This window comes from Pseudochaenichthys georgianus, chromosome 16 (assembly GCF_902827115.2).
Source record: "Pseudochaenichthys georgianus chromosome 16, fPseGeo1.2, whole genome shotgun sequence".
Taxonomy (NCBI): domain Eukaryota; kingdom Metazoa; phylum Chordata; class Actinopteri; order Perciformes; family Channichthyidae; genus Pseudochaenichthys; species Pseudochaenichthys georgianus.
Genome location: NC_047518.2, coordinates 36887928 through 36960016, shown reverse-complemented (window position 1 = coordinate 36960016; position 72089 = coordinate 36887928). Strand labels below are relative to the sequence as shown.

General features: G+C 43.1%; 1 protein-coding gene and 1 pseudogene across 1 annotated transcript; both read left to right on the top strand.

The window, feature by feature from the left end:
- The first annotated feature begins 30686 nt into the window (after window positions 1-30686).
- On the top strand, window positions 30687-45275 carry LOC117460906 (cytochrome P450 4B1-like; annotated as a pseudogene).
- Window positions 45276-45688: 413 nt separating this feature from the next.
- Window positions 45689-52340, top strand: LOC117460905 (cytochrome P450 4B1-like). The gene is given in 13 exon segments (XM_034102524.2): window positions 45689-46089; window positions 47306-47450; window positions 47641-47685; window positions 47791-47918; window positions 48153-48174; window positions 48177-48276; window positions 48362-48516; window positions 48676-48782; window positions 49469-49659; window positions 49741-49874; window positions 50148-50212; window positions 51025-51107; window positions 51417-52340. Coding segments are annotated over 13 exon segments (1539 nt in total). The 5' UTR covers window positions 45689-45897; the 3' UTR covers window positions 51589-52340.
- The last annotated feature ends 19749 nt before the right edge of the window (window positions 52341-72089 follow it).

Genomic DNA, 72089 nt, shown 5'->3' with positions numbered 1-72089 from the left:
TTCGAAGTCAAATATTTCGGTGTTTAAAATTCGATGTCAAACAATTCGGTGTATACAATTCGACGTCAACAATTGCGATGCAGCATCATCCGGGCTACTCAGACAGGATAAGCAATCGAGTCCAAATGCAATCAAACCGACTTCTGGCCTATCAGAGCCAAGCGGCAAACCCTGGGACAGTGCGGTGAAGCCCAATGCTGCAAACTGTAGGCGATGGATGCAGATGGGAGCAATTCCCGTAGACCCTATGTTAAAATGTCCAACTTAACATCAGAAAAGGAACATGTTTCTAACCTGGATCCACAAAAACATTCTGTATATAATTAGATTCCCCCTTCATGACGACGGGAGTGCTGCTCCTAGCTCCTCTCTGCTAGCTCCGTTAGCTCCGTGATGCTACAGCGGCTCAGCTCTTGAGGAGAACACTACTTGAACTCGGCCCTGTTTGTTGTGTTGGTTCCTGGTGGACTATTCGTCATGCAAATATAGGATTTATCTGCGATTAAAACAGACCGTCCATGAATGCAGTTTCTTCGGTAAGTCAACCCTGCGTACTTTATGTTATGTTACTGGTGTTTTTATTAAGCTAACGTTAATGAATGTTTAGAGTTGGGTTAGCATTTGAGCAATCGGTAGTTCCATCTGTGCTAACGATGCTATGCGTAGCATCCAAGAGTGTATAACATTAAGTGGGATGCTACTGTATACCAAAAGGCTTCTATGCGAGGTTGCTAAAATAAGGTCATCCTTGTACGTTAGAGAGTTAGTTTCCTAGTTAGGTTACTGTATGCATTGTTAAGGTTCATTTAAATTAGCTATGCTCTACTATAGCATAAAATAGACTAGCTAACGTCAACGTATTGTTGAAGAGAGGCTTAGTGTATATTAAATCAACCTCACAATGAAATGTGTGTATCTTTAAAATATGAACGTCACATTTCAAGATAATAAAGCTCCCTTAGATATTGTAATATGGTTTGTTGAACTGGAGTTATTTATTGCAGCTAACCGCCTATCCGACGAAAGACCCACACATTGTTGTTTTTAATATTATTACCAATGCCTCTTTTAATTGTATTATCATCACACTTGAGAAACAGCCTCATCGTGGCTGTAGAACAGAACATGTAACTTATTGCCTGCATTTAAGGACGATGAATAGCGTAGTCAATGCTTTAGTGACAAGGAAATGATTTGTTTAAATATTAGATACAGTATGACGTAATCTGTGACTTTAGTGGAAATGAAGCTTATCCATTGCATTTGTTAAATAGGTTTGTGTCTTACCCTTACGTGTGAGATACATATGAATAAAGCATTTGAAAACAAATTAATTTGACCGACTCATGAAAACCTCATCCAAAGTAACAGTAAAATAAAAAGGACCTACACAATAATACTCAAACTGATACAGTATAAGGACTGTGATATCCAGGAATTTCTGAAGTAGAACAATAAGATTATGACCCGTTTTTAAAAGAAGATAACAAGTTGTTTGCATGTGTGGCGGTGTGGGTTTCATGTACTCTCGATTTGCTGACAACGCCACCTGGGGGAGTTTCGCCGCCAGGAAATTACTAAAAACTAAAGTTTATACAATTTCATAAAAGGCAATCAGGTTCGTTTGAACACCACAGGCAGAGACAGTATAAAAGATATTACAACAATTGTTATTTTATTAGCACATAATTGTATTCCTAATAATACACAATATAATATTCTAAAAGTTCTCCAGGGAGGAGGCAGAAGGACAGTGCTGGGGCTTACCACGGCGGCAATTAACAAAACGGGGAGGAAGGGGTCAAATCAAAATCACCCGTGACACTGCACATCAAACAAAACGGACACGTGAAGAACACCACCACCAGGGATTGGGTTTGCCGCCTAGAGCCCACAGCACCTGTCCGGCACAAGAGAAACAGTTAAAAATCAGTAAGATAATAAAACGTGGTTGGAGATGAATAAACAAAAAGGAAAACAACTCAAATAAACCAAATCTAAATAACCGTAAACAAAAACTTGAGTAAACTAATTTAACAAAAGAAAATAAACAAAATCACACAATAACAAAATACTATGAATGTACTCAAAACATAAATCAAAAGAAATCAACTAAACAATAAGTGTCCTTGAAATTCCGCGACCTCAAAACGGCCCTAGTGACAGTCCAACACGGAGTAGTCAGGGCCTGTCAATTATATGAGGCCACAGCTCGGTGCGAGAGCTCGCCGAGCCAAAACAGCAGGTAGGGGGGGGGAATGATGACCAGAGGTGGGGAGAGTGGTTACGGCGTCCCAACTTGTACAGCTAGGCGCTGCCACAGAGCCCACCAGGAAGGGAGAATGTTTATGGCACCCCTGGAAAGTGGTTTAAAATGACTGGTGAATAGCCTACTTAAGTTTATTGCATTAAAAGTTATCCATGGGGAAGTTCATACATACCAGCCTGTGCGGCCAGTTGCAGCCACAGAGCCCACAGGGAAGGGAGAGCGAGACCCAACAATCCCACGGCCAAATCCCACTGTGACATTAATAACAGTCAGTACACCAGAGGAACCAAGCTGAAGGTGAGAACACGGCAGACAACGGCAACTCACCAATAGTTGCAACACTGCAAAACCGGGAACCTCCGGAGCCAATCCTCCTCAAACGCACCGGGCGTCAGCTGCGCTAAGACAGAGTAGTGTCAAGCCGGGTGTCGCTCGTGCCCATGAATAGATGACAGAAATGCAAGAGGTTTTACCTGTCTGGTAGAGAGTGTGATGCGCGAGCTGCCACGCCAAACAATCCACGCGGCCACATTCAAGGAGAAGCGGAGGGGGAGGGAGCAGATTTGTCTCCACTTAAATAGCAGGTGCGCTGGCATGGTGCCAAGCAGCGTCACAGAGGGAGGAGACGTGACGTCCGGTCACATCTACCCCCCACTTTTGCATCGTCGACCCGACGGTGAATATGAGAAGGCTAATACTAGCACCAAGGCCTGAAAACGGCAGATTGGGAATTAGACACGGGGGCCCGAAGTGGACTCGCTACGTTGTCCTGAGGGCCTGTAGACCGAGGAAGATGGTGGACATTTGAGTGGTGGCCAGCCGTAGGGCGAACAGTTCGACGCACAGCCTGATGGTTAGTACTGGGCTGATCGGTTGAGGACACTGAAAGACCTGGGAGGAGGCAACCTGCACGGTGAGGCACTTCCTGAACAGGCCTGGCCTGCAAAGGGGTTGCAACAGAGGGACAAGAAGCACCTGGAGCTACTGCAGGTGGTGAAGAGTGAGTCTCCGGAACCAACAGCCAAAGGTCGCTATCGGCAGAGGAGTGATCTGTTAAGACAGTCGACACGGGTGGAGGTGGAGGCCTGGGCGGAAAAGCGGTGGCCTCAGGACGAACCACAGCCTTCAACATGTCCCGGTGGACATTTCGGACTCGTTGTAGGTCATTCACTGGGGCCACCGTATAGACTGTTCCTTCACCAGATGGCGCCTTCACGACCTGGTGTACCACAGAGCTCCAGAGATCTTGGATTTTATGCCGCCCTCTAACCCCATGGTTCCTCAGATAAACCATTTGGCCAACTGGGAGATGTGCCTCTCGGACTCGCTGGTCATGCCGCTCTTTCCGGCGGCCAGCAGCAGCCAACAACCGTTCACGAGCACCCTCGAAAGCAATTCTGAGCCTGGCTTGATGTTCGACCACCCAGTCCTGTACCCCGCCAAGTACCGGCTCCTGGACTCGACCCAGGAGAAAGTCTATAGGAAGCTGAGGTTCCTGTCCAAACATCAGATAGAACGGTGTTTCACCAGTGCCCTGATGGGGCGTAGTGTTGTAACAGAACAGCACCTGAGGCAAACAGGAAGCCCAATCATGTTTGCGAGATGCTGGTAAGGTGCGAAGGAGGTTATGGAGGGTTCTATTGAACCGTTCGCATTGCCCGTTACCCGCAGGATGGTAGGGGGTAGTACGGGATTTAGCAACACCGTACAGAGAACAAAGTTGCTGGATCAAAGAACCCTCGAAGCTCCTTCCCTGGTCCGAATGAAGACGGCTTGGGACCCCAAACTTATAAAACCATTCATAGGTCAGGACTTGGGCCACAGTGGAGGCCCGTTGGTCCCGAGTGGGGACAGCCACTGTGAATTTGCTGAACACGTCAGTCATGACAAGGACGTTCTCCAGCCCGTTCCGGGAGGGTTCCAACAAGGTGAAATCTATTGCCAAGATTTCATTGGGTCGTGAGGCAAGCAAGTGGCCCATAAAGCTATGGGGTACATGCCCCGAGTCTTTTGCCACTTGGCAACGTTCACACTCCTGGACCCAGCTCTTGATATCCGAGGACATTCCCGGCCAATAGCATCGTTGTCTGACTAACTCCGTAGTCCTTTCGATTCCTTGGTGGCCATGCTCTTGGTGTAACTGCCTCAATGTTTCCTGCTTGAGAACAGCAGGCAAAATGAGCTGAAGATATTCTTCACCTCCATCAGGGCGGAACACTCGTCGGAAAAGGACTCCGTCGTTCTCCACAAGGCGGTCCCATTGACGCAAAAGCGCCATGACTGGACGGCGAAGCTGCTGCCTCTCCGCCGAGGTAGGCTGAGCCTTACGTCGCCAAAACACCAACACCTCTTCGAGGAGTGGGTCATCTTCCTGCCAGGCACGAAGATCGGTTGCCGAGTGGGTTGGAAGAACCGAGACCGAAGACTGAGTTGCAGGCACCACAAGACCTGAGGATGGGTTTTGGTGAAGGTTGGCAGGGAGCAAAGTACCAGGCACATACTGCCGTGAAAGTGCGTCAGCATTCCCATTGCTGCGACCAGAGCGGTATTTGACAACAAAGTCAAAAGACGCAAGCTGGGCCGCCCACCGTTGCTCCGTGGCGCCCAGTTTGGCAGACTGGATGTAACTCAACGGGTTGTTGTCGGTGTAGACAGTACACTTATGCCCCAGTAGGTACTCTCGAAACTTCTCGGTCATAGCCCACTTGAGCCCAAGGAATTCCAGCTTCATGGAACTATAGTTTGACATGTTGCGCTCAGTGGGCCGAAGACCCCTGCTGGCATAAGCCACCGGTCTCACAACCCTGTCCTTCTCCTGGGAAAGGACAGCCCCAAGGCCACTATGACTGGCATCAATCTCCAAGATGAAGGGGCGTGAAAAGTCTGCATAAGCCAGCAATGGAGCTGAGACCAACTTGGATTTCAGGGACTCAAAACTTTCCTCACACTGAGGTGTCCATGCCGCATCCAAGAGTTGATTTGATCTCCTCTTTGACTTGGTGCCTGCCAGCTCTGCCACTAACTGATGCAGAGGTCCTGCCAACTTTGCAAAACCCTCTACAAAGCGACGGTAATAGCTGGCAAAACCCAAGAAGGAGCGCAGCTCTGAAACATGACGAGGGCATTTCCAATTTGCCACTGCCTCAATCTTCCTAGGGTCTGTGGAGACACCCTGGCTGGAGATGACATGGCCCAAGTATCCAACCTCCTGTTTGAAGAAGACACATTTCTGAAGGTTGGCCTTTAGGCCCTCTTTCTCAAGCCGACCGAGCACTGTTTCCAATCTTTGCAGATGTTGTTCAACAGAGGATGAGAAGACGATGATGTCATCAAGATAGAGCAGTAGCGACTGGCCCTGTTGGTCGCCAAACATCCTCTGCATCAGCCGCTGGAAGGTGCTAGGGGCATTGCATAACCCGAAGGGCATGCGGTTGAACTCAAAGAGGCCAAAAGGTGTACAGAAAGCGGTCTTGGGCCGGTCCTGCTCTGCCATAGGAACCTGATTGTAACCACTGGCTAGGTCAAGGGTGGAGAACCAGCAGGCCCCAGAAAGTGCATCCAAGGTTTCCTCAATGCGAGGCAAGGGGAAGGCATCTTTCCTGGTCTTGCTGTTGAGGAGGCGGTAGTCAACACACAAGCGCAAGCTCCCATCCCTTTTCCTCACCAGAACAATTGGTGATGCATAGGGGCTGCAGCTCTCCCTAATGACTTGGGACTCCAAGAGTTGGTTAATGTGGGCCTTCACTGCTTCGTACTCCGATGGAGGGATGCGGCGGTGCCTCTGTCGGACAGGCACATCATCAAGTACGGGGATGTCATGCGAAATGAGAGTTGTACAGCCCAAGTCTCCATCATGGGCTGAGAAGACAGATTGGTACCTGAACAACAAAGACTTTACGCCTGTCTTTTCCCGCTCAGTCAATGAAGACATGTCCAATGTATCTAACCTATCGTGCACTGAGGGGGCAGCTGTCTGAGAGGAAACAGCTGCAAAGGATGACCCCACCTCAGTCACACCTGCGGGAAGGCTGACAACCTGGGCAGCACTCAAGACACCAAGACCAGTACGTGGGTAAAGCAGAACTTCGGTCGTCCCCACATTGACCACAGGGACGTATGCTGTACCCCGGACAACCTGTACGAGGCATGGTGAGGCGAGCAGCCCAGCTGGTAAGCCCGACTCTGGGGGCTCGAAGAGAGCACTTTGACCAGAAAGCTGTTCAGGACAGGTACTAGCAACCAGCTTCATCACCCCTCCGGGTATGCGCACTGCATGCTTTCCCCGGACCCTCGCAATGCCAGTGAGTTTCCCTGGAACCTGAGCGGGAGACTGGTGGACCTCCTGTAGAGCTGCGATGACAGCAACAGGTGCCTGTGACACGATGGGTGTGTCAAAAAGAGAAGAGCCAAAGGCCCCGAAGAGCTCTCGATAGCAGCGACGAATCACATTCATCCCCATGATTCCAGGGACAGGAGACACAGCACCAGGGGGGTCCTTAACGATCAGGATCCCACAACGGGACATCACTTTACCACACAGCTCTACATCAAGTTCCAAGTAGCCAATGTATGGAATGGCTAAGCCGTTAGCTGCTCGCAGCTGTAGCCAGTGACAAGAGCGAAGGCGATCAACGCCCCAAGGTGCAAACTTCTCCAAAAAGAAACTCTCAGTGACTGTGGACACCATGGAACCAGTGTCCACCAAGCACGGGACAGTTACACCTCCGATCATAACATTAATGTTTGGACAAGAGCCAATTAAGTCAGCTGCGGCACCTTCTAGTGAACCTGTAGACTCCCCAACTGAGCTGTGGCTCGGCAGCTCAGTGGGTTTCAGTTTTCCGACCGGTAGGAGGGATGGGCTGGCAGAGAAGCACTGGAGTTAACGCCAGCAACAGAATTACTACGATGTCGGGGGGGAGCCCGCACACCATCACACTCCCGAGCAAGATGTCCAGCCTGCTGGCACCTTCGGCATATTAAAGGACCACTACTAGAAGTTTGGCCTTGGAAGCGAGGCATCTGCAGGGAGGCTACAGTCTGGGTAAGTGTGTTCAGCTGCTCCTGTTGACGTTTCATAAGATCCATCAACTCACCCAACCCTGGCCCAGGTGGATTGACCTGAGGGGGGGTTGAAAGTGAACCTGGGGGGTTGGAAGCGACCCTGCACTCCATACTGAAGACCATAAGCTGATGGCAGAGAGGAGCTACGCCCTCTAGTACCCCCTGGAAGACCCTCCCTTTCCCACCTAATAGCCTCGCCACGAAGTTCCAACAAGGTGGCTGTAGGCTGGCGACGAACAAGCTGTTTAAGCTCCCGGCGGAGAGAACTGTCCAGCACATGCTCAATAAACTGATCCCGAAGGAGAACATCTGCATTGGGCATCCCATGAGGTGCATGCTGCTCAACCTGAGCCATTAAAGCCATGAGGGCTAAGGAGAACTCCTGAAGGGTCTCACCTTCAAGTTGGTGCCGAGAAAAGAAAGCTTGTTGTAAGGTGACATAAGACTGAGCACAACCATAAAGCTCCCTTAAGATGGTGAACACTCTGTCTGAGTCTCCTCGCTCTAGCCTAGGGCGAAACTTGATCTCCTCCTTCGCCTCTCCCTCCAAATGATCAAATATGTAGAGGGCTTGGTCCGCAGCAGAAAGATGGCGGGCCTGTACTTCTTCTATCCATTCAGTTACGCCCATGCCTGTCTTGCCACTAAACATGGGACACTTACGATCCCTTGGAATAACAATAACCCGCTCAGCAGCAGCGACACCTGCATACAGGTCAGGACGACCCGGCGCAGAAGAAACACCACCAGAGTCCATCCGCAAAGCAGCATGCTCCTGACGAAGTCTCTCGTTGTCTGCCTTAAGCTCCATCACTAGCTCGCGGAGCTGCTGCATCTCGTCCTCCATAACAACTGAGGAAAGCTACACCAAAGCCACACAAAATGGTATGAAGAGAGGGATCCCTATATTACACACTGCTGTTTTGGCTCTACACTTTCATATATGGGAAAAGACACTTACTGCTGAAACTAAACATCAAAAAGGTAAGAAAACTAAACAAAAACTTGTCTCTGCCCCTTTAACGTGGTGATCCTGCCGACAACGCCAGAATGTGGCGGTGTGGGTTTCATGTACTCTCGATTTGCTGACAACGCCACCTGGGGGAGTTTCGCCCCCAGGAAATTACTAAAAACTAAAGTTATACAATTTCATAAAAGGCAATCAGGTTCGTTTGAACACCACAGGCAGAGACAGTATAAAAGATATTACAACAATTGTTATTTTATTAGCACATAATTGTATTCCTAATAATACACAATATAATATTCTAAAAGTCTCCAGGGAGGAGGCAGAAGGACAGTGCTGGGGCTTACCACGGCGGCAATTAACAAAACGGGGAGGAAGGGGTCAAATCAAAATCACCCGTGACAACTGCACATCAAACAAAACGGACACGTGAAGAACACCACCACCAGGGATTGGGTTTGCCGCCTAGAGCCCACAGCACCTGTCCGGCACAAGAGAAACAGTTAAAAATCAGTAAGATAATAAAACGTGGTTGGAGATGAATAAACAAAAAGGAAAACAACTCAAATAAACCAAATCTAAATAACCGTAAACAACAAAAACTTGAGTAAACTAATTTAACAAAAGAAAATAAACAAAATCACACAATAACAAAATACTATGAATGTACTCAAAACATAAATCAAAAGAAATCAACTAAACAATAAGTGTCCTTGAAATTCCGCGACCTCAAAACGGCCCTAGTGACAGTCCAACACGGAGTAGTCAGGGCCTGTCAATTATGAGGCCACAGCTCGGTGCGAGAGCTCGCCGAGCCAAAACAGCAGGTAGGGGGGGGGAATGATGACCAGAGGTGGGGAGAGTGGTTACGGCGTCCCAACTTGTACAGCAGAGGCGGCGCTAGGGGGTGGCTACTTGGGCACAAGCCCCGGATGTTTTCTGAAAAGCCCCGGATGTTTCACTTTTTTTTTTAATGTCTCGGGAGTGTGCAGTACCGGAGTCCACCAGAGAGGCAGTCGCTACGGGACATTAGCCTGCGTACTGCGTAGCCTTCCCTGCCCTGAAGAAGAAGTGATCCTTCCTAGTGCCTGACGAGTTTTAAGCCAATAGCCTAAGTTATGGATATTAGAAAGTTATTTTCATCGAAGCAGGCGCCACAAGCTGCAGCAGCAGCAGCAGCAGCAGCAGTATCAGCAACTGACAACAATGTCATCACCAGCAGTGAAGAAATGGATGATGTTTCAGGTGTGTGAATCTAATGGTGATATCTGCACTCTGGCTGACTGAGTAAGAAGTGAAAAAGAGTGATGTACTGTAACGTTAATCTTATAGCTAGTAAACATGGAGTAACCAAGGCAAGGCAAGTTTATTTATATAGCACCTTTCAACACAAGGCAATTCAAGGTGCTTTACAAAAATGAAAGACATTCAGACAAAGGCATTTAAAAACAGTAAAAGATAATAAAAGAAACATTAAAAGAAAAAATACATGAATACAAAGTTACAGTGCAGTTTAAGATATGAATATTTCACACAGAAGTTCCACTTTACTGATGAACACAACAGCTCAGTTTAAATTAAAAGCAGCGACAAAAAGATAAACCACACTAAGTCAATACCCTTATATGTTAGTATGTATACAGAACATGACTACAAATTATTCTAAGATGTAACGTTAACCCTTCATACCTCAGTCTACTTTTAAGACACTAAAATAACGTATTCCAATTTTTATTTTGTTTTCCCGTGTGGAATTATACCGGCTCTCGTTTCAGTACACATAACAACGGAACCATAGCAACGGAACTGACAGGCAACGGAACTGACAGGCAACACTCTGAATCCGATTGGCTGTGACTGCATCCACTCAGAGTGCCCGATTCAGAAACGTGACTCTTACACTCTTTACGTCACAAACAAAGATGGTGGATGAGAATAAATCTATAAAACGATAAGCAATGCGCAGTGGATCGGAAGAGGACGGTGTGTCGGCTTTGTTCGATAGCGGTGCGGTATGCTAATGGGAACACACGCCAAACATGCTAAATCACATCAGAAGGCAAAATGCAGGATCTGTTTGGTATTTTGAAAGAAAAACTATTTATATACTTTATATAGGTATGGCCCTACAATATATTGTTCAAATATAGCATGATATGTCCCCTTTAAGGTATTATTAAGGTAGGGTTAATGTTGCTCTCAAAGTGCACCAGATTGATGCTTTTAACTTTAACATTTAAAAAAAAAAAATCTTCCCGGGGGGAGCATGCTCCCCCCGGACCCCCCTAGAGGAGGCGACGACCCCCCTAAAGGATGTTTGGTCCACCCCCCACATAGCACTTTACCCCTGCACCCCCCCCCAACAACTCCTGGGCTAAGCCCCGGATCTCCTACAATCCTAAATCCGCCTCTGTTGTACAGCTAGGCGCTGCCACAGAGCCCACCAGGAAGGGAGAATGTTTATGGCACCCCTGGAAAGTGGTTTAAAATGACTGGTGAATAGCCTACTTAAGTTTATTGCATTAAAAGTTATCCATGGGGAAGTTCATACATACCAGCCTGTGCGGCCAGTTGCAGCCACAGAGCCCACAGGGAAGGGAGAGCGAGACCCAACAATCCCACGGCCAAATCCCACTGTGACATTAATAACAGGCAGTACACCAGAGGAACCAAGCTGAAGGTGAGAACACGGCAGACAACGGCAACTCACCAATAGTTGCAACACTGCAAGACCGGGAACCTCCGGAGGAGCCAATCCTCCTCAAACGCACCGGGCGTCAGCGGCGCTAAGACAGAGTAGTGTCAAGCCGGGTGTCGCTCGTGCCCATGAATAGATGACAGAAATGCAAGAGGTTTTACCTGTCTGGTAGAGAGTGTGATGCGCGAGCTGCCACGCCAAACAATCCACGCGGCCACATTCAAGGAGAAGCGGAGGGGGAGGGAGCAGATTTGTCTCCACTTAAATAGCAGGTGCGCAAAATAGCAGGTGCGCAGGCATGGTGCCAAGCAGCGTCACAGAGGGAGGAGACGTGACGTCCGGTCACACATGTAAAGAAGTCTCTAAGCCACGCATGTAACTTTACATCTGTTTGTTCAAAGTGTCCTTAAGGTGATCCAGACAGGCTGGACCAGAGGAGGAGAGACAGATCTGGACTCCTAGCAGCAGAGAACTTCAGCACGGATTCCAAGGTACACCTTTTTCATACTTTACAAAGAATGCATAAAGTAATGACTCTAATACACTGATATACATGCCATTAAACATGACTGAATACTAGATCACCTACACATCAGTGATGTTGAGTGAACTTTCTTAGCAAAAGGTTACATTTACATTTTACCAAGCAACATAACTTTTTTGTTCAACTTTCACATTTCAATGTATTTAAGGCAAATATTATTGAACATAGTGCAACTGCGACCCTTTGTCTCTGCTGCATACTGACTGTAAACAATATGTTAAAAGTGATTATTTCAGTGAGACAACCGAACATAGCAAGCTTCTACAGTTGCACTAAGTTTTTATAACAGTTAAATATTATTTTAATAATACATTTATTTCAATGTTGATGAATTTAGAACGGTTTATTCATAACCTGATTATCTTTGTAGTACACTGTTGGATTTAAAAAAACACATTAAAAAAAAAAAATCATTATATGTATAGCCCCTGAACAAACAAACACACCTCTTTCTTAAATAACACACTTGCTCTGCAATAATATGTTTTTTGATATTTCTGTTAGGAAAGGACACGCCTGAGAGACAGGACTGCTTCACCATTTTCTCTTTCTCTGAGGGTCCAGAAGAACATCCAAGAGGGAAAGGAGAAGCTGATGTGATGAGATATAAGAGCAGTACAGGACATTCACTAAGAGACACTTATATTGTAACACAAAGACCTGCCCACTGACTAGTTTTGTAGTCTAACAGGAACTTCATTTGTGTGTTGTTTTGTGTTTTACGTTGCACCTCAGAGACAGTGTGATTATTGTCAGGCCTATAAAGTTTGGCAAAAAAAAAAATCAGCTGATCAAATGCATTTGCCTCACTTTATGAGCTTCACAATACTTGTGCCTTGTACCGCAGAGTTTGCAACGTCATAAATACATGGTGCCAATCTTCAGTCAGATGTGAATGTGTAACTTAACATTTTCAGTAAGAATAACGGACAAAAGGAGTGCAAATACAATTTATTGAAATGTGAACTAAAAGTTATCAAGCATGAACCATCACCATTTTTTGGGAAAGACCCTCAGTCCTCTCCGGCCAAACCAACAGACAGGACGTTCATAAAGCTGAGGTTTCCCCCAAAGTCTCTAATCATCCATCCTGTGAATATGAGAGGGGAACAAATAGTGTAATAGATGCTTTGGACAATAAGAAATATAAAGTTAACTGTTGAGTTGCTCAGTTTTTTAGATTGAAAGTTTTTAATAATACAAACAAAAGGAGAGGCACTGTAAAATAAAGATTGGTCTTTCAATAAATTGTGTTTTTGTCTTTTGAATTATTTGTCTAAAGTCAAGTAGCTAGAACTGTTACTTATAGTTTGAATGATACAGTCTGGTTATAATGTTTGGAGGAGGCATCACAGGTAAGAGCACCATTTGTTGTGTTCCATCCACAACAAATGCACACAGATTGATGTGTATTTATTTACTGTTTCTTGAATCATTACTGTCAGTCCAAAACAAGAGATTTTGTTTTAGTATCATTTAAAAAAAAAAACATCTCTTTTCCACTACACTATCTCGAATACTTTAGTTTTTACCTCACTACATTTATCTAACAGCTTTAACATTGTACAGGTGTCACTTCGGACTCTGGGTAATTATGACAGCATGTCCTACTATTTTGAGAGTTTGAACAAGCCAGACCTTCATCTATTAATGTAGAAAATAGTCAGCACATTAAACCATTATGAAAGTAATAATTAGTTAGCTCATTGTTCAAAATGAGCTCCAACTACAACAGTTAAGTCAACTCGTGCATCGGTAATAACAATACATCAAATGATATAATATAATAGTATAACTTGTATCTACTTTAAATACTTTAACAACACTTTCCTAATTATACTAGCATACTTTTCAGTGTTTTCAGTGAAAACAGAATCATATAAGTACATCAGGTTTCATAGAGCCAATCAGTTCAAGTGCTACTCAACTGGCTTTAGATAAGCCAGTCCTTTATTAGTATATAAGTGCTCTGTTAGCAGTTCTTTGTTAGTCATTCTATCGCTCTAATTGGAGTCGAAAGAGATGAGTTTTCAGTCTGCGCCGGAAGGTGTAGACTGAAGACCATCAGAGACACCGCTCAGAAACGCTCCCTGACAAAAGCCCAGAACATTTTTAAAGACCCCAATCATCCTCACATGCTCTGTTCTCCCTGCTGCACTCCGGCAAGAGGTTCCACAGCATTAAGAGCAGAACAGCCAGATTCTGCAAAAGCTTTTTCCCCCAAGCCATCAGACTGCTGAACAGCAAGTAGACCAGTAACATAAAGATGACATTATTATGTAAAGAGCACATATTTTTTATATAGTATGTCTATTTTATTTATATGTATAGTAAGTCTTTATATTTTAAACGCACACGTTATCTTTAATTTTATCAGCACCACGTCACTATTATTTATTTATATTTACAATTTTAGCAAGTTTTTATATTGTCCTTTTCCTGTAAGCCAGTACAACGAAATCTCGTTTTAATAGTACACTCTGTGTCTTGTTGAAATGACAATAAAGTATGTCCATGTCTATGTCTTATCGATCCGGTCCTTTAACATTACTTTTATCAGTTATTTTGGAGAAAAAAATAAGGTCAACTAACTAAACAATTTGAACAAAACTAACATTGCTTTTTATTTAAATTAAATACATAATATTTTGCATCAAAAGAAACAACAATGTTTTAACAAATCGTATTAAATAATGTGATGACAGAACTGTTAACAGAATAGCTGAAACTTTAACAAAATAAATAACTCAGTTACCTCTAATCATTAACCCATGTTTGTATAATGTAGTTAACTCGGTGTGTTGCTGCTAGCATACAGAACACCTGACGTGGAAACATTACTCGTGGATGGGGCTACAGAGCTACTAGAAAGACAGTCGAACCCGGTGCATTTCTCCGTCTGAATGTGGTGCATTTTTGCTAAATGTTTAGACAAATTGCTCGTGTTACCGCTCTTACATGCTAAACTCTTATTCCACTTTTGGTAACGAGTATTGTCCACATCGACACGGCTATACATAAACGTTATCTTGCACGTTTTATCGAAACCATCTCCGTTTCTAACTTTCAATATATTTAAAAAGAGATCTCTCTCTCATCTGCGTGCGGGGGCGGGGCCTCACAGACATGCTGCTGCGCTGTGCACACAGTTCTGCCGGTAATGAATATTAGGATACATTTTGTGAGGAAACTTTTCCACCAATAATTCCAATAAGTATTCCAAAATGTATTCACTTCAGGTTTACGAAAGTAACTGTATTCGGATTAGTTGTTTTTCAAATGTAACGCAAGCTGAATACAGTTAGGCTACTTGATTTTTGTATTCTGATTACGTAACGCTGTTACATGTATTCCGTTACAACCCAACCCTGTGTACAGATCATCAGTCCTGTGTACAGATCAGTTCGATAAAGTCATGCCTAAACAACGACATTTTACACGATAAATACGGGTTTAAATAGCAGCATTTGCCACGGAAGGCGAGTGGCAGCTACAGTAAACCTTCTCTTACTCTGGCATCATGTGGCAACTCCCGTTGAGCAGCGGCAGATGCCTCGGCAAGTTGTGGCATCTGTGGCATATGCCGGAAGGACTTGCCACAGATACCACAGAGTAGCGGCCTCTGTGGCATATGCCGGAAGTACTTGCCACCAGAGGTGTGGACTCGAGTCACATGACTTGGACTCGAGTCAGACTCGAGTCACCAATTTGATGACTTTGGACTCGATTTGACAACATCACAAAACACTTGTGACTCGACTTGGACTTGAACACTATTGACTCGGGACTCTTGACTTGGACTTGAGCCTTCTGACTTGAGATGACTTGATAATTTAATTCAGAGTTCTCCAACAAGCCGATCGCGAGATGCCGCTAGAAGAGCAGACTCCCGTCGGGGAGAGCATAATCTCCAGCCACTGCATCTCCTGCTGTGAAGCCTTGCAGGCACGGGCGGGACTTTATTTTGCTGAGCCACCATGCGGCCAATCATATGCGAGGACACACTAGGATCATACCATTATGTGAAAGAAGGGTGGGGGGCACAGCATGTCTAGTGGTACAGGCCAGCTACACAGAGCTTCAGAAAGACGGGGGAGCCGGATTTAAATGCAACCACGTCGGAAAAAGTCAAGAAATGTGCGAAAACCGAAAAAAGAAGCAGCATCTGGCTGCATTTCAAATATATTGGAGAAAGCAAAGCTGAGTGCAGGATTTGTAAAAAAAATGTTTGGTAACCACTCAGGACTTATTGTCAGAGGTGGCAACACACTCTCACTCCCTAAGCGTCCAATAGCGACGTTTGGTCAGTGTCCGTGGCGTCCAATTGTGACGCTCCTAGGCTCCTTCAGCGTCATAAAGGGACGCAAATAGCTTTCAACTGATTGCAATGTATTCCCATCTGCGTCGGGATTTGACGCTCATGGAAGCACGGCATTCGTTTGTGTCGGCTGCCCTTAAAGGCAATGTGAGCGTCCATTCCCATTGGATAACGGGGAATTGTACACCCGGATGTAAGTATTCCTCTTACTGTCGATTGATTTTACAGTGATATCTGCACTACTCATCGACTAAAAAACACCAGATTATCCTTGTTAATTACACAACATTGATTGGCTTAAATTGTGTGCAATGCTTTTGTATTTTTCCCCTTCAATTCGGAGAAACACATATTTGTTCTGAGTAAAGGATGGCAGAAGACACTACACTACCCAGAATCCCCAGCTATCGTTTGGACTACACCATGTGCTCTGTTTGACAAACCCCGTGATAGTCCTCAAGCTCTGTGATTGGAGAGTGTGCTCCGAGGGTTAAGCCGATTCTCGAACAGCACTTGAAATGGGATGGAACCACGGCAGACTGTCCAAAACTGGATTTGGACGGGTCCACCGCGTCCACCCTCCCCCACCCCGTCCCCAGAACTACACATGCTGGCTATTCTGTTTCGCAACATGTTCTCTATGGCACGTCTCTACTGGGAGTTGTAGTTTTAAAAGACGTTTTCGTATTTCCCATAATAAGAAGTTGCCAGTATTAAACTGTGTACATCCCTGGAGGTTTAGGGGACCGGAAACACTCACATTTAAAACATATAATTAATAAATGGGTGAAAATTGGTTGTGCCCATTATGGGCAGTATTAATATATATACCCACATGCCAGCTAAGGTCAGAAGAGCTTTATTTAACAGCTGGTCTTATGTTTGTGACCCCTGTGATAACATTACATTACATTAATTGATAAGCCTGAAACATGCACTTGTCAAGGTTCAGAGGCACATTTAGCAAATATGGCAGTAGCCATCGATCAGCTTAAGATAATATATACTTTATTGATCCCAAGTTGGAACATTTGCGTTACATCAGCATGTTTAACAGTTAAATATGCAGTTGTGTTTATTTGAAAATCATTTAGTATAATCACACAAATTCTGTGTTTTATATTCAACAATTCTGTGTTCTTTATTTATTGATTGTTCAATACCTGACAAGGCCGGAGATGAAATATCTACATACATCTTATAAGAGTATAATACATTATGTAAAATATCAGTTAAAATAAGTGCTTCAACATAGTTAACATTGCTGGAGGTATGCACAAATATTGATAGATGTCTTGTAACGCACTATTGAGGAACCTGCAACCCAAGTTTTTCATTCAGTGCAGAACTACACCACAGTTGTGTAGGCCTATATGATATGTCAATAAACCTTAGAAAATCTTGAAATCTTGAAAGGGATGTGCAAAATAGTCATTATATACAGTCTTTAATTAACTATTAGTAGAGAATAACGAGTAATGAATATACTTTATAGGGATCGCATTAATATCTAATAATACAAATAATTAAATTCAATAACATGCTTTAACCACCAGGTGTCCCTTTATATTAGCTGTGCACCTTTATGGTGTAAATACAGCCTATCTACCAATTGGATCAAATATAAAAGTGAGCCGAATTAGTGTTGATACTGCAAGGAGACGTATTGTGTGAAAAGAAATCTAAGATGTTGTTTAATGGCTGATATATTTATGATCCACCTCACGTTTTCAGTTCCTCATGTTTGTCTAGAGGTCTTCTCATCAGGGCTCTATAAATACAGAACTACGGCAGATATGTAATATGTAATGCAGCCGAACCGTGTATTACAATGCCGTTATGTGATGACTTTCAAAGAAAAAAGCAAGCACACTCGGAATAAAGTATTATTATTTTTTTTTTTAAATGTTTTCGGTCTGTTTCCGGTATTTGTTAATGACGATGTGCTGTGAGATGTGAGACTGGAATTGCACAGGGGAAAATAACGTAGGCTATCTTTAGATGCGGATTTTGTTAAACTAATATGTGTACGGTGTGGACCAACACTATACATTGACGGGGAAGGGGGTAGCAATAAAGATAACACCATCAAACAGTTACACAACATAACAGAAATAATATCGATAGCAGCGTCCCTAGCAACCACCTTGGTAACAATGAAAACGTCGCGATTTCCTGAAGTAATCTTCATAATAACTAGCAAACTAAAGATTATGTACATCCACTGCACACATAATCTGAAATAACAACTCATATTTCTCGCATCAAATGACATCAAAACGCATTTTAATGGCCAAACTAACTTTAAAATAGGCATTTTCCACCGAGAATAAAACGAAGTTCGGCCATGTTTTCTTTTTCTGCAGGGAGAAATTTGAAGATCATGTGACATAGACGCCAGCCATCGGAATGAATGGTGAAAAAAACAGGGTTTGTCAAACAGAGCACATGGTGTAGTCCAAACGATAGCTGGGGGATTCTGGGTAGTGTAGTGTCTTCTGCCATCCTTTACTCCGAAAAAATATTTGTTTCTCCGAATCGAAGGGGGAAAATACAAAAGCATTGCACACAATTTAAACCAATCAATGTTGTGTAATTAACAAGGATAATCTGGTGTTTTTTAGTCGATGAGTAGTGCAGATATCACTGTAAAATCAATCGACAGTAAGAGGAATACTTACGTCCGGGTGTACAATTCTCCGTTATCCAATGGGAATGGACGCTCACATTGCCTTTAAGGGCAGCCGACATAAACGAATGCCGTGCTTCCATGAGCGTCAAATCCCGACGCAGATGGGAATACATTGCAATCAGTTGAAAGCTATTTGCGTCCCTTTATGACGCTGAAGGAGCCTAGGAGCGTCACAATTGGACGTCACGGACACTGACCAAACGTCGCTATTGGACGCTTAGGGAGTGAGAGTGTGTTGGAGGTGGGAGAAGTTCAGATCTTGTACTTGAGTAAAAGTATCAGAGTGTAGGAATACTCGGTTACAATAAAAGTACTTTGCAAAATATCCATCCATCCATCCATCTTCTCCCGCTTATCTGTGGTCGGGTCGCGGGGGTAGCAGTTCCAGCAGAGAGCCCCAAACTTTCTTTTCCCTGGCGACATCAACCAGCTCTGACTGGGGGATCCCAAGGCGCTCCCAGGCCAGCGAAGAGATATAATCCCTCCACCTGGTCCTAGGTCTACCCCTTGGTCTCTTCCCAGCTGGACGTGCCTGGAACACCTCCCTAGGGAGGCGCCCAGGTGGCATCCTAACTAGGTGCCCGAACCACCTCAACTGGCTTCTTTCGACGCGAAGGAGGAGCGGCTCAACTCTGAGTCCCTCCCTGATGACCGAACTTCTCACCTTATCCCTAAGGGAGACAGCAGCCACCCGGCGGAGGAAACCCATCTCGGCCGCTTGTATCCGCGATCTCGTTCTTTCGGTCATGACCCATCCTTCATGACCATAGATGAGGGTAGGAACGAAAATGGCCCGGTAGACAGAGAGCTTTGCCTTCTGGCTCAGCTCCCTTTTCATCACAACGGTGCGGTAAAGCGACTGCAGTACCGCTCCCGCTGCTCCGATTCTCCGGCCCATCTCACGCTCCATTGTTCCCTCACTCGAGAACAAGACCCCGAGATACTTGAACTCCTTCACTTGGGGTAAGGACTCATTCCCTACTTGGAGTGGACCGTCCATCGGTTTCCTGCTGAGAACCATGGCCTCAGATTTGGAGGTGCTGATCCTCATCCCAGCCGCTTCACACTCGGTTGCGAACCGATCCAGTGAGTGCTGAAGTTCGCAGACCGATTAAGCCATCAGAACCACATCATCTGCAAAAAGCAGTGGTGCAATCCTTAGTCCACCGAACCGCAGACCCCCTCCCCCACGACTACGCCTCGAAATCCGATCCATGTATATTACAAACAGGATTGGTGACAAAGCGCAGCCCTGGCGGAGGCCAACCCTCACCGGAAATGGGTCCGACTTACTGCCGAGGACCCGGACACAGCTCTCGCTTTGGGAGTACAGAGATTGGATGGCCCTGAGTAGAGACCCCCTCACCCCATACTCCCGCAGCACCTCCCACAGTAACTCCCTGGGAACTCGGTCATACGCCTTCTCCAAGTCTACAAAACACATGTAGACCGGATAAGCGTACTCCCAAGCCCCCTCCAGGATCCTTGCGAGAGTAAAAAGCTGATCCGTCGTTCCACGACCAGGACGGAATCCGCATTGTTCCTCCTCAATCTGAGGTTCGACAATCGGCCTGACCCTCCTTTCGAGTACCTTGGAGTAAACTTTCCCGGGGAGGCTGAGTAGTGTAATGCCTCTGTAATTGGCACACACCCTCTGATCCCCCTTTTTAAAAGGGGAACCACCACCCCGGTCTGCCACTCCTTCGGCACTGTTTCCGACTTCCACGCAACGTTGATGAGACGTGTCAACCATGACAGTCCCTCAACACCCAGAGCCTTCAGCATTTCCGGGCGGATCTCATCCACCCCCGGGGCTTTGCCACTGTGGAGTTGTTTGACGACCTCAGTGACCTCCCCCCGGGAGATTGGTGTTGATCCCCCGTCATACTCCAGCTCTGCCTCTAACATAGAGGGCGGAGTTGTCGGGTTCAGGAGTTCCTCAAAGTGTTCCTTCCAACGCCCTAACACTCCATCAGTTGAGGTCAACAACGTCCCATCCTTACTGTACACAGCTTGGATGGTTCCCTGCTTCCCCCTCCTGAGGTGTCGGACAGTTTTCCAGAACAACTTTGGTGCCGCCCGAAAGTCCTTCTCCATGTCTTCTCCGAACTTCTCCCACACCCGCTGCTTTGCCTCGGCCACGGATGAGGCTGCTGCCCTTCGGGCCTGTCGGTACCTTGCAACTGCCTCGGGAGTCCCCCGGGATAACAAATCCCTGAAGGCCTCCTTCTTCAGTCGGACGGCTTCCCTGACCACCGGTGTCCACCAGGAGGTTCGAGGGTTACCGCCCCTTGAGGCACCTAGGACCTTGAGACCACAGCTCCCCGCGCGGCTTCGGCAATAGAGGCTTTGAACACCGACCACTCCGGTTCAATATCCCCAACCTCCACAGGAATGAACGTAAAGCTCCGCCGGAGGTGCGAGTTGAAGGCCTCCTGAACTTGGGCCTCCTCCAGACGTTCCCAGTTCACCCGAACTACACGTTTGGGCTTACCAGGTCTATCCAGAGGCTTCCCCCGCCACTCGACCCAACTCACCACCAGATGGTGATCAGTTGACAACTCTGCCCCTCTCTTTACCCGAGTGTCCAAAACATACGGCCTCAGGTCCGATGATACGATAACGAAATCGATCATGGACCTTCTGCCTAGGGTGCTCTGGTACCACGTACACTTATGAGCATCCTTATGTTCGAACATGGTGTTTGTTATGGCCAATCCATGACTAGCACAGAAGTCCAGTAACAAACCACCACTCCGGTTCAGATCAGGGGGGCCGTTCCTCCCAATCACGCCCCTCCAAGTGTCTCCATCATTGCCCACATGTGCGTTGAAGTCTCCCAGCAAGATTAAAGAGTCCCCTTCAGGAGCCCCATACAGGACTCTTTCCAGGGTCTCCAAGAAGGCCGTATACTCTGAACTGCTGTTGGGTGCATAAGCACACACAACAGTCAGAGTTTTCCCCCCCATAACCCGCAGGCGTAGGGAGGCGACCCTCTCGTCCACTGGGGTAAACTCCAACAACGAAGCACCTAACCGGGGACTTGTGAGTATCCCCACACCCGCCCGGCGCCTCACACCTTGAGCAACTCCGGAGAAGAATAGAGTCCAACCCCTATCCAGAAGTAAGGTTCCAGAGCCGACGCTGTGCGTAGAGGTGAGCCCAACCAGATCCAACTGGTACCGCTCCACCTCCCGCACAAGCACCGGCTCCTTCCCCCCCAGAGAGGTGACGTTCCACGTCCCCAAAGCCAGCTTCTGCCGCCCGGGTCTGGTCCGTCGAGACCCTCCGCTTTCACTGCCACCCTTCTGGCAGCGCACCCGACCCCATTGTTGTTTCCCGTAGGTGGTGGGCCCGCGGGAGGGAGAAGCGGAGGTGTTGCCCACGTTGCCTTTTTGGGCTGGGCCCGGCCGGGCTCCGTGGCAAGCCCGGCCACCAGACGCTCGCCGACGAGTCCTCCTTCTGGGCCTGGCTCCAGAAAGGGACCCCGGGCTTCCTCCGGGCCGGGTATCCTCACTTCTTGTTTTTCCTTTCATGAGGTCTTTTGAACCAATCTTAGTCTGGCCCCTTGCCTGAGACCAATTTGCCATGGGAGACCCTACCAGGAACACAAGGTTCCAGACAACACAGCCCCCAGGTTCATCAGGGCACACAAACCTCTCTACCACGGTAAGGTGCTGGTTCTTCAGAGACTTTGCAAATATAAATAGGTTTATTATTATTATCAACACAGTTATTTTTTTATACATTGAGGTAAATGGTAAATGTGCATGTATGTCGTTCAGTATGCGTTTACAGGTGAATACGTCTGCATTAAATGAAATACTAGCCTCAAAAAGATTAGAATATGATTAATGCAAATAAACTACTTCTAATAATAATCATCATAATCATAATCAATTCAATAATATAAATACTATATTGTTTGATTATAATATAGTTGTAATATAGTCAAGACAAAACATGCTTATGACATGCTCAAAAACTGATATTTCTTAAATCTATATTCAAATGTAGTTCCCTCTGTCAGCAATGTATCAACAACTACACACACATTTCTCTCAGTATTTCTCTGTGTTGTGGTTGAAATAATGATGACTGTTAGGAGTTAAAGGGAGAGGCTGAGCATCACCACGAAATGTGCAAATTGACGAATAAAAGGGGAAAAAATGCTCCATGTTTTTTAGGCTGTAAACTTTAACTGTTATGTAAGCCAACTAGACAGACAGTTTATCACTCTTCCTCCTGTACATTAGCAGATATAAGGGAGGCATAACATACTTGAATGAATGGTAAATAAAGAATTCTGGAAATAACCGCATCTCCATTAGCCTATATGCTATGCAGAGACTGCCTTCTTCATGTCGTGAATTGCAGCTGATGTTTTTTGGCAATTGGCAAAAGTTTGACTAAATACAACATTCGCAAGTTATACGTTTGACTCATGAAGCTCAGCGCAAGTTCAGACAGGAAGACCCATCACTCCGTATTGCACGTCATGGCAATACTCGCTCCTTTCACTAGATGACAGAGAGCGCCACTCCTTAGCCAACCTATCACTTCCCTCCATTCACAAGCCTAATTATCGCACCTGTTAATCCCTCTATATATGCTCTCCCCTTTTCTATCAGCTGTCTTTCAGGTAGTGCAAACAAACCTCCGCGTACGACAAAACTAACCTCAAAGATGTCCAATTCGGACGATTCCGAGGACGAACTCTTCCAGGAGGATCTCAATCCCAGCCCTGACGCTCCGCCCGAGGCAGCTTCCCCCTCCTCAAGCTACCGGCGCCCGAGCACCCGTGCGGGTTCCCGCAGCAGCTCTCATTCAGCAGAGGCAGATCTCCTCACTCTTCAACTGCAGCAGAAGGGCATTTCCCCAGCCCCAGGTACTCTGTCCCAGCTTCGCGAGCTCTCAGACCAAGTAGCAGGCGCCGTCCCCCAGCTCACGCCAGCAGCTCCAGCCGGCCCCTCCGACAGATCGCGGGGCGGCCGAGGCCGCGGGGGTAAGAGGACAAGGAAGTCGCCCCCCCCAGTAGCTCATCCGTCCAAAAAGTCAACTTCCTCCCAGGCTCGCACCATCGCTGACCAGCCCGGAAGCACCTTAAACCAGCCTGGGCTCATAGATACCAGCTTGGCCAACACCCTGCAATCCCTGGCCAAATCCATGCAACAAATCGACGCTCGCCTTCAGTCTATGGAAAGGGCAGCAGCCAGAGCCTCCACTTCATCAACTCACAGGGCTGCGCTTCCGGCCATGGCGCCGCCGGGGTTAATGCCAGTCCAAGCCCCTACATTCCCTCACAGTGTAGCCTCCCCTCATTCCCTGGCTTCCTCCCTCCCAGTCACTCTTTCCACGCCTGCAACGATGCTCATCCGAGGTCCGTATGTCCCAGGCGCAGCCGGCCTAAGATCCCCGCCCTGCTTCAGAAACCACATGGCGGGAGATTCTTCTGATCATTCACCCCTCCACTCCCTTAATATCACTCGCTTAGCAGCGTCTCATCTACTCACCCAGATCCCGTGCTCTTAGAACTATCTTCCCTTAGGGCTCAAACTCATTATTATTTTATTTTTTATTTTTATTAATCAATAAATAGATACAAAATGCATATAAAAAAAAATAAAAAAAAATTAAAATTAAATAAAAACGTTGGTAATCACGCATATAACTGGTGGTGGTGTCATTAGCATATCAGCTCACATATCATTGTCATGTTTTATATCTGGATTCTATTGCATCATCAATCTAAGATCACAGGCACGTTTACACTACAGGTCCTGTCGTGTTACATGGTTATTTCAAGTCACGTTCCACGTGTTCTGACCGAAGGGTCTCCGGCTCGAGTGAGCCAGGACGTGACATCCACGCATTTTTATATTTCATGTTTGACCGGAAGGGTCCCAAGCTCGTGAGCAGGATGTGACATCCATGCATTTTATTTTCATGTTTGACCGGAAGAGTCCCAGGCTTGTGAGCCAGGATGTGACATCCACGCATTTTTATTTCATGTTTGGCCGGAAGGGCTTTTACTTTTCATGTTTGACCGGAAGGGTCTCAGGCTTGTGAGCCAGGATGTGACATCCACGCATTTTTATTTCACGTTTGGCCGGAAGGGCTTTTACTTTTCATGTTTGACCGGAAGGGTCTCAGGCTTGTGAGCCAGGATGTGACATCCACGCATTTTTATTTCACGTTTGGCCGGAAGGGCTTTTACTTTTCATATTTGACCGGTAGGGTCTCAGGCTTGTGAGCCAGGATGTGACATCCATGCATTTTATTTCATGTTTGACCGGAAGGGTCTAAGGCTTGCGTGAGCCAGGATGAATCCATCCATGCATTTTCCCACTCTTAGTCCTACGCTAGTCAATAACATGTTTTCTCTGTCCCCGTATAATTCTCTAATTATATCCATAAACCACCGCAGCTAGTTCGTAAGGTAAGTAACCCAGTACATCTCAATTCTATATATTTCATTATTTTGGGGATTCATCAGATCGGTTCTCCCTTCCCGAATGATATTCCTGCACAACGGGAAACCCCGTATGTCCGGGATGCCCCGTACGTCCGGGAAGCCCTGTACGTCCAGGAAGGATGCCTGAGGCATCAGTACGTCTAAATCCCCACATGTATTAACCTCTCATTTCATCCATAGATTTCCACTGCATCCCACAAGGTAAGATTTCTACACGTTCAGTACTTCATACTTCACTTCTTTTGGGGGTTCATCGGAAACGGTTATTTCCCTTCCCGAATGATATCCTACAAAACCTGGGCCTAATCGCCAAACACCATTTTGTTCTCTTGTTATAAACTGTCATTATGTTTCATTTATATAATGTGACGGATAATAAACATGTATTCCATACATCACGTCTCTCCTGATTGAAATGAAGCTCAGCGCAAGTTCAGACAGGAAGACCCATCACTCCGTATTGCACGTCATGGCAATACTCGCTCCTTTCACTAGATGACAGAGAGCGCCACTCCTTAGCCAACCTATCACTTCCCTCCATTCACAAGCCTAATTATCGCACCTGTTAATCCCTCTATATATGCTCTCCCCTTTTCTATCAGCTGTCTTTCAGGTGTCAACGCGCAACCCTTCGCCTCCTGCTTCCAACTCAGGGCCAAGCTCAACCTTCTCCCTTCCAACCGGACCTAACCACTTATCACCATCACCAGTGTCGAGACCCGGGGGGGTTCATCGGAAACGGTTCTTTCCCTTCCCGAATGATATCCTACAAAACCTGGGCCTAATCGCCAAACACCATTTTGTTCTCTTGTTATAAACTGTCATTATGTTTCATTTATATAATGTGACGGATAATAAACATGTATTCCATACATCACGTCTCTCCTGATTGAAATACAATAACCCACCTTCGAGTGATGCTCTAGTTTCTTCATGTTTTTGTTTTTTTCCCTCTTGCTTGCTCCGGACTGAAACTGTCTTTTTGACATCTCTTCACCTGCACTAGTGGCCGAATCAAAGCCGTGATTGGTCAGATGTCGATTCATTGCAACGGTGTCGGATTACAGACGTGCTCCCCTTGTCACCTCTCACTCTCGCGTATCAGCGGGGGGGGGGGCGCGGGGAACTGTGCACAAGCCGAGCTCATAAGCCGAGGACCCCTGCACGAGGACCCCTGCGCAATGTGAGGCCCCATATAGCCTGCATGATCGGCCTGTAGGGAGGGACGGCCCTGCTGTTGATCGATGTCATTACATTTGTTGAAAAGCACATAAGGACTTGTTTAAGACTCGTTTTGTCAAAGTTTAGGACTTGGACTTGACTTGAACTTGCCCATCCTGACTTGAGACTTGACTTGGACTTGAGCGCAAAGACTTGAGACTTGACTCGGACTTGAGCGCAAAGACTTGAGACTTGACTCGGACTTGCAAAACAATGACTTGGTCCCACCTCTGCTTGCCACTGCCTGCAGATGCCACGAAATGCGCTTGCTGTCTCTCCAATTCAAAGTAACGTCAACGTAGCTGTAATTTATGCTTTGCTTACATGTTCGCATAACTTGGAAGTTTACTGACATTTACATACCTTGTTTGCCTGGCTCAAGTGGTGGCACTGGGGTAGTTGTGTGAGCCACCACTTGAGAATTGTCGTCTTTTTTAAGAAAAAATGTTCTTATGTCCATCTTCAAAAACTCTGAGTCCGACTGACAGTTTATTTTAAACATTGTCACAGCTCACAGGATAGGTACCTGTCAGCCAATAAGACAGATGTTTATTTCCATTCAACTCTCTGGTTGGTCTGGTGTCTTGCCTCTGTTACATTCTCTGAACACGGGAAATTGCATTCCTGCCGTCCTCTCTAGTGTCATGATGAGGTTCAGGTAAAGCACGGTTAATGTATTATATTATTGACTCAATAATATAATACATGACTTTGAGAGTAGGCAATCTAGGTGTAAGGGAAACTTCTGTGTAGCAATGCAGTGGGAGTCACCGACTCACGAAGGAGACACAGGACGAACAGGAGTTCTGATGTCAAACACTGGTAGTTTAATACAAGCATCGGCCGGAGAAATTCACATCACAAGTCACAGCAGCCAAAGGTTCTGACTGCACGGGTGCGTTGTCATGTCAATTCTGATCAGCCTCGCATCTTGGTAGCCCTTTAACTAGTTTACCGAGAGCTAATCAGCATATTGGGGGAAGGTATCCGTGAGCACCTGGAGACACTGAATCACTCATCTGACTATATGGCTCTTGTGACCGAGAGTTGACCGGTCATAAAACTGTTACAAAGCATACACAAGACGGCGGGTAGGCAAACCAATATAGAAACAATTAGACAAACAAACATGAACTCGCAATAAACACCAGCGTGACAGCAAAGTTAATTCAGCTCTATTTAGTCCGAATTAGGAGGTTTTCAGAGGGGGTAGGGAATTATTGAAATGGAGCACCTACTCGCACATCCACCCTTGTACAAGTGCTAAGATCGTGCCTGAAGACCGTCCAAAAGCGATAACTAGCTTATCCTCTTGCGACACCACTAGTTTAGTGGCGCTATGATCCCCCGACCAGGAGAACATAGACTTTTTTCCGCTATCCTTTCTCTCCAAAAACAGCACAGTTAACTGTAGTCCGACACGACCAGCCTATACACCCGCCATCGAGTTCATCACAATGATGAAGCACAGTTTTGTTTCTACGCTTGCCTGCCACTGCCCACCCGTGATCAATTAGCCTATAATTGTATGTATGCACCCCAGATCATCACCAGCTGGTCCAGCGAAGTAGGGAACGCTTCCAAGTAACGTAGGAAATGTTCCTCCAGCAGAGTAGAGAGCTGTGGCGCATCAGGTGATGCACGCACCTCGCGCTGCCCCAGCCTTACCAGCAATGCAGAAGACGGTCACAGACAACGAGTGCTTTTAGACCATCTCGTTTTTAATAGAGATGGCGGTGGTGTGAGTTAAAGCTTATAGACAAAAGCTGTGACTTTCTTCCTCTCAGCTGCACTGCTGCAGCCACCCAGATGCGGGGGGATGTTTACACACACACCCGCGGCTGCTGCTGGTGCCGTGCTCACAGAGGCGATAGGGGGAATATCTCTGGCTGCTTATTTTTAACTGTTGTGTTGGCCGCTGAAACCCCCAGAATTCGGCGATTTGTTCAATACAAATCTTTACATTGCTTTCATACAGAAGCTCCACTTTACTGATGTATTTCTTTAAGGTTACTCTGAACATAAGCTGTGCATGCTTGTATGGCAATTGCGTCCCAAGCAGCATGCACAGAGGCAATCAGCCAAATGTTCATTAACCAAAAATGAAACACAACCGCTCAGTTTCACAAGTAATTTTAGGATACCGTCAATCACAGATTCTGGTAAGGCAATGTCCAAATGTGGATTTGAAATTACACTTACCAGTCTCTGAAGATATGTTGGTATCCTGCCGACAACGCCAATTTGTAAGGGAAACTTCTGTGTAGCAATGCAGTGGGAGTCACCGACTCACGAAGGAGACACAGGACGAGCAGGAGTTCTGATGTCAAACACTGGTAGTTTAATTTCCCATTCCCTAAGACAGATAACAGACTTAGGGTTCGGTCGTAAAACGTCAACAGGCCGAAAGGTCAAATATCTTAAGTAAAGACAAAATTAATCCCTAACACTAGGCATATTAACACAATGAATTAAACATACTTATCACGGCGACGGTGTACTGAGATTTTTTTTATTTTTGCTAGGGGACCCCTTAAGCGGCCGCTTATGTTGCTTAATGGGTCGGGCTGGCTCTGGATAGCAGGGTTGTCCGGCTGGACTGGCTCCGTTGGAGATCACGGTCGTTTATGCTGACTTGTGTTGTGAGAAATCTTTCCATTTTCGATCCGTGTTCACATACTGAGAATTATAACAACATTAGCCAAGTAACAGTTTGCGCTTTAACTTACAACGACCCCTGATAGATCTCGTGAGAATGTGTATAATATTGATACATTTTCATAACAAAACAATGGGGTTGCTATTGTTGGAGCACCACCCAATGGCGGTGGTGGAAGGTTCACCCCTGCTCCGCACGTCCCTTGATGACTGATGAGCTGGTCACATTTACAAAAGAAGGAACTCAAAGCACCAGGATAAAGGTGAAACAATAATCTGTTTTAATGGTAAAAACAACAATACACAATACAGAGCACTCTGCAATAGTACAATACAGAGTGCTCCGGGCTGAATTCTACTACCGTGTGAGATACATCCCAGGACAGTCATTCAGAAGACAGCGCCGATTATGAACATTATGTGGTTAAATACAAATTAAGTGGGAGGGTTTGTGTCGATTGCTCCTCCCTAGCTATTTATTATTGGCGATTTCACTTCTGGGCGAGCTAGCCAGTGAGTTGGCAGTTCTCCATTGGCCGGTTTCACTTCTGGGCGGGACCCTAGGCAATGAGTCAGCAGTTGTTGATTCCATCTGTTGCTCCATCTCCTGTGTGTGTGTGTGTGTGTGTGTGTGTGTGTGTGTGTGTGTGTGTGTGTGTGTGTGTGTGTGTGTGTGTGTGTGTGTGTGTGTGTGTGTGTGTGTGTGTGTGTGTGTGTGTGTGTGTGTGTGTGTGTGTGTGTGTGTGTGTGTGTGTGTGTGTGTGTGTGTGTGTGTGTGTGTGTGTGTGTGTGTGTGTGTGTGTGTGTGTGTCTCTGCCCTCAGTCAGTCCGCCAACAATGATTTGGAGTCATGACAGAACGCACACCCATTCCCCTTTAACGCACACACATCTGTTTAAGCCAACTACTCCAAAATGTTGTGGCAATTTAGTACTCATAACATGAAAGAATAAAACAGATAGAAATCAATAAAACACAAACACAGGTATAGTTGAGCAGTAATTATAGCAATGTTTTCCAAATAGTAGAATTCTACCAGCATGTTTAACGCACTCTCATTTCATCATCCAGCCCCCCACACAAATGTCACATGTTTTTCCCACTGAAAGCTGCATTTGTATATGTTTTAAACGTCATCATCTGATGACATCCATAGCACTAGCTAACTAACAAAGGTTAACTATTCCTATAGCCTCAGGCCTTCCTCTGAACTTCACTCTACCCCAAAGTCAGCTCACTTAGAATGAATGCATCTATTAATAACTCAGAAGGACCATTGTCTCTCTAACTGTGTGACTCAATTCAGAAACACACCAACATCCTTATTGTTTCTTGAAATATCTGGAAACTGTAATTAAAGTATAGTTATATTGAGAAGGTCCAAGAATTGATATAATATTTCCTTCTTGTATTAATCTAAGCTTTCCAGATCATACAGAAAACTCTTACTGAGTTCTGCCCCTGAAAGCACAAAATGACTTTCTGAAAAATACTTTATCAACGTGTAATCATTCTACTCAAGGTAGCAATCACAGGCTGTACTGTACCTTACCTACTCACAAATAGCCCAAAAACCACCTTCTGATTATTAACAAGTCAAGTGGAAGAAAAGACCATTTGCGCTAATCTTCAACTTTCTGCTATAACATGTTACTTTAATACTTCACTATGCCGTTTCTAGGCCAATTGTTGGAGTTGCTATAGCAACTCCAAGCTACCCCCTGGTGCCGCCCCTCCTGCACAGACAAAGGTTTTACACCCGAAAGAAGGGGGCCTCATGCTGTGAGTGTGACTACAGACGGAGCTGTACTGCATAGTGGTTGGGCCATATTCTCCACCCACATTCCGGTGGTGGTTACATCACACACACTCACAGACACAAAACTGTGTTGTGTGAATCACTGTTCATCTTCAAGGAGGTCGCAAGCATGGAGTCAACTGAGGGTTTTGTGTAGTATCAGTTGGGCTTACCCCACATGCACCACTTGATCGCGGTGCTCTGTGTTGTTGCCGTTGTTTATAAGTTGACAATCTTGCTCGCCCAAAGAAGAGCTGCGAAGCAAATTATGGAATTGTTTCCAGGACCACCGTCGCACTGGCTCTTTGGACATCTAAAGGAGGTAACGTGTATAATGACTGCTCAGTGCAAGAAGCAAGTAATAATAATAATGTATTAATAATAATAGAATCAGAAACAGGTTCATTGTCAAGTAGGTTAACATATTCGAGGAATGTGCCTTTGTGTGCATGGTGCATACATAAACACAGTTAAAGAGGAACAAAAGTAAGAAAAAAAAAAAAAAAAAAAAACTAATAAAAAAAACTATTATTTGCGTTAAGATATAGAAAATGATTTACACTCAATCTGGATATACCAAGAAACTACGTACAATATATTATTGCAAAGTTCTCAGAATAATACAATAAAATATGTGCAGTATTGTTATGGGAAGTGGAAAGCTGTCTGATACTAAGAGAGGTAGCTTGTGAACAATTGTGCAAAATATTAGAAGGGTTCTGCAGAACTGGCAATACAAACACTACATTGAAGTTAACCTTCTTGTGCCACTGGACTTTTTAGATCACAGGAGAAATACCACCTATAACAAAAATCAGAGTCAGATTGTTTTGAGTTCATATCTACAAAATACATGACTGAGCTCCTTGTAGTTTCTGGCATACAATGTATTTCTTATTGAAGTTTGACAGTTGCAACACTTTGTGCATTTCTCTCAGTTAATCAATGTGTTTGCTAACCACCAATACCATTTTAAAATGATTAAATGTGATATATAATGTGTTTATTTCCATGGGAAAATAGTAATTTCAGCCGCAGATATAGAATGTGTCTTCCTGTCCTCACTCTAGCATGTTTCTGATCAGAGGAATAAGAATGAATGCAACCACTGCAAGTCCACTGAGACAGATGTAACATTTGTGATATTGGGCTATAGAAATAAACATTGATTGATTGATGAACCGTCCCTTTTTGCAGCGTCCCCAGTGTTGCAACTGTCAAAGGTCATCCCCAGTCTCATCATGTGCCAACAGACTCAGATTTGCAAAAAGAAAAGCCTGCGAAAAAAGGAAATTCAAAGCGTATTCATATGTTATTATTATTGGTGTTATTTAATTTGGGTTGTCACTGATTTGAACTTCTTTACATTTATTTAAGTAACAATTTGGATGCAATTAAGCCTTAAACTTAGCCGTTGAGTATTAGTTTATAGAGCATCACAACTCAGGGGATAACTTTGTCCTCTTCAGGCTCCAGCATATTGGTTAAGCTTAACCTATGTTTTTTATGTTTTTACTTTCAGTTTAAACAGGATGGGTCGGACTTGAAAAAGATTGTGAAATGGGGACAGCAGTACCCTTATGCTTTCCCGATGTGGTTTGGTCCCCTTGTTTGTTTCCTCAACATTCACCATCCAGACTATGTGAAGACTATATTGGCATCTACAGGTGTGTGAGCCATTGTTTTATATCTTTACTGAAGTCATAAACCTTTACAATGTAGGCGTTAAGTTAAATTCATCTTTTGACTATGCTTTTTACTACGTCGTATACATGTAGACTCATATTGGTTTATTATCTGCATTTCAATAAACAAAGGTCAATGTAACATAATCTGTAATTGTTTGTTTCGTAACAGAGCCAAAAGATAATATGGCATATACTTTTGTTAAGCCTTGGATTGGTAAGATTGCTTTTACTTTCTCCTACAGCATATGTTGGCTTACTGCGCAGTATTTCCTGTTAAGCTGCTTGCCTCGCTGACACATACTGCCTCTGTCTGTCTTCAGGTGATGGCTTATTGGTGTCTGAAGGTCAGAAGTGGTTTCGCCACAGAAGGCTCTGGATCCCAGGTTTCCATTATGAAGTTTTGAAATCCTACGTAAATCTGATGTCAGACTCTGTTAAAACCATGCTGGTACGTTAATGACAATCTTTTTGTTTATAAAATCAGTGTCTGTTTTTTTGCCAAGTTGCATTTCACATATTGTACAAGGAAAATGCTTTTGTGTAAAGTGCTATAATAAGTAGTCAATGGTGAAGTGATGTGGAGGAAATATAGGCTTAGGCTTTCCAGATGCTGCAGCTATTTCATGTCAAAGTTGTTCCAGCTAAGTGTGTTGAAGTTTGTTCCACGTCCTGCTGAGACCTCACATCTGTTCTTTCACTGTTGCCAGGACAAATGGGAGAGTTATGCAACAACCAATGAGTCCTTTGAATTGTTTAACCACGTGAGCCTTATGACACTGGACAGCATCATGAAGTGTGCGTTCAGCTACAACAGCAACTGTCAGACCGAGAGGCGAGTCCATACAAACGTTTTCCCGCGATTCACAATTACAGGTTGTCTCAGTTGTCTGAACTGTTTGTCTACGTTCTTATTTCAGCGGAACAAATGAATACATCAAGGCAGTCTATGAGCTCAGTAATTTGATTGACCTGCGGGTCAGGACGTTTCCATACCACAATGACCTCATTTTCTACCTCAGCCCACATGGCTTCAGACTAAGAAAAGCATGCAAGGTGCAAGCCTGATGAAATTAATCATCTAAATAAAATTCAAGACTGCCTTAAGGACTTAAAAACGTGGATGACCTTAAACTTTTTGATGTTAAACACGACCAAAACTGAAGTTATTGTACTTGGCCCGAAGAATCTACGAAACAAATTATCTAAAGACATACTAACTATGGATGGCATTAATTTGGCCTCCAGTGAGACTATAAGGAATCTTGGTGTTATATTTGATCAGGATTTATCCTTTAACGCCCACATAAAATCAATTTCAAGGACCGCCTACTTCCATCTACGTAACATTGCAAAAATCAGGCATATCTTGCCTCAAAACGATGCAGAGAAACTAGTCCATGCATTTGTTACTTCTAGGCTGGATTATTGTAACTCTTTATTATCAGGGAGTACTAAGAAGTCAATCAAGTCGCTTCAGCTGATTCAAAATGCTGCGGCTCGTGTACTAACCAGAGTTAGGAAAAGGGACCACATTACTCCTGTTCTGGCTGCCTTACACTGGCTCCCTATAGAACACAGGATAGAATTTAAAATTCTTCTTCTCGCCTACAAAGCCCTTAATGGGCAGGCGCCATCTTACCTTAAAGAACTCATTATACCCTACTGTCCTACTAGGGCATTGCGTTCCAAGAATGCAGGGTTGTTGGTTGTTCCTAGAATCTTTAAAAGTACAATGGGAGCCAGAGCCTTTTCTTATCAAGCTCCACATTTGTGGAATCAGCTTCCAGTTTGTGTTCGGGCGGCAGACACCCTATCCGTTTTTAAGAGTGCGCTTAAGACCTTCCTTTTTGATAAAGCTTATAGTTAGGGCTGATTAGATTCAGCCCCTAGTTTTGCTGATATAGGCTTAGTTTGTCGGGGGACATCTTACTTCTTCCTTCTCTCTATCTATACCCGTGTACACTCATGTTCCGATTAACCCAGCTTCCCCAAATGTCTTTCTTTTTGGTGTCTATATACGCTGGGATCCGGAGTCATGGATGATCCTGCGGTCCTGTGTCCTGGATCGCGAGCGCTGGATCTTGAGTCGTGGCTGTGGTCCTGGATCATAGGTCCTGGATGGATATCCTCGTGGATTCATCTTCCTATTATACACACATGCATTTCCAAACATTTGGACTACCTATGTTGCAAATGTATTATCTTTTCAATTTACACACGGCATCTATTGCACGTCTGTCCGTCCTGGGAGAGGGATCCCTCCTCTGTTGCTCTCCCTGAGGTTTCTCCCATTTTTCCCTTTAAACTGGGTTTTCTTTGGAAGTTTTTCCTTGTACGATGTGAGGGTCTAAGGACAGAGGGTGTCGTATTGTCATACTGATATTCTGTACACACTGTGAAGACCACTGAGACAAATGTAACATTTGTGATATTGGGCTATATAAATAAACATTGATTGATTGATTGATTGATTGATTGATTGAAGGTGGCTCACAGTCACACAGGTAAGATGTTCACAGATATTACCTTCATCATGACAATCTAAAACTGAATTTAGCTTGCCCATACATCGAAATTGTATAGGCTCTAAACTGTAGGTTTATGGTTGCTGCATTTTAAGAGTTACTGGGGATATGCTCATTCATTATTCTCTTATTTTGAAGGGGAAGTCATACGAAAGAGGAAAGAAGCACTCAAGGAGGAGAACGAGCTGGATCGCGTACAGGGAAAGAGAAACGTGGACTTTCTGGACATCCTTCTCTTAGCGAGAGTATGTTATGTCTTATGTGCCATTTATTGAATTCACAAAATGAGACACTTCTGATCAATGAAAAAAAACAACATACGTAAAAACTGCAATTGTCAAAGCAGTAAGCTCTCTATAGAGATAATGAATTAATAATCGTGATCATTTTAGTAATGAGATATTTAAAGCATGAACAGTCTTAAGTTGTCGCACATTAAAAAAGCGTAGTTGTGTCATGTTTATAACTTGAGATGATGCAAATATTATACTGTATGTGTTTAACCTGCAAGGGGCAAAAAACTAGGGCAAAAGGAAACGCAGAAGGTTTTTCGAATGAGCATTGATATGCTGAGCATGAGGCCACTGGTTAATGGCCACTGGTACAAATGCAACAGTCTGGTTATTTTTACTTTTATGAGGGACTCATGAGCAGCAACGTAACAGTTATACATTTCTGTTGTGCACATATAATCAATATATATACACAATAAGATAATCAAGGACACCTCTGTAACTCAGTAACTAAAATGGCAATGATTCCTTTCTTTCCAAACAGAGTTGACCTGTAAAAGGAGCCAACAGACATTAGCTGTTTCTGTGCCAATTCCAATAGGCCTACAATTTGTACGGTTTTTAATTGGAGTAGTAGTAGTGTCACATTAAGACATAATATGTTGATTACTCATGTTTTAAGTTTGCCTTTTATTTAAGGATGAGAACAAACAGGGTATGTCAGATGAAGATATACAAGCAGAAGTGGACACCTTCATGTTTGAGGGCCATGACACTACAGCCAGTGCCATGTCCTTCATCCTCTACTCTCTGGCCTGCCACCCAGAGTACCAGAAGATGTGCCGGGATGAGGTCCTTCAAGCCCTGGATGGCAAGGACACCATGGAGTGGTAGACTTACATTTGAAAACAATGCAAATGTATCTCAGTGCTGCCAATTGTTGAACTAACATTTGTCTGTTTACTTTTTAGGGAGGATCTCAGTAAAATTCCATACACTACAATGTTCATAAAAGAGTCCCTCCGCCTTTACCCTCTGGTACCAGGAATGTCCAGAATCACCACCAAGACCATTACCTTTTTTGATGGAAGAACTTTGCCTGCAGGTTTGGCTTTAATGGTTATTTGCAGATGAATGTGAATAAAACACCATACAGTTGAATGCATCAAACGTGTATACCCTTTGGTAAAAGGTAAAGGTTAACTTTTTAGTTAACGATTAACAGTTATTTTTATTGAGTCAAGCTTGCACAAATGAACCTGTTAACCTTCATGGTTTGAATTATAGCAGCAGGTTTGCAAAATTGTCTCAAACATAATATATGAATTGTTTTTCCCTGCACAATCTTATTACAAATACATTTTGTTTTGCTCTTATTTGTATGGAGTCATATTGCAACAAGTGTGTATTCGCTTCACAGGAATGCAACTGTCTGGGAAAACCCTGAAGTAAGTAAAGAAGATCATTCTGTGGAAGAATTTTTAAATGTGTAAGCTCACATGTGCCCATAAAAGTAAACCTATGATACTTGTACATAAAATGTTTTTAAATCATTTTTTTAATTTTCATTTAATCGTTTATTTGAATAGGGACAATGCACACTAATGAACACTTTAGACAAATAATGCTTCAAGTGTAAATATGCCAGATTTGAGCTTTGAGCTAATTTCCATCCGTAGTCCCTGACATACAACATATAAGAACATGACATTTGTAAACATAGCAACAAATAAATACATGATATGCAAAAGAGCAAGAGCAGCACACACAAGTATTTACCACATGGCAGTACACTATAGCAGCAACGACATATTAAAGGTGGGGTAGGTACGTTTGAGAAACCGGCTCGAGATACACTTTTTGTTATATTCCATGGAATGCTCTTAAAATCCTGATAGCAATGAATATCTGAAGTACTTTGACAAGAAATCCATAAAGAAATGTATTATGAACCGAGATACAGGACGCAGGACCCAAAAGCAGGATTCGGAGACAGATGTCCAAAAATAGAATGTTCTTTAATCACAAACTAAATCGTACTTTCACAAAAAATAGAAAGTAGATAAAAAGCCAAAACAAAGTTGTACAGCAACACAAAAACTCACTTGACAAAAGGTCTAAATCTTAAGGTAGTATCAGGAGTCAAAAGGCCTGGGTGCTCACGACATGAAACATAACGAACTGACAAAGGAACAAAGAAACACCAGGGCTATATATAGGTGAGGAGGATGGGCACAGGTGAAAACAATCAGGGCAGGGCCAAGCAATCTCACGGGCGGGAAACACACAAAGGCAGGAACTGTGGGATCTGAAATGACAGGAAAGATTACTTTCAAAATAAAAACATAACTAAACCTAACATATCTGTTGAGTCACAACATTACCCCCCCCCTCTAGGGACGTCTCCTGACGGCCCAGGCAGATTAGGATGTTGCCTGTCGAAATCCCTGATCAACTCCTGATCCACAACGTAGCGAGACGGGATCCACATCCTATTCTCTGCTCCATAGCCTTTCCAGTCAACGAGGAACTGCCTGCCACGTCCCCTTCTCCGGACTGCCAGCAGTTTCTTGACTGTATAAATAAGGCCACCATCAACCATTCTGGGGGGTGGCGGAGGTTTAGTTGCGGGCACCAAACTGCTTTCCTTGACAGGCTTGATCTTCCCAACGTGGAATGTAGGGTGGACCCGCAGGGATCTGGGGAGTCGCAGGCGCACAGACACAGGGTTCACGATCTTCGTTATTGGAAAGGGACCAACAAACCTGAGGGAAAATGTTCTTGAAGCGACATGGAGGGCTAGATCTTTTGTGGACAACCACACATTCTGCCCAGGCTGGTACACTGGAGCTGGCCGGCGGTGTCGGTCAGCCCCCCTTTTCATTGAAGAAGAACTCCTTAGAAGGGTTCGACGGGCAACGTCTGACCAGGGCATGTGCAGACGGGACCAAGACCTCCTTTTCAGTCTCAGCAAACACGGGTGGTTGGTAGCCAAAGACGCACTGGAAGGGAGTCGTACCAGTGGCAGAGGTAGGAAGAGAATTGTGGGCGTATTCCACCCAGGTTAGATGCTTGCTCCACGATGAGGGATTCTGAGCCACCAAGCACCTCAGACATGTCTCCAACACTTGATTTAATCTCTCCGTTTGTCCGTTGGACTGGGGGTGATACCCAGAGGAGAGGCTAGCGGTGGCTCCAATGAGACTGCAGAACTCCTTCCAGAACTTGGAAACAAACTGTGGGCCCCGGTCTGACACAATATCCCTGGGAAATCCATGTATCCGGAATACATTGACCATCATAATTTCCGCCGTTTCCTTGGCCGAGGGTAGCTTGGTCAATGGAATAAAATGAGTCATTTTTGAAAAACGATCTACCACTGTTAGTACAGTGGTATTGCCTTGAGACACCGGGAGTCCAGTAACAAAGTCCATGGATATGTCAGACCAGGGCCGTTGGGGAATGGGCAACAGCTGCAGCAACCCAGCCCGAGGCATGGAAGAGGTTTTGCTGCAAGCACAAACAGGACAGGCATTCACATATTCACCAACATCTTTAGCCATGGACGGCCACCAGAAACGCTGCTTAAGTGCGAACATGGTTCCTCTAATCCCAGGATGACAAGTGAGCAAGGACGTGTGAGCCCAGTGAATGATCTTGGAGCGTAAGGGCACTGTAACAAACAGCCTATTAGGTGGACACTCACTAGGTGCTGGACTCTCAACATTTGCTTGCTGCACCTCTTTTTCTATCTGCCAAGTTACCGCTCCTACCACACGGTTCAGTGGTAGGATGGGTTCTGGTTCCTTGGCAGCAGGCTCAGGGTCAAACAGACGGGACAAGGCATCTGGCTTGGTGTTCTGGGAGCCAGGTCTAAATGACAAGATAAAGTCAAAACGACTGAAAAAAAGTGTCCATCTAGCCTGGCGTGAATTCAGTCTCTTAGCCTTTTTCATGTATTCGAGGTTCTTATGGTCTGTCCATACCAGGAACGGCTGAGCGGCCCCCTCTAGCCAATGTCTCCACTCCTCCAAGGCTTGTTTCACTGCCAGTAGTTCACGATTGCCCACGTCGTAGTTCCTTTCCGCTGAGGACAATTTACGGGAGAGAAAAGCGCAGGGATGATCCTTTGCAGCCTGCCGAGAGAGAACTGCCCCCACACCGAGGTTAGAGGCATCCACCTCTACCACGAACTGTCGAAGTGGATCTGGGATGGTGAGGATGGGAGCAGAGGTGAACATCTCCTTTAGAGCTTGAAAAGCGTTAGCAGCTTTGGAGTTCCATTCAAACGGGACATGAGGAGAGGTAAGTACATGTAGCGGGGAAGCAATAGAACTGAAATTTCTGATGAAACGTCTATACAAATTTGCAAACCCCAGAAACTGCTGTCGTTTTTTCCTGTTGACAGGAACTGGCCACTCGGCCACAGCACTGACCTTGGCAGGGTCCATCTTTAGTTGACCGGGGGCAATGATGAAACCCAGGAACGATGTGGTTTGGACATGGAACTCGCACTTCTCTGCTTTAACATAAAGTTGGTTCTGTAGCAGGCGGTCGAGGACTTGACGGACATGCTGCTGGTGGGTTATGTTGTCAGGAGAAAAAATCAAAATGTCATCAAGATATACAAACACAAACTTATTCAGGAAGTCCCCCAACACCTCATTTATGAGGGCCTGAAATACTGCCGGTGCGTTTGTCAAGCCAAAAGGCATCACTAGGTACTCATAGTGTCCACTAGGTGTGTTAAATCCAGTCTTCCATTCGTCCCCCTCCCTGATTCTCACCAAATGATAAGCATTCCTTAAATCCAGTTTGGTGAAAATGTTGGCGTCTTGCAAAAGTTCAAAGGCGGAGGAGATGAGTGGGAGAGAGTACCTGTTTTTGATGGTGATTGCGTTCAGAGGGCTGTAGTCTATACAGGGCCGGAGTGATCCATCTTTTTTGTCTACGAAAAAGAAGCCCGCTCCCGCCGGTGACGAGGAAGGGCGAATGAGTCCGGCCTGCAAGGAGGTCTCAATATAATTGTTCATGGCCTCCCTTTTGGGTCCGGAAAGAGAGTAGAGGCGACCCTTGGGAATTGGGGAGCCAGGTACCAAGTTTATTGCACAGTCATTAGGCCTATGTGGTGGCAGGGCAGTGGCTCGGGCTTTACTAAAAACCTCCTTTAGGTCCCAATAGCAACTGGGCACCTTGGACTTGTCAGGGAAATCTTGCTCCTGTACTTGGATAGCCTCAGTCATTTCTGTACATGCAATCCTTCTAGCATGGGGAGTGTTGTCATCAGTCTTATTGTCTCTCAAACAGAAATGCTTGCAGTCCTCTCCCCATCCCTTAACTCTCCCAGATCTCCAGTCTATGTGTGGGTTGTGCTTGACTAACCATGGGTAACCAAGAATAAGTGGATGCTGAGCAGAGTCAAATAAATGGAAAGTCATGTGTTCAGTATGTGTTGCATTTACGGTTACTTCAATGGGCATAGTACAGTGGGTAACGGTAAACAATAACCGACCATCCAGAGCAGAAGCCTTTAACGGTTGCGTCAAAGGAATTACCCCACAGTTCCACTTATTGGCCAACCCCCAATCCATTAAACTTTAATCCGCACCAGAGTCTATGAGAACCCCCTGAGTTAAAACATGTCTGTCTATTTTTACTTGTACCTGTGTCAAGATACGAGGAGGGAATCCAGATGACAGTCGGCTCACCAGGGTCCTCCTCATCCCTGATGAGCCCGATCTTTTGCTGTACATGAAGCCAGGAGGTGCCCCTGCTCCCCACAGTAAAAACACCTGCCCTCCTGAATGCGCCGAAGACGTTCCTCCGGAGTCAACTTAGCCCGACCCAACTGCATGGGCTCCTCTGAGACACTAGGGAGCACTCTTCTCTCAGGAGGAGTATCGGTAGGCTTGGTGTGTCCCCTTGGTGTCGAGGCAGACGTGCCACACTCTTGAACCTTTCTTTTTGTCTTTCGGCCAGTCTATTGTCTATTCGAACTGCCAGTGCAATGATAGAATCCAAGTCTTCTGGGAGGTCCAAAGGTATTAACTGGTCTTTAATGGAATCCGAAAGACCAGACAAAAAGGCGTCGAGCAGTGCTGCAGAATTCCAGCCACTATCTGCTGCAAGGGTCCTGAACTCAATGGCATAGTTCGATACTCTGTGTTGACTCTGCTTAATCTGCATCAGTGCTCTGGCTGCCTCCCTTCCAGGAGCCGTGCGATTAAACACCTTGGTGAGAGTGTCTGTAAATACATCCAGAGAATTACAGGGAGATGAATCTCTCGCCCATTCGGACGTAGCCCAGGCCGCTGCTCTCCCCGTTAAGTGGCTCACCATGAAGGCCACTTTGGAGTGATCAGTGGGGAATGCAGCAGGGTTATATTTAAAATGGAGATCACAATGAACAATGAAAGGGCGGCAGTCACCGGAATCTCCGGAGAATCGCTCTGGAGATGCCAGACGAGGCGGTGGAGCATGGAGTGGCACATGGTCAGCTGGAACAATAGGTGTGTCAGCAACAGCAGGAGGCTGAGGGGATGAACCAGCTTCCAGGTGAGCGAGGACACGGTGCAGCTGTTCGGCAAGGTGATTCACCTGAGTATTGACTGAGGCTTGAAAGTTTTCCTGACGGCCGGTCAGTTCCTTCACCCCCAGGTTGATGGCGCCCAGCTGCTCCTCATTCTGGTGTAGTCTTGTTCCTTGAGCTCGCAGAGCTATCTTCACTGTCTCTGAATCCGCTGGGTCCATATTTTGGTCAGTTCGTACTGTTATGAACCGAGATACAGGACGCAGGACCCAAAAGCAGGATTCGGAGACAGATGTCCAAAAATAGAATGTTCTTTAATCACAAACTGAATCGTACTTTCACAAAAAATAGAAAGTAGATAAAAAGCCAAAACAAAGTTGTACAGCAACACAAAAACTGGGTTTTTGGGTGTCATCTGTGGAACCCGTAGTACTGTAAAAAGCACGACCAATCATCTGAGCCGGCCCGGCTAAAATAACTGGATGGCCTACCTGCCTGTCAGCCTTCCATCTGTGCACAAACTGATCTCGTTGCCCTCATTGGTCGTGTTCGTGTGTGTTGGAGGAGGGGCTCTGTAAGGAAGTGGCAGATTTTTTCCAGTTGTATATTTTCAAATTCTAGCGCACTCGAGCTGGTTTCTACAAAATGACCTACCCCACCTTTAGAGAGATTGTGATTAATGCCACACTGGTGTTTGTTTTTACATATTGTGTCAACCCAGGTCTTTGACCCACTGTGTTTTCTCCCGGAGAATGTTTCCAAGAGGCCTCCTCACGCATTCGTGCCCTTCTCTGCTGGGCCAAGGTTTGTCCTCATATGATACCGTGTGACTAGCTCACAAAAAATAGGGCTACAGCTAAGTTTACAAGACATTACAATACAATAGCTACCTATGTTGCAAATGTATTATCTTTTCAATTTACACACGGCATCTATTGCACGTATGTCCGTCCTGGGAGAGGGATCCCTCCTCTGTTGCTCTCCCTGAGGTTTCTCCCATTTTTCCCTTTAAACTGGGTTTTCTTTGGAAGTTTTTCCTTGTACGATGTGAGGGTCTAAGACAGAGGGTGTCGTATTGTCATACTGATATTCTGTACACACTGTGAAGACCACTGAGACAAATGTAACATTTGTGATATAGGGCTATATAAATAAACATTGATTGATTGATTGAATAGCCCTGCAGTAAAAACACATTTGGCAAACACAAAGGGCTTACTGAAAGGCTGTTGCCATATCTTCTTGTCCAACCTATTCCAATATTATGTAAATCAAAAATATATATATCATTTGGTATTGACTGTTCATCTGATTTACATAACCTTAAGTGCTGTCTTCCTATATGATGTTACTTTAAAGCTTAATTTGTCCCCATATTCCTCTCATTGGTGCTCTTTTCCTCTCTCAGAAACTGCATTGGTCAGAACTTTGCCATGAATGAGCTGAAAGTGTCAACAGCGCTGACACTGCAGAGATACCATCTGATCGAGGACCCGACGCAAACACCACAGATAGTTCCTCGACTGGTGCTTCGTTCACTTAATGGCCTCCACATCAAAATAAAACCTGTAGACCCATGAGTGAAAATGGAAATAACTGTTGAAAAAAAAGTCCGAGTGTCCGAGTCGAGTCATCATTACCTGTGTTCGAGTCCATGTCACCTAGGAGGAGTCCAAGTCAAGTCTTCATGTATTAACCTTCGTGGATATATGTGTTGAAATGTAGCTGCTCCTCTTCATTGCTTTTATCCTGTCATGTTATACTAATCTGTCTATTGAACTGCTATGAAGCGAGTTTGGCTACAATTCTTGTAATAGGTGCTATACAAATATAAAGCGTATTACTAATATTAAAGGTGGGGTAGGTAAGTTTCAGAAACCGGCTTGAGTGCACTAAAATTTGAAAGTACACAGCCGAAAAGAATCCGCCCCTTCCTTCAGACTTCCTTATGCTACGTTCACACCGGACGCGATGCGACGTTTGGGGACGGCGCGATTACATGTAAAGTCAATGCAGAGACACGATCAGACGCGAATTCGCTCCAACGGCGTGCATGAAGCGGTGAATGAGGCGTGAATCACGCGATTGAGGCGATTGAAGGGGGCCGCGTCAAACGCGAGAGTTCAATTTTTTCAACTCGGGCGTCAAATTCACGTGACGCGTTCTCGCGGAAGCCAATCAGCGGTGAGGATCTCAGCCTGACGTCACTGACGTTCAACCAGAAAACATCAGCCATTAGCTGTTAGCAGTTAGCACACAGAGATCACAGCTCCTCATATCTGTTCAGAAACTTTACAAAAGTTAAACAAGTACAAACCACAGACTGTCTGTGTCATGGCGAATACAGTCACTGGTTTATTTATGTCTGTAGGCCGTTGTTATGAGTGTGAAGTGAGCATATACAACGTTAGCTTAGCCTAGTCGACCCAATCTCCATTCAGAAAACAAGCATTCTAAAAGGTTTTTCGCCTGCCGTCTGTCTGCAGACTTGTCAAAGCATTAATTCATGGTTTTTACTAACCGGTATCAGTATGTTGTTACGTCGGCATAATTTAGAAACGTGTATTACAATTTAATCACGGAAAAATATGTTCATTTTGTTGTAGTAGCTCCCGAGCCAGCGCGTCTTGTTTGAATGATGCGAGTAAACACAGCTGGCAGCCGCGGTGAAAGTCGAGCGACTAGAGCGATGCGATAGGAACGTTTAGAGCGAAGCGAATATTCGCATCGCGTCCGGTGTGAACGCAGCATTACAGAGCACCTCCTCCAACACACATGAACGCGCACATGACGTCAGCAGACTGGTGAAAGTGGCCGCCTGTTGCTGTTGAGTCATTGAAGTACTGTTGCAATGCATGCCCAATGACGGCATGCCCAATGAGGGCACGAGATACATTTGTGCATGCACGAGATGGAAGGCTGACAGACAGAGCGGCTAAACGGATTGGTTGTACTTTTTACAGTACTACGGCTTCCACAGATGACATTTTTGTATGGATTTTTTGTCAAAGCACTTAAGATATTCATTGCTATCGGGATGTTAAGAGCATTCCATGGAATATAATAAAAAGTGTATCTCGAGCCGGTTTCTGAAACTTACCTACTGTAACAGAGCACTCCGGGCTCCCCGCTCCACTGCCGTGCGATACAGATATCGGGACCAGCCAGTCAGCAACAGGGGGCATTTGGCATGAATAAACAACAGTATATATGGACATTTTGGGGCGGAGAGTCACTGCTTATCTTCCACTGGATTATACTCCTTTAATTTCCCAGGGAAGGTTTCACACAAACTATTCTTTCTCAAACAATCAAACATTGTACACAGATATATTAGTATCAAACATTGTACACAGATATATATTAGTATTTGAGATTATATTGGCCCCAAAAAGAACCTTGAAAAGGACATGTGTGTGTGTTTGGTAAGAGGAAGTGTGTGTGTGTGTGTGTGTGTGTGTGTGTGTGTGTGTGTGTGTGTGTGTGTGTGTGTGTGTGTGTGTGTGTGTGTGTGTGTGGGTGTGGGTGTGTGTGTGCGTGTGTGTGTGTGTGTGTGTGTGTGTGTGTGTGTGTGTGTGTGTGTGTGTGTGTGTGTGTGTGTGTGTGTGTGTGTGTGTGTGTGTGTGTGTGTGTGTGTGTGTGTGTGTGTGTGTGTGTGTGTGTGTGTGTGTTGATATCTTGGTCAGGGAGTGCATTGTGTGTGTGTCAGGGTGTCTGGGAAAGTGTATGTGTGTGTGTGTGTTGATATCTTGGTCAGGGAGTGTATTGTGTGTGTGTGTCAGGGTGTCTGGGACATTGTATGTAAGAAGGTTTATATATATAGGATTACTTTAAAACAGTCCCAAATAATACATGTTCACTTCAATACAGTTCAAGATAATACCTGTTTACTTTAATACAGTTTAGAACAATATCTGTTTGCTTTAGTCCTTTAAGTTTTGATCCTTGGGTGGAACGTTTTTTTTACCGCCATTACATGATATGCAAATTAGGCGATGACGTCATTTAGGGACTTCTGATGACTTTTCGGACAGCCAATATCTACTTTCCTTACTATGGAGTTGGCAACACTGCATAGTGGTCGAGCCACATTCTCCACCCACATTCCTGTGGTTACATCACACACATACACACACACACACACACACACACACACACACACACACACACAAAACTGTGTTGTGAGAGTCACTGTTCATCTTCAAGGAGGACGCAAGGATGGAGTCAACTGAGGGTTTCGTGAAGTATCAGTGGGGCTTACCCCACATGCACCACTTGATTGCGGTGCTCTGTGTTGTTGGCGTTGTTTATAAATTGACAATCTTGCTCGCCCAAAGAAGAGCTGCAAAGCAAAGTATGGAATTGTTTCCAGGACCACCGTTGCACTGGCTCTTTGGACATCTAAAGGAGGTAACGTGTATAATGACTGCTCAGTGCAAGAAGCAAGTAATAATAATAATGTATTAATAATAATAGAATCAGAAACAGGTTCATTGTCAAGTAGGTTAACATATTCGAGGAATGTGCCTTTGTGTGCATGGTGCATACATAAACACAGTTAAAGAGGAACAAAAGTAAGAAAAACAACCAAAAAATGAAATAAAAACTAATAAAAAAAACTATTATTTTCTTTAAGATATAGAAAATGATTTACACTCAATCTGGATATACCAAGAAACTACATACAATATATTATTGCAAAGTTCTCAGAATAATACAATAAAATATGTGCAGTATTGTTATGGGAAGTGGAAAGCTGTCTGATACTAAGAGAGGTAGCTTGTGAACAAATGTGCAAAATATTAGGAGGGTTCTGCAGAACTGGCAATACAAACACTACATTGAAGTTAACCTTCTTGTGCCACTGGACTTTTTAGATCACAGGAGAAATACCACCTATAACAAAAGTCAGAGTCAGATTGTTTTGAGTTCATATCTACAAAATACGTGACTGAGCTCCTTGTAGTTTCTGTCATGCAATGTATTTCTTATTGAAGTAGGGGAGACCTTTGACAGTTGCAACACTTTGTGCATTTCTCTCAGTTAATCAATGTGTTTGCTAACCACCAATACCATTTTAAAATGATTAAATGTGATATATAATGTGTTTATTTGCATGGGAGAATAGTAATTTCAGCCGCAGATGTAGAATGTGTCTTCCTGTCCTCACTCTAGCATGTTTCTGATCAGAGGAATAAGAATGAATGCAACCACTGCAAGTCCACTGAGACAGATGTAACATTTGTGATATTGGGCTATAGAAATAAACATTGATTGATTGATGAACCGTCCCTTTTTGCAGCGTCCCCAGTGTTGCAACTGTCAAAGGTCATCCCCAGTCTCATCATGTGCCAACAGACTCAGATTTGCAAAAAGAAAAGCCTGCGAAAAAAGGAAATTCAAAGCGTATTCATATGTTATTATTATTGGTGTTATTTAATTTGGGTTGTCACTGATTTGAACTTCTTTACATTTATTTAAGTAACAATTTGGATGCAATTAAGCTTAAACTTAGCCGTTGAGTATTAGTTTATAGAGCATCACAACTCAGGGGATAACTTTGTCCTCTTCAGGCTCCAGCATATTGGTTAAGCTTAACCTATGTTTTTTATGTTTTTACTTTCAGTTTAAACAGGATGGGTCGGACTTGAAAAAGATTGTGAAATGGGGACAGCAGTACCCTTATGCTTTCCCGATGTGGTTTGGTCCCCTTGTTTGTTTCCTCAACATTCACCATCCAGACTATGTGAAGACTATATTGGCATCTACAGGTGTGTGAGCCATTGTTTTATATCTTTACTGAAGTCATAAACCTTTACAATGTAGGCGTTAAGTTAAATTCATCTTTTGACTATGCTTTTTACTACGTCGTATACATGTAGACTCATATTGGTTTATTATCTGCATTTCAATAAACAAAGGTCAATGTAACATAATCTGTAATTGTTTGTTTCGTAACAGAGCCAAAAGATAATATGGCATATACTTTTGTTAAGCCTTGGATTGGTAAGATTGCTTTTACTTTCTCCTACAGCATATTTGGCTTACTGCGCAGTATTTCCTGTTAAGCTGCTTGCCTCGCTGACACACACTGCCTCTGTCTGTCTTCAGGTGATGGCTTATTGGTGTCTGAAGGTCAGAAGTGGTTTCGCCACAGAAGGCTCTTGACCCCAGGTTTCCATTATGAAGTTTTGAAATCCTACGTAAATCTGATGTCAGACTCTGTTAAAACCATGCTGGTACGTTAATGACAATCTTTTTGTTTATAAAATCAGTGTCTGTTTTTTTGCCAAGTTGCATTTCACATATTGTACAAGGAAAATGCTTTTGTGTAAAGTGCTATAATAAGTAGTCAATGGTGAAGTGATGTGGAGGAAATATAGGCTTAGGCTTTCCAGATGCTGCAGCTAAGTGTGTTGAAGTTTTTTCCACGTCCTGCTGAGACCTCACATCTGTTCTTCCACTGTTGCCAGGACAAATGGGAGAGTTATGCAAAACCAATGAGTCCTTTGAATTGTTTAACCACGTGAGCCTTATGACACTGGACAGCATCATGAAGTGTGCGTTCAGCTCCAACAGCAACTGTCAGACCGAGAGGCGAGTCCATACAAACGTTTTCCCGCCATTCACAATTACAGGTTGTCTCAGTTGTCTGAACTGTTTGTCTACGTTCTTATTTCAGCGGAACAAATGAATACATCAAGGCAGTCTATGAGCTCAGTCATTTGATTAACCTGCGGGTCAGGACGTTTCCATACCACAATGACCTCATTTTCTACCTCAGCCCACATGGCTTCAGACTAAGAAAAGCATGCAAGGTGGCTCACAGTCACACAGGTAAGATGTTCACAGATATTACCTTCATCATGACAATCTAAAACTGAATTTAGCTTGCCCATACATCGAAATTGTATAGGCTCTAAACTGTAGGTTTATGGTTGCTGCATTTTAAGAGTTACTGGGGATATGCTCATTCATTATTCTCTTATTTTGAAGGGGAAGTCATACGAAAGAGGAAAGAAGCACTCAAGGAGGAGAACGAGCTGGATCGCGTACAGGGAAAGAGAAACGTGGACTTTCTGGACATCCTTCTCTTAGCGAGAGTATGTTATGTCTTATGTGCCATTTATTGAATTCACAAAATGAGACACTTCTGATCAATGAAAAAAAACAACATACGTAAAAACTGCAATTGTCAAAGCAGTAAGCTCTCTATAGAGATAATGAATTAATAATCGTGATCATTTTAGTAATGAGATATTTAAAGCATGAACAGTCTTAAGTTGCCGCACATTAAAAAAGCGTAGTTGTGTCATGTTTATAACCTGAGACGATGCAAATATTATACTGTATGTGCTTAACCTGCAAGGGGCAAAAAACTAGGGCAAAAGGAAACGCAGAAGGTTTTTCGAATGAGCATTGATATGCTGAGCATGAGGCCACTGGTTAATGGCCACTGGTACAAAGGCAACAGTCTGGTTATTTTACTTTTATGAGGGACTCTTGAGCAGCAACGTAACAGTTATACATTTCTGTTGTGCACATATAATCAATATATATACACAATAAGATAATCAAGGATACCTCTGTAACTCAGTAACTAAAATGGCAATGATTCCTTTCTTTCCAAACAGAGTTGACCTGTAAAAGGAGCCAACAGACATTAGCTGTTTCTGTGCCAATTCCAATAGGCCTACAATTTGTACGGTTTTTAATTGGAGTAGTAGTAGTGTCACATTAAGACATAATATGTTGATTACTCATGTTTTAAGTTTGCCTTTTATTTAAGGATGAGAACAAACAGGGTATGTCAGATGAAGATATACAAGCAGAAGTGGACACCTTCATGTTTGAGGGCCATGACACTACAGCCAGTGCCATGTCCTTCATCCTCTACTCTCTGGCCTGCCACCCAGAGTACCAGAAGATGTGCCGGGATGAGGTCCTTCAAGCCCTGGATGGCAAGGACACCATGGAGTGGTAGGCTTACATTTGAAAACAATGCAAATGTATCTCAGTGCTGCCAATTGTTGAACTAACATTTGTCTGTTTACTTTTTAGGGAGGATCTCAGTAAAATTCCATACACTACAATGTTCATAAAAGAGTCCCTCCGCCTTTACCCTCCGGTACCAGGAATGTCCAGAATCACCACCAAGACCATTACCTTTTTTGATGGAAGAACTTTGCCTGCAGGTTTGGCTTTAATGGTTATTTGCAGATGAATGTGAATAAAACACCATACAGTTGAATGCATCAAACGTGTATACCCTTTGGTAAAAGGTTAACTTTTTAGTTAACGATTAACAGTTATTTTTATTGAGTCAAGCTTGCACAAATGAACCTGTTAACCTTCATGGTTTGAATTATAGCAGCAGGTTTGCAAAATTGTCTCAAACATAATATATGAATTGTTTTTCCCTGCACAATCTTATTACAAATACATTTTTGTTTTGCTCTTATTTGTAGGGAGTCATATTGCAACAAGTGTGTATTCGCTTCACAGGAATGCAACTGTCTGGGAAAACCCTGAAGTAAGTAAAGAAGATCATTCTGTGGAAGCATTTTTAAATGTGTAAGCTCATGTGCCCATAAAAGTAAACCTATGATACTTGTACATAAAATGTTTTTAAATCATTTTTTTCATTTTCATTTAATCGTTTATTTGAATAGGGACAATGCACACTAATGAACACTTAAGACAATAATGCTTCAAGTGTAAATATGCCAGATTTGAGCTTTGAGCTCATTTCCATCCGTAGTCCCTGACATACAACATATAAGAACATGACATTTGTAAACATAGCAACAAATAAATACATGATATGCAAAAGAGCAAGAGCAGCACACACAAGTATTTACCACATGGCAGTACACTATAGCAGCAACGACATATTAAAGGTGGGGTAGGTACGTTTGAGAAACCGGCTCGAGATACACTTTTTGTTATATTCCATGGAATGCTCTTAACATCCCGATAGCAATGAATATCTGAAGTACTTTGACAAGAAATCCATAAAGAAATGTCATCTGTGGAAGCCGTGGTACTGTAAAAAGCACGACCAATCATCTGAGCTGGCCCGGCTAAAATAACTGGATGGCCTACCTGCCTGTCAGCCTTCCATCTGTGCACAAACTGATCTCGTGCCCTCATTGGTCATGTGCTTTTTCGTGTGTGTTGGAGGAAGGGGTCTGTGAGGAAATGGCAGATTTTTTCCAGTTGTGTATTTTCAAATTCTAGTGCACTCGAGCTGGTTTCTACAAAATGACCTTCCCCACCTTTAAATGCAAGAGATTGTGATTAATGCCACGCTGGTGTTTGTTTTTACATCTTGTGTCAACCCAGGTCTTTGACCCACTGCGTTTTCTCCCGGAGAATGTTTCCAAGAGGCCTCCTCACGCATTCGTGCCCTTCTCTGCTGGGCAAAGGTTTGTCCTCATATGATACCGTGTGACTAGCTCACTAAAAATAGGGCTACAGCTAAGTTTACAACACATTACAATACAATAGCCCTGCAGTAAAAACACATTTGGCAAACACGAAAGGCTTACTGAAAGGCTGTTGCCATATCTTCTTGTCCAACCTATTCCAATATTATGTCAATCAAAAATATATATATCATGTATTGACTGTTCATCTGATGTACATAACCTTAAGTGCTGTCTTCCTATATGATGTTACTTTAAAGCTTAATTTGTCCCCATATTCCTCTCATTGGTGCTGTTTTCCTCTCTCAGAAACTGCATTGGTCAGAACTTTGCCATGAACGAGCTGAAAGTGTCAACAGCGCTGACACTACAGAGATACCATCTGATCGAGGACCCGACACAAACACCACAGATAGTTCCTCGACTGGTGCTTCATTCACTTAATGGCCTCCACATCAAAATAAAACCTGTAGACCCATGAGTGAAAATGGAAATAACTGTTGAAAAAAAACCTGGGAAATAAATGACTCATAAGGGAACTTCTTCTATGATTTGACTCAACTTTTAAACTAACAAATAATCATAAACAGATACTAATGAAGTGATTAACTGTTAAGTATTTTATCAAGTGTCTAATCATTATTTACACTGGAACCTGTGTTAACCCTCTTGGGTCTCAGAGGTCAATACTCAAATGTCAATACTCAAACATTTCAGTTTACAGTGTTTCCCACAGATCTGAAATATACTTGGGGGGGTGGTGGCAGTGTTGTAGTCAAGTCACCAATTCACGAGTCCAAGTCACTCTCGAGTCACCACTCTTCGAGTCCAAGTCCGAGTCACCAAGGGAGAGTCGTAGTCGAGTCCAAGTCCGAGTCACCCAAGGAGTGTCCGAGTCGAGTCCGAGTCATCATTACCTGTGTTTGGCTTTTCTGTTATTACTAAATGCTGCTTTAGTTGTTCTGACTGCTAAAATCCTGTAATTCCTCATTTTAAAGCCGATATTCCGTGGGGTCGGGGGGCTCGGATCCTTGTCACCTTTTTCATACCTGATGAGTTTGCATCCCTGACTACAGTTGCTTTAGCGTGTAGAAGCTAGTAAGCCTCCTATTTGATTTGATTTAGATAGGCACAACATGTTTCATATGCAGACCTTATTTTCCTGTTCCATGTTAAAATAAACCATTTTCAGTGATCATTTTTTTTTGGTCATGGAAAATTAGGTAAAGGTCATTGAGAAGTCATGGAAAAGTCATTGAAAATCATTGGTGAAAAAGTGTATGAACCCTGCATGTTATACTAATCTGTCAATTGAACTGCTGTGAAGCGAGTTTGGCTACAATTCTTGAAATAGGTGCTCTACAAATATAAAGCTTATTAGTGCGAATGCTGTTTACAGCATTCCACTATAGTGCTTCAAATCTTTATTCCCTTTATTATTTCAGCCAATACTTTGGCTCTCCATAACTTCAGCTTATTTTCAGCTACAGAAACCATTCAAATATTAAACTATTCAGCCTGTTCAGGAATCGATGGGAAACCTTCAACTTTTTCAAAATATTTTATACTTTTTGAAATATTCAGCTTTTTAAACTCTTTTTTTTAACATTGAAGTCAATGGGAGATGCCTTCAAATCCTGTTTTCCTACACTTGTGCCAAATGCTACTCCTTCCACATACTTTCAGCTAGACACTTCATTCCAACTTTCAAATGATCACAAGACATTTAGCTATTCAATTCCTATTCAGATTTTTGATATCTTTTAAACTTTTTGAGATATTGAATTTAGTTTGGAGCTTGGTAGAGAGTATGGAAGCAAACAAGAGACACTGAATTTATAGCATTGAAAATAATTACTTTGAAAATCATGTATCTGAATATGTTTTGCTCCGAATTTACCTATGTGAAATAAAAATGTAAAAATTCAAGTTAAAAAAATGTGAATGTTCAAATTCAGATCCCAAAAATTCAAATGAAAAAATTCGAAGACAAATATTTCGGTGTTTAAAATTCGATGTCAAAAAATTCGGTGTATAAAATTCGACGTCAAAAATTGCGATGCAGCATCATCCGGGCTACTCAGACAGGATAAGCAATCGAGTCCGAATGCAATCAAACCGACTTCTGGCCTATCAGAGCCAAGCGGCAAACCCCGGGACAGTGCGGTGAAGCCCAATGCTGCAAACTGTAGGCGATGGATGCAGATGGGAGCAATTCCCGTAGACCCTATGTTAAAATGTCCAACTTAACATCAGAAAAGGAACATGTTTCTAGCCTGGATCCACAAAAACATATTCTGTATATAGTTAGATTCCCCCTTCATGACAACGGGGCGGCTGCTCCTAGCTCCTCTCTGCTAGCTCCGTTAGCTCCGTGATGCTACAGCGGCTCAGCTCTTGAGGAGAACACTACTTGAACTCGGCCCTGTTTGTTGTGTTGGTTCCTGGTGGACTATTCGTCATGCAAATATAGGATTTATCTGCGGTTAAAACAGACCGTCCATGAATGCAGTTTCTTCGGTAAGTCAACCCTGCGTACTTTATGTTATGTTACTGGTGTTTTTATTAAGCTAACGTTAATGAATGTTTAGAGTTGGGTTAGCATTTGAGCAATCGTAGCTCCATCTGTGCTAACGATGCTATGCGTAGCATCCAAGAGTGTAAACATTAAGTGGGATGCTACTGTATACCAAAAGGCTTCTGTGCGAGGTTGCTAAAATAAGGTCATCCTTGTACGTTAGATAGTTAGTTTGCTAGTTAGGTTACTGTATGCATTGTTAAGGTTCATTTAAATTCGCTATGCTCTACTATAGCATAAAATAGACTAGCTAACGTCAACGTATTGTTGAAGAGAGGCTTAGTGTATATTAAATCAACCTCACAATGAAATGTGTGTATCTTTAAAATATGAACGTCACATTTCAAGATAATAACGCTCCCTTAGATATTGTAATATGGTTTGTTGAACTGGAGTTATTTATTGCAGCTAACCGCCTATCTGACGAACGACCCAAACATTGTTGTTTTTAATATTATTACCAATGCCTCTTTTAATTGTATTATCCTCACACTTGAGAAACAGCCTCATCGTGGCTGTAGAACAGAACATGTAACTTAATGCCTGCATTTAAGGACGATGAATAGCGTAGTCAATGCTTTAGTGACAAGGAAATTATTTGTTTAAATATTAGATACAGTATGACGTAATCTGTGACTTTAGTCGAAATGAAGCTTATCCATTGCATTTGTTAAATAGGTTTGTGTCTTACCCTTACGTGTGAGATACATATGAATAAAGCATTGAAAACAAATTAATTTGACTGACTCATGAAAATCTCATCCAAAGTAACAGTAAAATAAAAAGGACCTACACAATAATACTCAATCAAACTGATACAGTATAAGGACTGTGATATCCAGCAATTTCTTAAGTAGAACAATAAGATTATGACCTGTTTTTAAAAGAAGATAAAAAGTTGTTTGCATGTAAAGAAGTCTCTAAGCCACGCATGTAACTTTACATCTGTTTGTTCAAAGTGTCCTTAAGGTGATCCAGACAGGCTGGACCAGAGGAGGAGAGACAGATCTGGACTCCTAGCAGCAGAGAACTTCAGCACGGATTCCAAGGTACACCTTTTTCATACTTTACAAAGAATGCATAAAGTAATGACTCTAATACACTGATACACATGCCATTAAACATGACTGAATACTAGACCACCTACACATCAGTGATGTTGAGTGTACTTTCTTAGCAAAAGGTTACATTTACATTTTACCAAGCAACATCACTTTTTTGTTCAACTTTCACATTTCAATGTATTTAAGGCAAATATTATTGAACATAGTGAGAACTGCGACCCTTTGTCTCTGCTGCATACGGACTGTAAACAACATGTTAAAAGTGATTATTTCAGTGAGACAACCGAACAGAGCAAGCTTCTACAGTTGCACTAAGTTTTTATAACAGTTAAATATTATTTTAATAATACATTTATTTCAATGTTGATGAATTTAGAACGGTTTATTCATAACCTGATTATCTTTGTAGTACACTGTTGGATTTAAAAAAACACATTAAAAAAAAAAAAATCATTATATTTATAGCCCCTGAACAAACAAACACACCTCTTTCTTAAATAACACACTTGCTCTGCAATAATATGTTTTTTGATATTTCTGTTAGGAAAGGACACGCCTGAGAGACAGGACTGCTTCACCATGTTCTCTTTCTCTGAGGGTCCAGAAGAACATCCAAGAGGGAAAGGAGAAGCTGATGTGATGAGATATAAGAGCAGTACAGGACATTCACTAAGAGACACTTATATTGTAACACAAAGACCTGCACACTGACTAGTTTTGTAGTCTAACAGGAACTTCATTTGTGTGTTGTTTTGTGTTTTACGTTGCACCTCAGAGACAGTGTGATTATTGTCAGGCCTATAAAGTTTGGCAAAAAAAAAAGTCAGCTGATCAAATGCATTTGCCTCACTTTATGAGCTTCACAATACTTGTGCCTTGTACCGCAGAGTTTGCAACGTCATAAATACATGGTGCCAATCTTCAGTCAGATGTGAATGTGTAACTTAACATTTTCAGTAAGAATAACGGACAAAAGGAGTGCAAATACAATTTATTGAAATGTGAACTAAAAGTTATCAAGCATGAACCATCACCATTTTTTGGGAAAGACCCTCAGTCCTCTCCGGCCAAACCAACAGACAGGACGTTCATAAAGCTGAGGTTTCCCCCAAAGTCTCTAATCATCCATCCTGTGAATATGAGAGGGGAACAAATAGTGTAATAGATGCTTTGGACAATAAGAAATATAAAGTTAACTGTTGAGTTGCTCAGTTTTTTAGATTGAAAGGGTTTAATAATACAAACAAAAGGAGAGGCACTGTAAAATAAAGATTGGTCTTTCAATAAATTGTGTTTTTGTCTTTTGAATTATTTGTCTAAAGTCAAGTAGCTAGAACTGTTACTTATAGTTTGAATGATACAGTCTGGTTATAATGTTTGGAGGAGGCATCACAGGTAAGAGCACCATTTGTTGTGTTCCATCCACAACAAATGCACACAGATTGATGTGTATTTATTTACTGTTTCTTGAATCATTACTGTCAGTCCAAAACAAGAGATTTTGTTTTAGTAACATTTAAAAAAAAAAAACATCTCTTTTCCACTACACTATCTCGAATACTTTAGTTTTTACCTCACTACATTTATCTAACAGCTTTAACATTGTACAGGTGTCACTTCGGACTCTGGGTAATTATGACAGCATGTCCTACTATTTTGAGAGTTTGAACAAGCCAGACCTTCATCTATTAATGTAGAAAATAGTCAGCACATTAAACCATTATGAAAGTAATCATTAGTTATCTCATTGTTCAAAATTGTTCAAAACAGTTAAGTCAACTCGTGCATCGGTAATAACAATAAATCAAATGATATAATATAATAGTATAACTTGTGTCTACTTTAAATACTGTAACAACACTTTCCTAATTATACTAGCATACTTTTACTAAAGTAACATTAACACATAACCGAAGTGATCGTTACGTTACTTTGCAAACCGTCACACCCCCCCACACACAAAAGGACACGGTAACGTTGTGATTCACTTCAATTAATGATAACTACGGAGCTTGCTAACAGCAAGGCACAAGGCTACTTCACTCATTTAGCTAGCTAATGTAAGATACAAATGCTGTCGAGCCCTCACTGCTTGTAAAATAAAGAGCACAAACTGACTACTTACCCAAGCTCCGCTTTCCTCCGTAATTTTTCTCCCGGGTTGTTGTGATCACATGACTGACAAAGCCGTGCTCTGATAGGCCAGAAGTCGGTTTGATTGCATTAGGGCTCGACATTTTGGACATCGAATTTTATACACCGAATTTTTTGACGTCGAATTTTTTACACTTGAATTTTTGGGATCTGAATTTGAACATTCGAATTTTTTTCACTTGAATTTTTACATTTTTATTTCACATAGGTAAATTCGGAGCAAAAACATTCAGATACATGATTTTCAAAGTAATTATTTTCAATGCTATAAATTCGGTGTCTTGTTTGCTTCCATACACCCTCCCTTTCTCCCTCGCACTTTGGCTGTGAGCTGCGGGCGCCAGATAAGCCAACATCCCCCATTTCCATCACTTGCAGCGCCCATCGGACAGGGTGAATGAAACGTGTAACCGGGGTGTTACATTTACTTAATTATGAATGTTGTTACATCAAGGCCGAAAATTAGGATGAGCACCAACGGTCAAAACATTTGTTTTCCCTCCCAGAGCTGTCAGCGCAGCGCCTCCCAGATCTGGCGCCCTCGGCGAGCATCTATAACGCCAGTGCGTCGGGCCGACCCTGGGGCCTCATTTATAACGCCGTGCGTAGGATTCACTTGGGAAGGTTGCTTACGTAGTAGAAATCCAAAAAATAGGTACAGACATTTTCCGATTCACCAAACGTTGCGTACCGGCGAGGAAAGTGCGTACAGCACTTCCTACGCCGGTTTCCCTTTATAAATCACAACCGACTCGAAATGCGGTGCAAGTTTTGCGGGCTTCACGTAACGCCCATATTTGCCTATAAATAGTCAAAGAAACGCCCATTCATTCATTTTGACTGACTTTATGAAGAAGATCGCAGGAAATGACGACAGAACAGCTAACAAATACATCTCACACCGTGTCAGATTTTGGTTATTTTGGGGAGGTCGAGATAAATCATATTGTTTGGTGGATGCAGTTTGAACCAGAGTAGCAGCATGGAGGTCGGATCGTCACCAAAATAAATAAATAAATGGTCCGAAAAAGGTTCATGACAAAAAAAATACACATAGCCTTCCTCAGGCAGTGTTGGGGACAGGAGACACCCCCTTGATGAGAAACTGTAAGAAATGATCGGGGAATCCCTCCGGAGTGGAGTCATGACGACTGGATCTGAATTATGTTTTCGTATTTGTTGGTTTGTGTCCCAGCTGTCGATCAGCTGTGCGCAGCGTCTCCACTGCAGCCTGTGCATCTCAACCCCCCCCCCCCCTCCCCGCAGCAACTCTATATCCACCAGTTAGAGGAAATACAACTAATGTGTTGTGTTATATTAGCTGTACAATGTATATATGGTGTTCTTAGTTTCCATACCTCCTGTGTTTTATAAGCGACTTATCAAGTCTTAGCAAATGGCATAAAACATGATTAAACAGGGTAGTATATAAAACCATGCTCGTACAACCCAGTGGCGAGCCGTGACTTTTATACCAAGGCCCTCTGACCCCCCTTCCCTCGGAAAAAAGAAGAGATATTACGTCACAGTGGAATATCAAAACAGAGGCCCGGGGTGCAAAACGCATCAATGACAGCGACCCTCTACCACACAGAACAACACCATTTATATAAACACCTATCATGACAGGGCACCCACAGCCAAGTAACAATTACAAATGAATTAAGTCGGCACGGCGGCCCACATTGAAAATGACAGGCTACCTTTGATGATAAATCACTGAAACACAAAGTCCATCCTCCTGTCCTTTTGGATGAAGCACTTGCTGCGGGTCATTCAGCTGATCCTTTGCCACTCCAGTTTATCATTGTAACTCAATCTTGAAAATGACTCGGTTAATAATTTCGCAACGATGTCATCACTGAAGTTAGCCATCATGAACAAACTTATGCTAATCATAAATATATCGATCATAAATCTATCGATTAGATTTATGATTCGAAAATAATAATAATAATAATAATAATAATAATAAAAGTAGGGTAGACATGTGGATATTATCCGTCTGAACAAAACGTGCATTTATCTAACAGGTTCGTTTTCCACAGACCTTATTTCCAGCTATTTTCCAAAATCCTATGGAGAAATTCCAATGCTTTCTGTCGAGGGAATCCGAGCGAAGCTTACTTCCGGGTTTTAGGTCGCGTCACTGCACCACTTGCATAGACCTCACAGCGGGCGGAACTTGTCATAAAGTCCGCGAAAAGAAAGCCCGCCCATTTAGAGGGAAGATATGATTGGTCAATTGTACTGTCATTTGACATTACTCTCTCGTTGAGTTACTATAGCGGGCCCTCTGTGAATGTAGAGAGGGAGCAAGCTCTCCCGTCTTCACAGTAACTCGCAGAGACGGCATTTAACCCTTCACATTCCAACAGAAACTGAACAGGCAGATTCGAAGGATTTATTTCTTTGGAAATATTATTTTACATACAATTAAATAAAGTTATTTTGGTAAAACTAATGAAAAATATAACTACAAAAACATATATAAAAAAAAAAAAAATGTTTTCAAATATTATTTTTTAGAATATCTTAGGCCCTCACAGAGGGCCGAGAGGGCCCTGACGGCTCGCCACTGGTACAACCTATAGAAATGCAAAACCGCATAATTTATGAGAAAACATTTCATAACATTAACACAACATATTCGAGGTGGTTTTAAATAACATATCCGTATTTATTTATTTCTCCAAGTTATGTTTTTGTGTGCACTGAGGAGTCTCAAACAGGCATTTGTTTAATCATTTTAAGATTGGCTTTAATCAATGTTTGAAAATGAATTCTTCATATGATAAATGAGAGGTAACATTTTGTTTATGGTATTATTTCCACATATTTCTCTCCATTCTTCCTTCTGCCAACGGTGTCGCAGTTTCTCGTATCTCCTGTTTTTGTGCTTAGTGCGTACGCATGGGTTAGAGTTTGCATAGAGGACCGCATGTTTTCCCGTCAAGTTAGTATTTTATAAATCGCAAACATTGCGTAGAAACTGGCGTACGCCATTTTTTGAGCGTATATCCCTTTATAAATGAGGCCCCTGGTCCCAGGTTACGCTGTAGGAAGTGTAGGTACAACGCTACATTTCCCGCCCCGCCGCAGTCATACAGTAGGCTACGGAGAGCGGCGAGAAACATTTCCTCAGGCATCGAAAAGCGGAACCGAAATTCACATTTCTAAATGATGCCGTTGGAATCGAAATGTTGGAACCCTCGGTACCCAACCCTAATAATCACCAAACCTGCCTGAGTCATTGCCTGCGCATGGGTCCTGTTTAAAACATAATCCTAACACACATAGAAACTAGCTGTCAATAGGAATATAATTCAGAAGAATTGTAATTTCATGCAAAAATCTGTCACAAAAAGAGGTTGCACATTTAAATTCAGGTGTTGTTATGGCAACGCCAGTGGCCAAACAGCCACATTTACTGCTGCAAATACGTTCAAACATGCTGTTGACACGTAAAGCAGTGGCAACTATGCCACCATTTCAGCTGACTTTTTCTCAGAAATACTGTCAAATAACATCAATATATTTCAGTGCTAGGTTGATGCTTAGCTAAGCTAACTATGAAACACTTTAACTGACAGGACTCAGGATCAACTGTGTACTGTGAGGTAGCTTCATGTCGAACAGTAAGTCAACATTTCCCAGAGAGCTTTCTTTGAAATTACCAGGTAACGATAAAAAACATTACATTTAGATTCTATGACAAACTGTTTATTTAATATATCTGGCTAGCTATAGCTACTTGCTAACGGTTTAGCTTACCCCCGCAATTCAACAGTAGGGCCTGGCTCATTTCGTGGCATCTGTAGGCAGATGCCACAGATGCCACTACTCTGTGGCATCTGTGGCAAGTACTTCCGGCATATGCCACAGATACCACAACTTGCCGAGGCATCTGCCGCTGCTCAACGGGAGTTTCCACAAGATGCCAGAGTAAGAGAAGGTTTACTGTAGCTGCCACTCGCCTTCCGTGGCAAATGCAGCTATTTAATTCTTTGATTTTATTCCGTTATGAAATGTCATCATTTCGACAATAAAGAAATGCTACATAAACGTTATCTTGCAAGTTTTATAAAACCATCTCCGTTTCAAACTTTCAATATATTTAAAAAGAGATCTCTCTCTCATCTGCGTGCGGGGGCGGGGCCTCACAGACTTGCTGCTGCGCTGTGCACACAGTTCTGCCGGTAATGAATATTAGGATACATTTTGTGAGGAAACTTTTCCACCAATAATTCCAATAAGTATTCCAAAATGTATTCACTTCAGGTTTACGAAAGTAACTGTATTTGGTTTAGTTGTTTTTCAAATGTAACGCGAGCTGAATACAGTTAGGCTACTTGATTTTTGTATTCTTTCACACACACATACGGGTATTGGGCCGAGGGCGACACCGTACTTCCGGTATCCGCCATTTCACGCGAGGTGCAAGCAGAATATCATAGTATATTGCCTTAATCAAAATCTAGTCAACTCTAAAATACCACATATATGCAATGGCATGATAATATTATTGTGACAAGTGGGGTATTCACCTGGTGTTTCCAGAAATTAGACGTAGATGCAGCCAAAATCGACGAAGGCCACTGTCGTTTTTCCATACATCTGCAGGCAGTCTGTAAGGGCAATCCGACATCCCACACAGCTCTAGTTTACGCTGGTAACGACCTAAAGCACACCCCTCAAGTCCAGAGATGTAATCCGAAGACATGCAGCGATTTCTTCGGTCGTTAATTCAGAAAAAAAAACTAGTGCGCTCTGCCTGGCTACTTTAGCTAGCTGTTTATATTAGCACCTCCAGGATATTAGCACCTCCAGGAAAATGGCGTATTTATATATATATATATGGTGCGCGTTGCATTGTGGGTAGCTCGTGACGTCACTGTGTGTGAAAGAATTCTGATTACGTAACGCTGTTACATGTATTCCGTTACAACCCAACCCTGTGTACAGATCATCCAACCCAGTCTCACAAAAAACGTGTAATAACTACGTTGGTCCACAACGTAGGACGTAGTATTTCTACAAAAACGCCTCTGAAATTGTAAGATCCCTACGTTATTTTTCACCATTCATTCCATGTCACGTGATCTTCACATTTCTCCCTGCAGAAAAAAAAAACATGGCCGAACTTCGTTTTATTCTCGGTGTAAAATGCCTATTTAAAGTTACTTTGGCCATTACAATGCGTTTTGATGTCATTTGATGCGAGAAATATGAGTTGTTATTTCAGATTATGTGTGCAGTGGATGTACATGATCTTTAGTTTGCTAGTTATTACGAAGATTACTTCAGGAAATGGTGTCTATACAACGTTTTCATTGTTACCAAGGTGGTTGCTAGGGACGCTGCTATCGATATTATTTCTGTTATGTTGTGTAACTATTTAATGATGTTATCTTTATTGCTATCCCCTTCCCCGTCAAAGTATAGTGTTGGTCAACAGCGCAAACGTATTAGTTTAACAAAATCCGCATCTAAAATGGTGCAGAAACGTTATTTTCCCCTGTGCAATTCCAGTCTCACATCTCACAGCACATCGTCATTAACAAATACCGGAAACCAGTGGCGAGCCGTCAGGGCCCTCTAGGCCATCTGTGAGGGCCTAAGATATTCTAAAAAATAATATTTGAAAACATTAAAAAAAAAAAAAAAAATTTAAAAATATTATTTTTATATTTTTTTGTTGTTACATTTTTCATTAGTTTTACCAACATAACTTGATTTAATTGTATTTAAAATAATATTTCCAAAGAAATAAATCCTTCGAATCTGCCTGCTCAGTTTCTGTTGGAATGTGAAGGGTTAAATGCCGTCTCTGCGAGTTCTGTGAAGACGGGAGAGCTTGTTGGTCCCTCTCTACATTCACAGAGGGCCCGCTATAGTAGGCTTGTTTGAGACACATTGCGGCTCGCCTCGAAAGTAGACGAGAGTAGCCGATCGCAGCCGGGGGAGGTGTCAAAAAGCTCGTCTTAAGTCGGACAGCTCGGACTCGTAGTCGGCTTGACTGGCTGGGTTTGCAATGGCGGAAATTCCATTTTACCCACTGTAGACAAAGGTGATCTCCATTGCTTTATATAGGTTTGTTAATTCAGTCATGATGATGAACCACGCCAGTGACTGGGTTCCATAATTAGAAATGCTCCTCCCTCTTAATGTTTGCAAAACTGATAGGTGGACAGGCTACAAATGATCAGTCCCTTCAGATCCGCACACATGAAGCTTTATGAGCATGAATTGAACAGACCTGCTGCTGTGTTAATTCTTTAGCTGCCACTTTAAGCTTTATGATGTGTACAACATGGATGTAATTTGATTTAATCTTGCCATTTTAAATGATGTATTCAATAAATAAGGTTAAACCAAATCATTAAATTACAATAGATTTTATTTGAATGATTTGGTTTAACTTAAAGAGAAACTTTATTGTTATTGCACATATTACAGACACTGAGACAACGAAATGCAGTTGAGCTTCTAACCAGGTGCAACAAGCAGTGAAGTGGAAAGTAATGTACACAATCTACAGAATAACATATAGAATGAATTGAATGATGAATAAACAGTGGGGTATGAATACACTAGATATCAGCCTGTGAGCAGTATGAACAGTGTGTATGAATATGCTAAGATATATAAAGTATGAAAACGGTAAGCACTGCAGAATAGTATAAAATATATAGATATTAATTTCATGATGATAAACATTGTGGAACAATGATGAAAAATGGGAATGGATGTGGCGACGTAAAACTGACACAAAACAACAACAAACTTTTGCCAGCCAATTGGAGAGTTTCATCAGCAGCACGTGGTAAAAACCACCAATGAGCGCTCAGCTCGAGATACCAGCGAGCCGTTTCCCATCAAGCATTTAGCTTCCGCAGCTCGTGGAGAGCAACTGCGCCAGAGCCATAGAGAGATAAGGGCTCTGAACTGCGCCAACTCGCCTCCCCTCGCTCTCAAGGCTGCGGGCGTCTTTGTCCCGCGAGATTTCAAAGTCTCATGTGGGCGAGCCTCCAGAGCAAGTCGGACAAAATGACTAACCATCATGCAACGCACTAGCAAGACGTTGATCGCAACTGCGCAGGTCTGCGCAGGTCTTGCTTGTCTCAAACAAGCCTAGTAACTCTATAGAGGCTTCTCAATTCTTAAATTTCCCCTCCTCGACTCCCCTCCTCGAGACTTAGTCCCGCCCACAGGAGATGCGAGCGGAGGACCGAGGAGGGGAACCGAGGAGAGAGGAGGGGAAGCAGCAGACGTTTAAAGAAATGAGAACTCCTCTCCTCTGAGCAGTCATATTAAAGCGACGTCCGTTCATTATTACGTGGCAACAGCTGCATCAGCTGTCGAGTGTTTTGTCATAGCACTGTATTTCATAATCTCTGTTACATCAGCTGAACATTGTTCCCCCACATATTTACTTTGAATTCATTGAGAGTGCGGTATAATGAGACAATACCAGGCTACAGATGCGGACACACACACACACATATATAAATATATACAATTTAAAGTATGAGAGCACTCTCTTAATAACGTAACACAATCAGAGACTGGATATATCCCCCCCCCCTCTCTTGTCGCTGAAATGGGGAATTGAAATTACGGGCCAAAAGTTGTATTTGCAAGTATTAAAATTAAGCAGAGGACACCAAACCAACTGAGACCGGTCTGTCCGCCGCATCTACGCACTGTACAACACACACCTACACACTGTACCACACACACACCTACACACTGTACCACACACACACCTACACACTGTACCACACACACCTACAGCTCCTAAAGCATAATCAGGCTACAGTCGTTGTGTATTTTATTATGTGAAGCACTAAATGGTCTTAGAAAAATATCGACTCTTTGTTTGTAGATATCTACTAAACTAAAGCAAATAAAGAGAGTATGCCTGTTATACTGAGTGATATATATTATACACACTGCTCTGCTTTCTGCACGGACCTCACTGTCCTGAGAGTGGAGGTCTGCAGGCAGGCTCCCATGAAATTGGCGGGCTTTATTTTCACGGACTTTATGACAGGTTCCGCCCGCTGTGAAGTCTATGCAAGTGGTGCAGTGACGCGTCCTAAAACCCGGAAGTAAGCTTCGCTCGGATTCCCTCGACAGAAAGCAGTGGGATTTCTCCATAGGATTTTGGAAAATAGCTCGAAATAAGGTCTGTGGAAAACGAACCTGTTAGATAAATGCACGTTTTGTTCAGCCGGATAATATCCACATGTCTATCCTACTTTTATTTACGTTTTTATTAAATCTAATCGATAGATTTATGATTGATAGATTTCTGATTAGCATAAGTTCGTTCATGATGGCTCACTTCAGTGATAGTGATGACATTGTTGCGAAATTATTAACCGAGTCATTTTCAAGATTGAGTTACAATTATAAACTGGAGTGGCAAAGGATCAGCTGAATGACCTGCAAGTGCTTCATCCAAAAGGACAGGAGGATGGACTTTGTGTTTCAGTGATTTATCATCAAAGGTAGGCCTTTTTTCAATGCGGGCCGCGTGCCGACTTAATTCATTTGTAATTGCTACTTGGCTGTGGGTGCCCTGTCATGATAGGTGTAGGTATAAATGATGTTGTTTTGTGTGGTAGAGGGTCGCTGTCATTGATGCGTTTTGCACCCCGGGCCACTGTTTTGATATTCCGCTGAAGTCTACGTTGAGACGTAATATCTCTTCTTTTTTTTCGAGGGAAGGGGTGTCAGAGGGCCTAGGTATAAAAGTAACGGCTCGCCACTGCCGGAAACAGACCGAACACACTTTATTCCGAGTGTGCTTGCTTTTCTCTTTGAAAGTCATCACATAACGGCATTGTAATACACGGTTCGGCTGCATTAAATATTACATATCTGCCGTAGTTCTGTATTTATAGAGCCCTGATGAGAAGACTTCTAGACAAACATGAGGAACTGAAAACGTGATGTGGATCATAAATATATCAGCCATTAAACAACATCTTACATTTATTTTCACACAATACGTCTCCTTGCAGTATCAACACTAATTCGGCTGACTTTTATATTTGATCCAATTGGTAGATAGGCTGTATTTACACCATAAAGGTGCACAGCTGATATAAAGGGACACCTAGTGGTTAAAGCATGTTATTGCATTTCATTATCTGTATTATTAGATATTAATAGGATCCCTATAAAGTATATTCATTACTCGTTATTCTCTGCTAATAGTTAATTAAAGACTGTATATAATGACTATTTTGCACATCCCTTTCAAGATTTCAAGATTTTCTAAGGTTTATTGACATATAATATAGGCCTACACAACTATGGTGTAGTTCTGCACTGAATGAAAAACTTGGGTCGCAGGTTCCTCAATAGTGCATTACAAGACATGTATCAATATTTGTGCATACCTCCAGCAATGTTAACTATGTTGAAGCACTTATTTTAACTGATATTATACATAATGTATTATACTCTTATAAGATGTATGTAGATATTTCATCTCCGGCCTTGTCAGGTATTGAACAATCAATAAATAAAGAACACAGAATTGTTAAATATAAAACACAGAATTTGTGTGATTATACTAAGAAGAAGAAGATGAACTTTTATTAATCCCTCATGGGGAAATTATTTCTCTGCATTTGACCCATCCTAGTGTTAGGAGCAGTGTGCTTCCATTTTGAACGGCACCCGGGGAGCAATGTGGGGAACGGTGCCTTGCTCAGGGACACCTCGGTAGCACTTGGTCTTTCGGGGACTTGAACTGGTGACCTTCCAGTTCCCAAGCCAAGTCCCTATCGACTTCGCCACCACTGCCCCTACTAAACTTTACAACTGTACACATGCTGATGTAACGCAAATGTTCCAACTTGGGATCAATAAAGTATATCTTATCTTAAGATGATCGATGGCTACTGCCATATTTGCAAAATGTGCCTCTGAACCTTGACAAGTGCATGTTTCAGGCTCATCAATTAACAACAGGGGTCACAGACATAAGACCAGCTGTTAAATAAAGCTCTTCTGACCTTAGCTGGCATGTGGGTATATATATTAATGCTGCCCATTATGGGCCCAAGCAATTTTCACCCATTAATTATATGTTTTAAATTTGAGTGTTTCCTATCCCCTAAACCTTCAGGGATGTACACAGTTTAATACTGGCCACTTCTTATTATGGGAAATATGAAAACGTCTTTTAAAACTACAACTCCCAGTGGAGACGTGCCATAGATAGAGAACATGTTGCGAAACACAATAGCCAGCATGTGTAGTTCTGGGGACGGGGTGGGGGAGGGACACACACGGTGGACCCGTTCAAATCCAGTTTTGGACAGTCTGCCGTGGTTCCATCTCATTTCAAGTGCTCGACGCTCTGCACACTCTCCAATCACAGAGCTTGAGGACTATCACGGGGTTTGTCAAGTGAAGCGGAGAGAATACTTACTTCCGGGTATAATATTCTGTAAAGCAAATGAGCTGCTCCGACCCTCGGTCCTGACGGACTCCAACTTGTGTTTATTAATCAAACAAATAAATAAACACAAGGATAATTATGTGTTATTGTTGAGTACATGGAGAATTGCACAGGGGAAAATAACGTATCTATTGTGGTGATTGACATTATTCACCCACGGATCTATGGGTTAGGGTATTGTTCTGCACGGACATTTTAGTGAGCCGGACTTCCTGTCTCCGCCGGTCTTCGCTTCCCGGGCATGAAGCTGTTTACATGTGTTTTGAGATGCTAAATAAAAGTCTAACTTGTACCTTTGATACCCCGCCTTCAACTCCCATCTCTCGGCACCACACTATGCCACAATTTTAGATGCGGATTTTGTTAAACTAATACGTTTGCGCTGTGGACCAACACTATACATTGAAGGGGAAGGGGGTAGCAATAAAGATAACACCATTTTACACAACATAACAGAAATAATATCGATAGCAGCGTCCCTAGCAACCAACTTGGTAACAATGAAAAACGTTGTATCGACACAATTTCCTGAAGTAATCTTCATAATAACTAGCAAACTAAAGATCATTTACATCCACTGCACACATAATCTGAAATAACAACTCATATTTCTCGCATCAAATGACATCAAAAGGCATTTTAATGGCCAAACTAACCTTAAAATAGGCATTTTCCACCGAGAATAAAACGAAGTTCAGCCATGTTTTTTTTTTCTGCAGGGAGAAATGTGAAGATCATGTGACATAGATGCCAGCCATTGGAATGAATGGTGAAAAAAAACGTAGGCATCTTACAATTTCAGAGGCGTTTTTGTAGAAATACTACGTCCTACGTTGTGGACCAACGTAGTTATTACACGTTTTTTTATGAGACTGGGTTGGATCATCAGTCCTGTGTACAGATCAGTTCGATAAAGTCATGCCTAAACAGCGACATTTTACACGATAAATATGGGTTTAAATAGCAGCATTTGCCACGGAAGGCGAGTGGCAGCTACAGTAAACCTTCTCTTACTCTGACATCTTGTGGCAACTCCCGTTGAGCATCGGCAGATGCCTCGGCAAGTTGTGGCATCTGTGGCATATGCCGGAAGTACTTGCCATAGATACCACAGAGTAGCGGCCTCTGTGGCATATGCCGGAAGTACTTGCCACCAGAGGTGTCCAATTTGTCACCAATTTGATGACTTTGGACTCGATTTGACAACATCACTAAACACTTGTGACTCGACTTGGACTTGAACACTATTGACTCGGGACTTGACTTGGACTTGAGCCTTCTGAGTTGAGATGACTTGATAATTTAATTCAGAGGTCTCCAACAAGCCGATCGCGAGATGCTGCTAGAAGAGCAGACTCCCGTCGAGGAGAGCATAATCTCCAGCCACTGAAACTCTTGCTGTGAAGCCTTGCAGGCAGGGGCGGGACTTTATTTTGCTGAGCCACCATGCGGCCAATCATATGCGAGGACACACTAGGATCATACCATTATGTGAAAGAAGGGTGGGGGGCACAGCATGTCTAGTGGTACAGGCCAGCTACACAGAACTTCAGAGAGACGGGGGAGCCGGATTGAAATGCATGCACGTCGGAAAAAGTCAAGAAATGTGCGAAAACCGAAAAAAGAAGCAGCATCTGGCTGCATTTCAAAGATATTGGAGAAAGCAAAGCTGAGTGCAGGATTTGTAAAATGAAAATAACCTTCAGAGCAGGGTTTTTTTTTGGGTAACCACTCAGGACTTATTGTCAGAGGTGGGAGAAGTTCAGATCTTGTACTTGAGTAAAGGAAGTGTGTAGGAATACTCGGTTACAATAAAAAGTTACAATAAAAAGTCCTACATTCAAAATGTTACAAGTAAAAGTACAAAAGTATTAGCATCAAAATACACATAAAGTACCACCTGCATCTAGATGCAGGTGTTCTCTTCCCCAGAGACCGCCTCGCTGCACATTATCCCTTGCATACAGATAGATTGTGGGTCCCTTATAACATGTTGGACACAGTGGAAATAAACATTCTGGTCACCTCAACATCAGGGATCTTAAACATTAAACTCCTTCTGAATCAAACCGTCACGGTAGCATTACCTTACTTATCCCTCTTAAAATCGAAAAAACACGTTACTTTACCAGCAGAGAGAAAATGGATTATTAAATGATTAATGTGACTAATAAAGGGCAGTTTGATTATTAAGTATTATTCTGTTGATCAGGGCCGCACCTGGCCAACTTGGGGCCCCAAGCGACATTGTGAGATGAGCCCCCCCCCCCCCCCCCCAACCGACAGTGAAAAAATATTTTTGGGAAACAAAGTACTTTGCAAATATAATTCCTATTTATTATTATTATTATCAACACAGTTACTTTTTTATACAGTGAGGTAAATGGTAAATGTGCATGTATGTCGTTCAGTATGCGTTTACAGGTGAATACGTCTGCATTAAATGAAATAGTAGCCTCAAAAAGATTAGAATATGATTAATGCAAATAAACTACTTCTAATAATAATAATAATAATCATAATCAATTCAATAATATAAATACTATATTGTTTGATTATAATATAGTTGTAATATAGTCAAGACAAAACATGCTTATGACATGCTCAAAAACTGATATTTCTTAAATCTATATTCAAATGTAGTTCCCTCTGTCAGCAATGTATCAACAACTACACACACATTTCTATCAGTATTTCTCTGTGTTGTGGTTGAAATAATGATGACTGTTAGGAGTTAAAGGGAGAGGCTGAGCATCACCACGAAATGTGCAAATTGACGAATAAAAGGGGAAAAAATGCTCCATGTTTTTTAGGCTGTAAACTTTAACTGTTATGTAAGCCAACTAGACAGACAGTTTATCACTCTTCCTCCTGTACATTAGCAGATATAAGGGAGGCATACAATACTTGAATGAATGGTAAATAAATAATGCTGGAAATAACTGCATCTCCATTAGCCTATATGCTATGCAGAGACTGCCTTCTTCATGTCGTGAATTGCAGCTGATGTTTTTTGGCAATTGGCAAAAGTTTGACATTTGACTAAATACAACATTCTCAAGTGATACATTTGACTCATACAATAACCCACCTTCGAGTGATGCTCTAGTTTCTTCATGTTTTTGTTTTTTTCCCTCTTGCTTGCTCCGGACTGAAACTGTCTTTTTGACATCTCTTCACCTGCACTAGTGGCCGTATCAAAGCCGTGATTGGTCAGATGTCGATTCATTGCAACGGTGTCGGATTACAGACGTGCTCCCCTTGTCACCTCTCACTCTCGCGTATCAGCGGGGGGGGGCGCGGGGAACTGCGCTGAGAACTGTGCACAAGCCGAGCTCATAAGCCGAGGACCCCTGCGCGAGGACCCCTGCGCAATGTGAGGCCCCATATAGCCTGCATGATCGGCCTGTAGGGAGGGACGGCCCTGCTGTTGATCGATGTCATTACATTTGTTGAAAAGCACATAAGGACTTGTTTAAGACTCGTTTTGTCAAAGTTTAGGACTTGGAATTGACTTGAACTTGCCCATCCTGACTTAAGACTTGACTTGGACTTGAGCGCAAAGACTTGACTCGGACTTGAGCGCAAAGACTTGAGACTTGACTCGGACTTGCAAAACAATGACTTGGTCCCACCTCTGCTTGCCACTGCCTGCAGATGCCACGAAATGCGCTTGCTGTCTCTCCAATTCAAAGTAACGTCAACGTAGCTGTAATTTATGCTTTGCTTACATGTTCGCATAACTTGGAAGTATACTGACATTTACATACCTTGTTTGCCTGGCTCAAGTGGTGGCTCTGGGGTAGTTGTGTGAGCCACCACTTGAGAATTGTCGTCTTTTTTAAGAAAAATGTTTCTTATGTCCATCTTCAAAAACTCTGAGTCCGACTGACAGTTTATTTTAAACATTGTCACAGCTCACAGGATAGGTACCTGTCAGCCAATAAAACAGATGTTTATTTCCATTTAACTCTCTGGTTGGTCTGGTGTCTTGCCTCTGTTGCATTCACTGAACACGGGAAATTACATTCCTGCCGTCCTCTCTAGTGTCATGATGAGGTTCAGGTAAAGCACGGTCAATAATATAATACATGACTTTGAGAGTAGGCAATCTAGGTGTAAGGGAAACTTCTGTGTAGCAATGCAGTGGGAGTCACCGACTCACGAAGGAGACACAGGACGAGCAGGAGTTCTGATGTCAAACACTGGTAGTTTAATACAAGCATCGGCCGGAGAAATTCACATCACAAGTCACAGCAGCCAAAGGTTCTGACTGCACGGGTGCGTTGTCATGTCAATTCTGATCAGCCTCGCATCTTGGTAGCCCTTTAACTAGTTTACCGAGAGCTAATCAGCATATTGGGGGAAGGTATCCGTGAGCACCTGGAGACACTGAATCACTCATCTGACTCTATGGCTCTTGTGACCGAGAGTTGACCGGTCATAAAACTGTTACAAAGCATACACAAGACGGCGGGTAGGCAAACCAATATAGAAACAATTAGACAAACAAACCAGGGTTTCCGCTAGGATTTTTTCTCGTCGGTCAAATGTCCGGGCAGAATTTATTTTACCAGACTAATTTGAAACTTACCGGTCATATTTCAATAATAATAATAATAATAGTTGTGTAGCAGAGTTTCTGTTAGCAGGTAATTACCGGACTATGAGCAGATATGCTTCAGTTTAAAACTCAGTTCACG